At 34.7% G+C, this 72089-nt stretch overlaps 1 protein-coding gene, 1 long non-coding RNA gene and 1 other non-coding gene across 4 annotated transcripts; 1 reads left to right on the top strand and 2 right to left on the bottom strand.

Annotated features, from left to right (window-relative positions):
- Window positions 1–35910: 35910 nt before the first annotated feature.
- On the bottom strand, window positions 35911–38013 carry LOC107963407 (uncharacterized). 2 transcript variants are annotated; one of them, XR_005928607.1, is made up of 3 exons: window positions 37294–37969; window positions 36851–37211; window positions 35911–36734 (listed from the first exon to the last, which is right to left on the bottom strand). It is a non-coding gene; the product is annotated as an uncharacterized lncRNA (long non-coding RNA). The 2 variants fall into 2 exon arrangements; XR_001701906.2 differs by lacking the exon at window positions 35911–36734 and having other exon boundaries at window positions 36822–37211; window positions 37294–38013.
- Window positions 38014–40509: 2496 nt separating this feature from the next.
- On the bottom strand, window positions 40510–40582 carry TRNAK-UUU (transfer RNA lysine (anticodon UUU)). Its single transcript has one exon. It is a non-coding gene; the product is annotated as a tRNA-Lys (tRNA).
- A 104-nt stretch (window positions 40583–40686) lies between these two features.
- On the top strand, window positions 40687–45895 carry LOC107961856 (exocyst complex component EXO84C). Its single transcript, XM_016898019.2, has 7 exons — window positions 40687–40966; window positions 41497–41591; window positions 41710–42724; window positions 43734–44243; window positions 44732–44920; window positions 45129–45259; window positions 45345–45895. The coding sequence occupies exons 1-7, from the start codon at window positions 40868–40870 to the stop codon at window positions 45586–45588; spliced, it is 2283 nt and encodes a 760-aa protein (XP_016753508.1). The 5' UTR covers window positions 40687–40867; the 3' UTR covers window positions 45589–45895.
- Window positions 45896–72089: the final 26194 nt, after the last annotated feature.

The raw sequence follows: 72089 nt of genomic DNA, 5'->3' as shown, positions 1-72089 counted from the left end.
TAGGAGTTGAATTTGTTGCTTGTACTCTAAGAAAGCATCAAAGTTGAAGCAATTCAAGGACTTTAATTCCTCTTTCTATTTCATATTTCCATTTATCTATATTTTTCTACTTAGTCCATTGAGTTTTTAATTCCAAAAAGTTCTAGGTTTATTAAAGGATTGTCGCAGCCTCATCCTTTTGGATTTTGAATTGGGTTCGTTCTTTTGAACTCAAATTGGGGTACGGGAGTCTGTGGGGTGAGATGTTTAGATCTTTGGAGGTAGTAAATGTGATTTGGTCTCAAGACCTAATACAACTCTTTTCCTGTAATTTAGTAAGGAATTTTTTGAAGAAGGATGAAAGATATTGGAAAGACAAAGCTTAGGAGAAGATATCAATGGAAGTTTGAGTGTAACAAGCAATTGTGTATCAAATCCGCATACCAGTCTATCTGGAATCACAAATATAAGAATGGGATATTGCAACGGCTAGGGTGGAAGTTGAAATTGTGGTTTAAACTCATAATTGTCTTCCAAGTTGAGGAAGAGGTCCATCAATACAAAGGATACTTGTCACATGTGCAAAGCTATATGGTTTAGGAATACTGTTTTTATCTCCTCAATCCTGACTCCATGCATTTTTCAGTGGCTCTACCTCAATGACCGAAGCAAAAAGAGTTATAGGCTCTAACTCAATGACCGAAGCAGAAAGAGTTATATACTCTATTTCCCTGTGGACGCTTATCTTTGATAAATCTACACCTATCCAATGTAATGATGGTTTGCAAATATATTAATAAAATACAGTAACAGATTCATGCAACTATTTCCTGTTTAGTTCACCCATTTTTTACTAGCTTTCACAAGATCCAATTATATACCATTAGCAACAGGTTCCAATACCCTTAATTAAAGGGTTTTTTTTAAATTGATATCAGTGATTAATTCTCTTATTGTAAATATCTTTGAAGAAGTAAACAATTGATCACAAAATATGCTCTATTCTCATGAGTAGAGATCAATCTTTGTAACATCACGAATTAGGGCCTAGTCGGAATAGTGGTTTTAAGACCACAAATCTGAGATAGAAATAATTATTTTATGATTCTCATGAGGTTTATCTTATGAATACATGCTTGTGTGAAAGTTTCAAGAAGAAATTCTATGCATAAAATGCCTAATTGCATTTTAAGGACCAAATTGAATAAAGTACAAAACTAGCATTCTAGAAGCTTTAAACATGAAATTGCATTAGAGATTGAATTAGAGGGTCTTAATTAGCAATTTGATAAATGTCTATAATTTTGGACAAAAATGGACATGCATAGGAAAAATATAAAAGAGAAACCCTAGGGGCATTTTGGTCATTAGGTAATTAAAAGAATAAAAAGGTAAAAATAAGTCAAAATTGGTGTCCATCTTCTTCCTTCATTGCCGAAAATTGCAAGACACCATAGCTAGGGTTTGTTCAACATTTTCAAGCTTGATTATAAGTGCATCCTAGCCCTGTTTTTAATGTTCTTTACATTTTTAAAGTCCTTGAAGCATGATCTACCAATTTCTAACTATATTTTGAGCTAGGGTTCATGTGTAAAATTTGACCCATGTGTAACATGCATGTATTTTGATGATTAATGAAGGAATATGAATGTTTGATACATGATAAACATCTTTTACTAGGTGATTTTCAGTGAAAACACTTAAACAAGAGACTTGTTTGTAAAAGTGTAAAAAAGAATAGTAATAATGTGAAATAAAAGAAAATATGGGCTGATATGAGCATAGTAAAGGTTCGGCTAGGCTTGGGTAACCAATAAAATACATGCATTTCATTTTACAAGTCTAAGGACCAAAGTGCAAATATGTGAAAGTTTAGGGGTCAAAATGTAAATTTGTAAAAGTATGAATTATGGACTCATTTGAACAATGTGAATAATAAATAAGTTAAATTTGGCATTATAGATCAAGAAAAACGTGAACCGAGACTTGATCGAGAAAAGAATAAAGTACACGACGATTAAGCTCGATTATCATCATTTTGTACCGATGTAAGTACACATGCAAATAATGTGGTGTTGTAGTATTTTTTAATGCTTTAATATATTGTAATAAATGTTTTATTGTAATTATGAAATATATGTTTGCAGATTGTTATGAAAGCATGAATGTTATTATGGTCGTTATCCACGACGTTACGAACAAGTACGATGGAGATACTATATGCAAGTGAGGAAAAATCCGTTTGAACCTTAGGAATAGTTTAGGATACAAGTGACATGCCACTAGGAACTAAAACGTCCGAACTCGTTGAGTGGTCCAGATTCGTGAGATATGTGGCATCCGAGCTCGTTAAGAGGTCCGAGTTCATTATGGATGCGAGCACTCGAGCTCGTTGAGAGGTTTGAATTCATAATAGATGCGATTCATGTAACATCCGAGCTCGTTGAGAGGTCCAAGTTCATTATGGATGTGTTACATGTTATGTGGTAGCTTTGGCTACGTTTGTATATGTGGCACTTATCTGTAAGGTTTCCGCGTATCCTATAGTATTTCGAGAGTTCAACGGGTAATGTAATGAATGTAATGAGAGTCCCAAGAAGGTCATATGAAAGAGGTATGGTTATGGATACTTTACGATGAATACAAGTACGTATGCTAAACCTATGATTAATGTCTTAATAAAGATCAATTTACGATGAGCAAGTATATATGTACGTATGATGAGTAAGTAGAAAGGTTTGAATGATGAGTAATCTTTATGTATATGTTTCTATGTTTCTTCATGTTTATTCCTTACTATCATTTCATATTATTTGTATGTGGACTTACTAAGCTATAATGCTTACTCTCCTATCTTTTCCATCCTTTGTAGTTCCGTCAAGCTAGCTCGAGGATCGGACACTATCAAAGTATTCGATCATACTATCAAAGGACTATTGGGTATAGTGAAATTATTATTTTGAGTATGACATGTATAGGAAACTTGGTCATTTTGTGATATGTGTCATGCTATTTGGCTAAATTGTGAAGGCCTATAATAATGATAATTCATTTTGTAATGGCCATGTGATATGGCTCATATTTGATCATTTGGGTTGTAATCTAATTACCCATACATGTATGTGCTAGTGTTTGATGGTAGGATATGTTATTGCTTGGTGAGTGCATGATAATGATGTGATATGTTGTTGATCGATGAATGTATGGTAAAGTATGAATTAGGTGCTAAAGGATAAGGGATGACCTAATGGCTTAAAATGACTATAAGTATGAATACACAATTTGAAGTCATGATAACAAGTTTAATAATGCATGAAATTGGTGTGGAATACCTCTAAGTAGTGTGACAAATGAATGTGCAATAGGATGACTTTATGAATACGTGAGAGTGCGATGGTGTGGAATATTTGAGTACTTAAATATGTCATGTTGCATGTTATAAAGTATGTTTGAATGTATGAGTGATTGTGGGTGACTATTGGCTTGGAAAATAGCCTTTAAATGGTCCACACGAGTAAACACACGAGCATGTGTCTAGACCATGTGTGACACACGGTCTGCCCCATGGGCTTGTTGAATGGTCGTGTGTCCCCTGCACCTAAATTTTCTAAGTCAGTATGCATGGTAGTAAACGCACTGGCAGAGACACGGCCGTGTGCCTCAACCTTGTGGAGGACACGGCCTAGCACACATGCGTGTGCCTTGGTCGTGTGCCCCTAAGTGAACGCTGACGTCATAAACAGAATGTCCAAGTTTTTGGACACGGGCAATGTCACGTGCATGTTTAGGCCGTGTGCTAGACACGGGCCAAGGACACGGGCGTGTGCTCGGCCCTGTGAAAACCCTTGGAGGTTCAAAATGAAAAAATAAATTTTAGTAATTCCACACGGGTAAAGGACATGGGCGTGTCCCAATGCACACAGGCATGTGCATTGCCTCCACATGGGCGTGTGAGGCTTAAACATCAAACTTCCTTAATCTTAAGAATAGTTTCTTTAAAACCTCAATATGTTCCTCCTCTGTTCGAGATTTGGTAATCATATCATCAACATACGCCTCAATTTCCTTATGCATCATATCGTGAAATAAGGTCACCATAGCCCTTTGGTATGTTGCCCCTGCATTCTTTAGCCCAAAGGGCATTACCTTGTAACAGAAAGTCCCCCACAAGGTTATGAAGGTGGTTTTGTCCATGTCTTCAGGATTCATCTTTATCTGATTGTACCCTGAAAAACCATCCATGAAGGAGAACAACGAACATCCCGCTGTGTTGTCTACCAAAGTGTCTATATGAGGCAGAGGGAAATTATCTTTTAGGCTAGCTTGGTTCAGATCCCTGTAATCAACACACATTCGTACCTTCCCATCCTTCTTAGGAACTGGTACAATGTTAGCTACCCATTCAGAATACTTTACCTCTTGTAAGAATCCTGCATCGAACTGTTTCTTGACTTCATCCTTTATTTTTAATACGATATCTGGTCTCATTCTTCGCAACTTCTGTTGAACTGGTTTACAATCCTGTCTTATTGGAAGATAATGCACCACAATATCAGTATTTAACCCTGGCATATCTTGATAGGACCATGCGAAGATATCCTTGAACTCACGTAACAACTCAATCAGTCCTTGCCTTATATCATCAGCAATGTGCGTGCCAATTTTCACCTCTTTCCCTTCCTCTAGGGCTACATTCTCTACTGCCTCTTTCTCATGTGGCATGATTTGTTTCTCCTCCTGTTTTACCATCCTCAAAGATCTAGAGACACATCACAATCCTGGACATCTTCAAAATCCTGTGATTCCTCTAAACACATGTCTTGCTCACGAGAGAAATCAAGATTTGTAATATCAATGCTCATGTCATTGATATCTAGGGATCTGTGAAGTATAAAGAATGAATGAATTTAAGAATGATTATTTATGTGCTATGAATGAAAGGATAAGAATTGCCAAAATTTAACGGAATATTGGTTGATAAAAATGAAACAATACTCGTTCAAATTGATAAAAGTTATGCTTTATTAAAAAATAATAGATGATTGTAAGCTCATTTCACAAATGAAATCCTATTACTCTTAGGCCCTAGAGTAACAAGAATGTTTCGAGAATTACTCTGAAAAATTTCTAAAGACTACAGGAAGTTCCTCCACAGTCCAATTGTTCAGACAGCTTCTCGGTTCGTAAGGGCGAATGCCCTCAAGGGTTCCTTGCTCCGATCCTTTGTCATGTATAGCATTAATCTGATGACCTTCTTCTAAAAGTAACCCTCCTGATATAAAGGTTTGGGATATTGGAGGGAATGTCATCGGCTCCCACTCCACTTCTCTTCTATTAAGGCGCGCCCTTCTTTCCTCTTGGCGCTTCTCAACTTCCTTCCTCCTTTGCTTATAGTCTGGCTTGAAGCCCAGACCAAAGCAATCTCTCTTCTCTTTTAGTTTTGGGATTTGAGTCCCTCATTGCAGGTATTTTCCTAACCCCCTTCCTGGCAAGGCTCCCTTTCCCACTATCATTTGTAGAGCCATCCTCGTGGCTCTTGCTATCTTTGGCGCCAGTAGCTCACTCCCTTCTGAAATGAAGGTTGCATTCACAAATTCTAAAAAGCGAAAGGAACACTCAATAGACTCTTCCTTCGTCTCGACATAAGGGGCCTTGCTAGTGATTGCGGCTATAATATCTGCCTCTGTATTGATGGTTACTAACCGTCCATCCGTCACTAACTTTAATTTTTGGTGCAACGATGAGGGCACCGCTCCCGCTGAATATATCCATGGCCTCCCTAATAAGAAATTGTAGGAGGGCTTGATATCCATCACCAAGAAGTCTACTTCGTATATATTCAGCCCAATTTTCAAGGAGATGTCAATCCTTCCCATCAACTTCCTTTCTGTATCGTCAAAGGCTCTTACCACATTTTGACATGTCTTTATGTGAGAATCGTCAATGGGTTATCTGTTCAGAGTAGACAACAATAGAACATTCAAAGTCAATCCATTATTGACGAGCACGCTTGGGAGTGTGTACTCCTTACATCGAGTGGTGATGTGCAGGGCCTTTGTTGACCCCCTGCCCCCCAGTGGGATTTCATCGTCATTAAAATAGATGAAATTATCTGCACTTATGTTATTCACCAATCGGTCTAGCTTGTTAACGGATATGTCATGGGTGACATATGTTTCGTTGAGCACCTTCATCAATGCATCCCGATGCACCTCAGAACTCAGAAATAGAGCCAATACTGATATGCGAGCAGGCTGCTTATGCAATTGCTCGACCACGCTATACTCGCTATGTTTAAGGAACTTTAGAAATTCCTTAGCCTCTTCCTCATTTACTGGCTCCTTGATAGGTGCTTCAGCCTCTTTCTCCTTCTCTGTACTAACATTCTTTGTTTTTGTGGGCTCCTCTCTGACCCCCACTGTATCATACCGCCTCCCGCTCCGTGTATGGGAACCCTCACCTTAAACTTCCTTAGAAGCACTTGCTATATCCTCCCTCTCCGGCATTGACACATGGCAGTTATAACTCCATGGTACTCTCTTGTTGTCCTTATAAGGAAAGGAAATAGGTTTATGAATGATGACTTTCTGTACCGTCGGTCTTTCAACTTCATTACTTCCTGGTAAAGAAATAATGATCCTTGGCCGGTTTTGATTCTTCGGTGCACTTTCTAATGTGAATATCTGCCTCTCATTTGGCCCAGCTTCATAAAATCCTAGCTCCTTGTTGTCCATAAGGCTTTGTATCAAAGCCTTAAACTCGTCGCATTCCTGAATCTTGTGCCCCTCTTCAGCATGGAACTCACAATAGTCCCTTGCTCATTCATTCCTCTCTTTAGAGATTATCATCTCTCTTTTTACCATTTCTTCCCAAATCATTTTTATCGGCGTTCTCACCTCAGCCACGCCTTCCTTTATTCTCCTCTCACTGGTTTCACCAATGGCGTTCACTCCTTGATTGCTATGATTTGGTAATGGGTTTTCAGTATTCGAAATATTATCGAACTTCACTACCCTCATCTTAAAAAGCCTTTCTAAGGCCTTCTTAAAACCAGTACAGTTTTCAATCAAATGTCTTAGCATTCCAGCATGGTATTCACATCTAGCGTTTGCGTCATACCATTTAGGATATGGGGGCTGCAATGGCTTAAGGTGAAAAGGAGAAATAACATGTGCATCGTATAAGCTTTAATAGAGCTCACGATACGTCACGAGGATAGGTGTAAATTGCATCCTTTCAGAATTCTGCCTTGTACCTGACTCTTGCCTTTGAGAACTCTGTTGCTCAACCGCAACTGTTTTAGGTTGACCAACTGTGATTGCCTTCGTGTTGAAAGTTATTGTGTTATTCACTTCACTATCCTTTCTCTTTGGGGCCGATCTTTTAGTTGTTTCCCCCTCAATTTTGCCACCTCTTATGGCATTCTCAATCATCTCTTCCGCTATGACTATATCCGCAAAGCTTTTGATGGTGCTCCCAATCATGTGAGTGGTGAATATAGCTTGTAGAGTGTTGATGAACAACATGGTAGTCTCCTTCTCCAACAACGGTGGTTGAACTTGCATTGCTACCTCTCTCCATCTCTGTGCATATTCCCTAAAATTTTCATTACGCTTTTTCTCCATGTTTTGCAGTGTGATCCTATCCAGAGTCATGTCAGTCACATGATTGTACTGCTGCATGAAGGCTTGTGCAAGATCCCTCTATAAACTTATTTTGGCCCAGCTCAGTTGATTATACCACTTAGCTGCTGCTCCAATTAAACTGTCTTGGAAACAGTGAATCAACAATTGATCATTATTCACATACCCAGTCATCCTCCTACAGAACATCGTAATGTGGGCTTCTGGGCAAGTAGTCCCATTGTACTTCTCAAATTCTGGCATCTTGAATTTGTGAGGAAGCACCAAGTCTGGGACCAAGTTTAGATCTTTGGCACTATGATGCCCATCAGCATTCTCTAAAGCCTTGAACATTTCCTCCAACCATTTGCAGCGATCTTCCAACTGTCTTGCAGCCTCAGTTCTTAGATCCTCTTTTTCAGCCATGTCTAAGTCAGGAATGACAGGATTTGCAGGATTGTCACCCAAATTAAATCCTGAACCAGTTGGGAAATTCATGGGGATCCCAGTATCGACCGACCCTTGTTGGGGCCTTATAGTGACAGATGGCCTCCTAGAAAGTGCCTTGGTTTGTGTAGGCACGTGGGGTGGGGTGAAACCTGGAGGATGATCCTCACCTTCCTCGCCAGTAATTGTCACGGGAGCCTTTCCCTTATCAGTGGCCCCCAGAAGTTGGGCCATCTCAGCCATCATGTTCCTTTGTGCCTCCAACATTTGCTCCCTCATGTCGTTTTGCATCTTTGCCAATTACTCTTGTAATTGGTCCTGCATGTCCTTCTGTAACTGTTCAAATCTTTGGTCCATGTTCTTAGTTTTTGCACGAGTTTCGTAGTGATGTGTTGCTTCCAGATTTTCTTTCTCTTACTCTCTTTCTCCCTATTAATTTTAACTAATTAGGGTCTTTCTATAAACTTGAATGCATATGATACAATGAGATGCTATGAAATGCAAATGCATGAATGCAAAAAGATGTCGATTCTGATTCAATTTCATTTTAGAAAATGTTATTTAAGGAACAAAAATCTTTTCATAAAACAGATTACAAATACGCTTTCGCCCGTAGGCCTAGAGTCTTAACCCTATCTAATAAAAATATTAACTCTCGTCCTCTGTCTGACGATGACTCATACATTATACTCAGCGTTCTAGCTTGTATTGCCAAATCCTGAAGTGTTCAGCAACCTCTCGAATCTGAACTAAGGCTTCTCCTATGAGATAATCCCTATTTCCAACTTGATCATGAAGATGGTGAAGTTCTCCCTTCCACTGTTCTTCTTTTGCCTCGAGCTGCTCAATCCATAGCTCACAGCCCTATAATGCTGCTTCCAACCTTCCGATATCGTGTTTCATTTCCTCGATCTTATTCAAGCTTGCCTTTAACTCGATTACAAGGTTACGACTTCGGTGATGATGAAGAGATCGTCCAAGTTCAGCCACCTTAGTTTTTAATCCTTGATTTTCCTTCTCTAGGGCCTGATTGCGCGACTGCATCTCTTGGAACTTCTTCTCCCAATACTCGGCTTTGGCTCTTTCTTTCTGAATCTCTTGCTGCCACTGCTCTGGAGATCTCCCTAATCCGACCCTTTTCAACGTTACCTGGGCCTTTTTATAGTGTGTCTTTAAATCATCTCGATCTTCCTCGATCTTTCTCTTTTCCTTTTTTACCTTCTCGACTTCCATCTTTTGAACACCAACGTCGAGACTTAAGCACATTTTTTCCTCTTCAAGCTTCTCAATCCTCTTTTCAATCTCTGAATTCTCTCTCGAACTCTTGCTTCATAACCTCCAACGCTGATGGAATCACTCGTAAGCTCTCCTCTAATGATCGAGCCACTCCCAAAATTAGCCTGGGACATTATCGTTGACTCTCCTACTAAACTACCCTTTATACTCAAGGATTGATGTCGAGCCTTCGGTCAAGATCTTCATACAGAAAGGCTTCTTCCAAGCCTCAGAAATCTCTCGCATCTTCTTCTTATAGTGATCTTCTTTATAAGAGAAATCACTTTAAGCTAGACCCTGTGTAACCTGTATGAACTGCCTAGCTCTATATTGCCTTAGAACAAGCAATGGTGCATATCCAACAACTCCCCAAATTCCTGGAAAAGGGACCCAATCAAAACTGCCACAGTGGTAAAGGACTTCACTAGGAACCAACCAAGGAGCCTTCCACATAACATCTTCCTCTAGAAGATTCTGAAGAATGTCTATCCACCTCTCTTCTGAAATGTCATCTCTCCTCGGCATGTCTACTGCTTCTTTTAAGGGAGAATAACCCTCAAAGAATACTCAGCAATGAACCTTATCAAGCTTCCAAAAATGACTGTGGAACCAAACTAACAGCAACTGTGCACATCCAATGAATCTACCTTCGCCGGCTCTCCGACATGCACTCAAAGATCTAAATGTCTCAGCTAGGATTGCTGGTACCGGTGTATTCTACCTACCAACACGATCGAACAAATTCGCAACTGCCTCATCTATGTGCCCCAACGGCTTTGGGAAAATCACCATGCCATAAATACTCAAAGCCAGGACGTCAACCCTTTTCTTTACGTCTGGATGTGACGATATCAAATCCCTCAAAACGGCCCATGGAACGCACTTACTATCACCCTTTTGCTATATATGAGCTACAGCCCACTACTCACTCATCCCAGTAATCATCACCAACTTCTTTGCAAAAGTTGGAAGACTAGCAGGCCTAACATAAGCCTTGTGACCCTGAATCCTCGGGCAACGCAGTAAAGACGTATACTCCTCCAAAGTAGGTGCAAGATCAACATCACCAAATGTAAAGCAACTATAAGCAGGGTTCCAGAACAATACCATAGCTTGAAACAAGTGCCTATCTACTTTGACGTCTAGCAAATAGGGAAGGTCTCCATAATTCTGATAGAAAAGCTGCTTAGCCTCGTCATCCCATTGGGCCCAAATGTTTCTCAGCTCTTGAAACTCATTCTGCGTCGAATTAATACGGGTGAAGTCCCATAACTCTGATGTATATCCCTCAGTGACACTATCTCCTTTCTCTAACTGGGTTTTCTCTGACCAAGTACAGACAGAAGCATTGTCCTCCACTCTATCAAGGTATTCATTCCTTATTACAAAACTTTCTAATCTAGAAATCAAGCAGTGAATCAACACCGTTAAATGCTAAATGACATGCAATGACAGCAAAATAAAAATAGGTCAGTATCATAAAAAAATGATAAACAAGTACTTACAAAGGTAGCTTACTAAAGGCTATCACTATCTTTCCTAAACTCTTTAAAGTCCACTATATGAGTTTTAGCTCTAAAGCCAGGGTACCTGAACCAGCAGATTCCTTGGTTTTCACCCATTATAGGCTCATATAAACCAAGTTCAGTTCAGGGGGACACATTTCCCTATGGCCATACGGAGATGAAAATCTCACGAAGACATAGGTACAGTATCCTGGAAGCAATCTACTAGCTCATACGAAGGTGAAAACCTTATGAAAGTGTAGCTTCTCACTCCCACTTAAGGGTGTGACCACAACGGTCATGCAAATGCAATGCACAGCAATAAGGTAACAAACATATGCAGCAAACCCATGTAAAAATGATCCAATTTTAAATTTAAAAAACTTTCGATATTAAGACAGAAAATACTCAATTTCTTGGCTTGACTCTCTTAAGTCCCCAGTGGAGTCGCCAAGCTATCGAAACCATTTTTTAAAAGGGATGTTCAAAAAATGGGAATCGACTTTTGAAAAATGAAAACGGGAGTCGCCACCAACCTTTTTAGGTGTGATTGGATCACTTTATTAAACGTTTTGGTCTACGAAAATTAAGAAAACATCGGGAGTCGGTTACGTACGATGAAAGATTAGCACCCTCGCAACGCCCAAAATTGGTAACAAATTGAATAATTTTCTGTCTTAATGTCAAAATTTTGAAAGGATTTAAAGATAGGATCCTTTTTTTAAAACCAGAATTATTTAAGTTGAAAAATCGAGATTCCTTAGCTTCGAAAGAATACAAACATCACATCCAGCATGATAGGACACGATATTCTTAAACTCTCGTAACTGAAATCATCTCGTGATTTACAAAATCTATTTAGAAGGATACTTTAGGCATTTAGACAAACGGGAAATCGCAACCCAGCATGTTAGGGCACTATTTCTCGAATTCCTAAATACGAAAAACATTGCCTCATTTTAGAAAAACTTTTGGATAAAATATGACAATTAAATGAAATATATTTTTTTTAAAATAATGATTTGAGTAAAATTTAAAAAAATAATTTACTAAGAGTAATACTAAAAAAATTATTAAAAAATGAAAGAGTTTGATATGATACTAAAATTATTAAAAAATTAAAATATATAAAAAAAATCAGGGAAACATGGATTAAATCAAAATAAAAATGGTTAAAAAACGAAGATGAACAAAGAATAAAATAAGAACAAACCATAGAAAATAAGAACGTAAGAGGGAGAGAAATTTGAGTGAAAACTCTCAAAAATTTTTATTGTTTCCCAAAACTCCAGTCTGTTTACAATGAAGGGAGAGGCCTCTATTTATAGTTGAACCTCCTCAAATCCAACGGTACAGATCAATTACATCAACAGTTAAGATTAAAAGGTATCTACAAATTAAATCTCTAAGATTACAAAATCATATCTTCTAAGATTGCATATCATATCTAAGATTGCAATCATATCTAAGATTGTATCATATCTAAAATTGCATATCATATCTAAGATTGCATATCATTGAAGATTATATTTCCATATGAGTCAAGCTTGTAGATGGACCTTAAATCTTTTCAAGTAATGGGCCATTCCGATCGGGCCAAATTATATTTGTAATTCTGGATTGAACTTGGACTTCGTTTTTTTTGGGGTTTATTATTTTTGTTTTTGGACTTATTTCTGGGCCCGGGCAAAATTGAGTGTCTACACACATGAATAAATTTAGAAAAAAAATATAGAAAGGAAGAAAAAAAGCAAACGAAACAGAGAGCAGGGGAAGGAAAGAGAGAAAAGGAGAAAAGAAAAAAAAAGGGGAAAATTGAAGGTGTGATGCTTGGAAGTTTAATAGGTAAGTCAATTTAGCCTTTTTTTACTTAATTTTGATGTTTTAGAAGCTTTGGAACAAGATTTTGATAAAATTAAGTTGATATTTTGAAAGTTAATAGATTTCTAGATAATGTTCATGTTGAGTACAATGATGAAATAAGGGTTTAATTGATAGAAATTCAAGTTAGAAATGAAATAAGGATTGAATTGTAAAATAATTCATAAGTTTTATGTTGAAGGGCTAATTTTTAAAGTTATTATGGATGAGTGCTGGAAGCATATGATGAATAAACATAGAATTGAAGCTTTAATTTTGATATGTGATAATTTTATCAAGTAAAATTAATGGAAATTGATTTTAGGACCTAATTGTGAAAATGTTTGGAATTAAAGTCTAGTGCTGAAATTATGATTTCCAAAAGTTGTAAAGTAGTTTAAAGTGATATAATAAAGTTTTAATTGAGAAAAATCAGCTCAATTGATAGGCTAATTGAGTAGGGACGAAATTGTTATTTATTAAAGCTTAAGGGAAATAAATGGTAATAAACAACTTGCACTAAAACAATATTGGACAGCAGCAGCAGAGTATATTTTAAAAATCACCATAAATTATAGAAATCGAATTAGAAGATGAAAAAAATATGAAATTAAAGCTTATTGATTTTAGTTTCTCATAGAAGAAACGGTGTAAGCAATGGATTTGTAAATCATGAGATATAATGAATTTTGTGAGACAAAGTCAGAATGAATTCGGGTTCCCCTGTTCTGAATTTTGAAAATCATAAAAACTTGGATAGAAATAGATATGGGCTTAAATTTATATTTTAGAATCCTGAATGAGTCTATTTTCAAGAGAAATAAATGGGAATATCATTCGAATTCTGTACAAGGAGATAATTAGTTTTTAGTGAAGAAGGGTCAGAACTGTCAGACAGCAGAACATGGGTAAATTTAAAGAATAAAATGTACTTACTGGCTAAACAAAAGATTCTAAAACTTTTATGGTAAAATTATATATGATTATAGTTTCATATAAAATTTTCGGATCTTAATTTGGAGTTCTATAGCTCCAGATATAAATAATTTAGTGACTACGACACAGATGGACAGCTTAAATATTCATAAAAGTAAATAATAAAAATTATAGATGATGTTACTTACAAGTGTGTTATATACATTAAGGATGTGGAATGGAGAGGAGGATGAGGAAAATATATATATGAATATCCAGCTGCTAATTTGCATGTTTTAGGCTTAAGGACTAAATTGAATAAAAGTTAAACTTTAGGGGCAATTTTGTAAAAATATCAAAAATGACCAAATTGAAGGGAATGAATTGTTTTATTATCCAAATTAATAAATTGAATGAAATTGTCAATTTAAGATCGAGTGAAAATCGGAAAAATGGTAAATTACCAAAATGCCCCTGAATCTTGATATTTCTGCAATTTCGCTAGGTAAGTTCGTGTAACTTGAATTATATTCTTAAATGCTTGAAATGTATGTAACGCCCCCGTACCCAATACCATCGCTGGAGTCGAGCACGAAGTGTTACTAAACTTAATTCATCAATTAAACAACTTAAACAACTTATTACCAACCATGCATGACAACCAAGCATATGCACATCACCAATATCAAACATAACATAAATAACTAGATTTATAAGTCAGAATCATTAGCTCACTAAGGACCAATATATTTGGCCAAATTATAATAACACATGTTATAAAATTAGATCCCTATACATGCCACTCACTTGATAATTCTAGCATATGTGTTTATACTGTCAAGGTGTTGGCTTGATAGTGTGATGCTGCCTTCGACGGTCTCCAAGCCTGAGCTAACCTGACAACACTAAAAGAAATGGAAAGGAGGGGGTAAGCTTTATGCTTAGTAAGCTCACATGAAATAATAATAAGCAATTTACTAACATGCTTCCCACAATAAAACTAACTCATTTGTACATTTACACATGTTCTGGTTAAGCTGTTTTCTTGAGTAACAGTCAGTAAATCATTTATATTTAGAGATAAGGAACTCAAAATTTAGATCTGTAAATTTTCCAAACAACTAGACTCATATATGTTTCCACCATAAAATTTTCAGAATTTTTGGTCCAGCCAATAAGTACAGTTTATTATTCAAAGTATACCCTGTTTCGCTATTTAACAGCTTCGACCTTTCTTCACTAAAATTTATTTATCTCATAGTACAAACACGGATGATGTTCTAGTTTGTTTTTATTAAAATTAGACTCATCCAAGATTCTAGGAATATAAATTATACCCCAAAATTATTTTTATATAATTTTTAACAATTTTTCCAAGTCAGAACAGGGGATCTCGAATTCATTCAAACACTGTCTCACAAGAATTCAAATATCACATAATATGGAATTCTTTAGCTTCCCCTGTTTCTTTTATGTGAAAATAGACTCAATAAAATTTAATTACATATTTTATTTGAATTTAATTCAACTTCCAAAATTTTTGGTAAATTTTCAAATTCATGCACTGCTGCTGTCCAACACTGTTTTACTACGAAAGTTCACTTTTGCACAATTTCACTTAATCCATTCCATTTTACCGAGGTTCGCTCAAATATCGAGCATATTTCTCATTTCCACACTTGTAGCCGAAGCTATCTGGTACGCATAGTAGCCTGCACTTAGTACTACACATGCGACCAATTATCCGGTACACGTAGTAGCCTGCACTTAGTACTACACACGTGACCTAACCATCTGATACACGTAGTAGCCTGCACTTAGTACTACACACGTGACCTAACCATCTAATACACGTAGTAGCCTGCACTTAGTACTACACATGCGACCAACAATCTGGTACACGTAGTAGCCTGCACTTAGTACTACACACATGACCTCACAATAGCTCATTTGTATCGTTTCTATTCCGAAGGTTCAATCGGGAAATTCCTCACTTTTCAACATTTTATTAAATTGTCCGTAATCAATTTAAATTCATAATTTACATCAAATAACCATTTGATAGGCAGCAACATTTCATATGATATCAAAATATATTAACACAAAAAGAATCAATAGATTATTTATATATGAACTTACTTGAAGTGTCGATCTCACTATCCATAGTACCAATTGTCCATTCATAGTATAATAAGATACAACTCAAATAGCAAATCAGCTTTTAAGAATTTACATAACATATATCACATATTTCATATATCACTTGTCATGTATCATCATTTTCTTGCATTCAATGTAACATTCTTTCATGTCATATTTCCACATCATAAACACCATTCCATCAACTTTTCCAATATATTAAATCATACAATATATGCAATAATAGTAAGAAATATAATTCAAACATAACATTGTATTATTATTATCATACGAACTTACATCGATACAAAATATTAGCAATCGAGCCTATTCCTTGTAAACTTTGTTTTTCCCTCAATCACGACTTAAATCTCGTTTCTCTTGATCTATAATACCAAATTAATTTATTTAATACATACATTCATCAAAATAGCCTTTAATACCAACTTTGGCAAAATTACCATTTTGCCCCTAAACTTTTGCATAATTACACTTTTGCCCCTAGGCTCGGGAATTAAACTTCATCCCTTATTCTTATGTTTTATGACATGCTGATAATGTTTCCCTTCTATGACAACATCAAACTCTCACTCTAACATGCACTTATGACTATTAGGTATTTTTACCGATTAAGCCCTTTTACTCGTTTTCAGTTAAAACTGAGTAGCACAAGTTGTCTAACATAATTTAAAACCTTATATTCTATCATAAAACACCAAAATACACAAATTTAACCTATGGGTATTTTTCCAAATACGAACCCTAGGTTGAATTATTGCTAGCATAAGCTTAATCAAGTTACCGGGATTCTAAAAACGTAAAGAACTTGAAAAACGGGGCTAGAATGGACTTACTATTGAGCTTGGAAAGCTTGAAAACCCTATCCATGGCTTCCCCCATGCTAATTTCGACCTCCATATGGAGAAGATGACCATTTTGTGTTATTTTTCCCATTTTATTTCATTTAACATACAAATGACCAAAATGCCCTTACTACTAAACTTTCAAAAAAATTCCATCCATGTCCAATTTTTGTCCACAACTTCAAAATGGTCTAATTACCATTTAAGGACCTTTGATTTAAAAACTCATAACAATTAAACACTTCTAACATGTAAAACTCAACTTTTGCACTTTTTACAATTTAGTCCTTTTGACGAAATTGAGTGCCCAAACGTCAAAATTTTTGAACAAAATTTTCACGAAATCATTCCGTAAAATCATAGACCATAAAAAAATAAAAATTAAATTTTCCTCATCGAATTTGTGGTCCCGAAACCACTATTCAGACTAAGCCCAAAATCAGGATGTTACATTTCTCCCCCTTTAGGGATTTTCGTCCCCGAAAATCTTACCAGAAAAGCGGTTTTGGTTTTTCAATTGGATTCCTCAATCCTATAATCGATGTCAAAGAACTTTTACTCAGACTAAACTTTTACTACCTCTCTCTTTAAATTTTACAAACAAAAATCGTAAGTGGTATTCACTTTACAATACTTTTTCTGAAACTTAATCTCTACTAAAAAGCTTATGTACTCAAAAGTCTGATCCATACCATCATGTTACATATACATTCGCACCAGAATCTTTTTGGATTCAAATAGCAAAACTAGTCAATTCATCTCGGCCTCATACTCTTTATAATTTCACACAGTCCAATTATTTGTCAATTCAACCCTCAGTTACTTTTTATTTCAAACCTCTTCTGGCTTTCCAAAGAAATCATGATATGAAACTCGGATCTCAATCCGATTGGTGGAGATTAAAATTCCATGATATCTAACATTCATAAAGGCATGAAATCCTATAAATCTGCTGAGTAGACATTTGGGTATACCAGCATAATTTGCATATCTCATAACGTTTAACAAAACTACATATTACTTTCCTCTTTCAAGGACAGGAACGACTTAGACAAGAAAATCCATATTAACCTTTTCTATTTCCATTCTAATTCCCAGACGATAAAAATAATTCTGATGATTCTTGCTATACATCTTTAAACTTTCAACATTTCAAGAATTTGTACTCAAAGATAAACAATGATCGTTTCAGCATTTTTTATACCCAGATTATCTTCATATTATCAATACCGGATCTTCGTATTCTCAAGTATGCACATCTCATTAAGTTCTAGACATATACTCCATACAGATTGAACAATCAAATTGACCTTATTCATCCGTAATTGATATTTCAAGAAATTCTCTCTTTTAATCAACAGAACGATTCAACATGCATCATTCCAAATTCACTCGTCATGCTACTCGAAGACCATAACAAATGCATTAGCATAAGTAATACTGATACCTCAACCGAATACATTAGCTTTGATTAACTTACTTGAGAAAGGAAATTCACCATACACATTGGGACTTGAAATTTCACCACATTATCAAGATCAATTCAGAGGTATAGTCATATTTATTCTTTATATACATCAATCACAAGCTGAAAGTCATGCTCTAAATGCAATCCATGATCAACAAGTTACAAGATAAAATATCCAGAAAAACCAAGATAGAGAAATCTGAAACAAAGAAGCCAAGAATGAAGAAATCCAAGATCAAGAAATCCATGATACGAAAATCCAATTTACAGCACTGCATCAGAAGACCGAGAACCAAACTCATAAAAATATGAAAGTCCCCAATAGTTTTTTTTTAAAGAAAAGAAATCTAGAATAACATCATTCCAAACCATTTACAACAAATACAATCGGAACTATATGCTTCTCGTATATATATAAAATCAATCAGAGTAATGATCGGTAGAAATAGAATCATGGCACCATACACAATTTCTCATTGATTCCCAACAGGCAAAATATAACAAAATACCAGAGAAAAACAGAACCATGCAGATTATAATTCAATTAGACTAACAACACATTCATCTAACGTTAAGATCAGGGAACATTTCCTTATTTCGAATATTATTCCTTTAACTATTTCTACCATCCCAAGTTCCATAATATTCCCTTCACTAAGAAAACCAGTTCATGGGGGCATTTCAATCAATACATTTCTCGACATCATACCAGGATAGATCGTTTTACCAAAATTAACTTTTCCGCTAACTGCGATGTTTCGAAAATTAAACAATCTTTCGATCAATTCGATATCTTTCTAGCTCATGTTTGTACTTATCAACCCATTCTCAATCTCTAATCATGCTTATAACCATTCCATCATTGAACTCTTTGGTTTCTCACTTGGAAACTCATTCAACATAAATCTTAGGAATTCCCTTATAAAACACCACTTTGGTGAGGGGGAGGGGTCGTAGGGCCTCTGACTCAACTCTCATATACAAATGTAACACAGTTTTCATCATAGTAATCATATTTCAATCATGTCATTCATTTCGAGTAACTAACATTCATATTGACTTTACACTCACTTTTTAGTTATCTCATTTAAAGAAGTGTACTTATACATGTATTTTAATGTTTCCTAGATAATATTACTTATGCGTTCATTAAATCAGACAAGTCAAGCACATAATATCATATAAGGGCCAAACAAACATGGATAAGTATATTACAGTCTAAACTTTTATCTTACACATCATCATATACATATCATTCAATTATATATATCAATCCGAGCAATTTAATATATTTACTCAAGTTATACAACTTTGGCAAAATTACCATTTTCCCCTAAACTTTTGCATAATTACACTTTTGCCCCTAGGCTCGGGAATTAAACTTCATCCCTTATTCTTATGTTTTATGACATGCTGATCATTTTTCCCTTCTATGACAACATCAAATTCTCACTCTAACATGCACTTATGACTATTAGGTATTTTTACCGATTAAGCCATTTTACTCGTTTTCACTTAAAACCGAGTAGCACAAGTTGTCTAACATAATTTAAAACCTCATATTCTATCATAAAACACCAAAATACACAAATTTAACCTATGGGTATTTTTCCAAATACGAACCCTAGGTTGAATTATTGCTAGCATAAGCTTAATCAAGCTACCGGGATTCCAAAAACGTAAAGAACTTAAAAAACGGGGCTAGAATGGACTTACTATTGAGCTTGGAAAGCTTGAAAACCCTATCCATGGCTTCCCCCATGTTAATTTCGGCCTCCATATGGAGAAGATGACCATTTTGTGTTATTTTTCCCATTTTATTTCATTTAATATACAAATGACCAAAATGCCCTTACTACTAAACTTTCAAAAAAATTCCATCCATGTCCAATTTTTGTCCACAACTTCAAAATGTTCTAATTACCATTTAAGGACCTTTGATTTAAAAACTCATAACAATTAAACACTTCTAACATGTAAAACTCAACTTTTGCACTTTTTACAATTTAGTCCTTTTGACGAAATTGAGTGCCCAAACGTCAAAAGTTTTGAACGAAATTTTCATGAAATCATTCCGTGAAATCGTAGACCATAAAAAAATAATAAAAATGAAATTTTTCTCGTCGAATTTGTGGTCCCAAAACCACTGTTCCGACTAAGCCCAAAATCAGGATGTTACAATGTATGTTTTTTATATGAATATGATTTGAATGTTTATTATATGAAAATTGATAAAACATTGATATATTTGATAAAAAGGGGGAAGAAATCCCGTTGAGTGAAAGAAAAATTCGATGGATCTCTAAAAAGGAATTAATGGCAAAAAGGATCTAGCCCGGACGGGTGATCCTATCCTGATATAGCCCTCCCGAAGAATATGTGGAAAATGGATTTAGCCCGGATGGGTAATCCGAATTAGGGTCTGAATTTAGCCTGGACTGGTAATTCAGATCCAAGCTCATTAGAGTAATTATCGTTGCAGGTGATTTAGCCTAGACTGGTAATCCCGACAATACTCTATAAGTTTATATTATAGGGGATTTAGCCTGGACTAGTAATCCCACTATAAGGATGAGGTTCGCGGGAGTGTGCTATTTGATATGAAATGTGTAGGACCATGGTTGAAAGATACCATAGCAACATGATAGAAAATGAATAAGACCATGGTTGAAAGATACCATGGCAGCGTGACATGAAATGAATAAGACCATGGTTGAAAGATACTATGGCAACATGACGGGAAAATGAATAAGAACATGGTTGAAAGATACCATGGCAACATGACAGAAAATGAGTAAGACCATAGTTGAAAGACACTATGGCATCATGTCAAAGATAAATAAGACCGTGGATGGGAGACGCTATGACATCTATTGAATAATTGATATTCAGGTAATATGTACCGGATGACGAATGGTTATATGAAATGGTTGTGTGAAATGCTTACAAGAACTGGTCATATGGAAATATATGTACAAAATAGTTGTATGAAATAATTATGAAGATAGATAAACGAAATAAGAATAAGTACATGGAATATAATTTATGTTAAGTTTGATATAAACTTTACCGGAATAAATATACATAAAATATATGGAAATGATGGAACATGAAATATTGATATAATGAAATGATTGATATATATACTTATGAAAAAAAAGGGTAAGAGAAAGATATGTTTCATGAAATGTACATATATGATTGTCTTTGATATGTTGAAACAAGGAAATTATGTAAGTAAAGACAATTATTAAACTCAAGTGTGACATGTTGAGAAAATAAGTATATCAATGTTGAATTTATATGAAATATGTGCAAGTATACTAACAATGATGTTGTTTGACGCTTAGACAAGTACCAAGCTATTAATTGAATGGTAACATGTTTAATTATAAGGAGCATTAAAATGGTAAGTACTTAGATGAAAATAAAATTTAAGATTTTGCAAAAATTTTATTTTATAATCCCAATTTAATTCTAGTTGGTTTCTAGTGTATGTTTGGGGCTTCGAGGGCCCAATAGAGAGACGTTATGATTATTTTCAAAATCTGAATAATAAGTGACTCAGAATTATCTGAAAATGTTCAGTAAACTCCGGCAATGCCTTGTACCCTATTCCGGCAATGGATACTGGTAGGGGGTGTTACATTAAAGGTGGCTGAAAAATATGAGCATGCATTTGAATCATATGTACGTGATAACCATAATTTTTTTCTTGATCTTACTGCTGGAGATGGAGTTGCTACATTTGATGATTGGGAAATTGTTCGAAGAGTTATAAAATTATTTGAGCCTTTTTATCATCTTACATCCATTCCAAGTTTAGGAACCTAGGTGATAGTATCCCGCATTAAAGGTGTCCGGATCTTTGCATGTTACCTCTCATTCACTTTTTGAAGTATTGATGGATGTGCATTGTCTTTTTGATGGCTGGCAAGATTGTGGAGATCTAGACATAATTTCTATGACTTCCAAAATGAAAGAGAAATATAATAAGTATTTGGGTGAAGGAAACAAGATCAACATGCTAGTTTACTTGGCAGTCATCTTTGATCCGCGATGTAAAATGAGTTTTTTGGACTTTGGGGTCAACTTGCTTTTTCCTAATGTTGCTAATGACATTATGAAAATGATTGATAAAGAATTGCATTACTTGTTCAATGAGTATTCTTCTAATGCCGGGAGAATTGAATTGTTTGAAGGTAGATCTAGTTCTTCGACTAATCTTTGTAGTTCAATGGAAATAGATCAGTCAAAAATGAAAACGGGCTTGGCCAAACAAAAATACCTTAAGAAGAAGAAACAAGTTGGATTAGAAAGCAAATCTGAGTTGGATAGATATTTGGGTGAGGATGAAGAAGTAAACAATTCAAGTTCATTTGATTTACTACTGTGGTGGAAAATGAACAGTCCTAGATTCTCTATTCTTGCACAAATGGCTCGAGATATTCTTGTTATTCCTATCTCAACAGTTGCCTCGGAAAGTGCATTTAGCACGGGTGGACGTGTTCTCGATAGTTTTAGAAGTTCTCTAACTCCTCTCATGGTCGAGGCTTTAGTTTGCACACAAGATTGGCTTCGGAAATCTAATGATGTCATCAATCTTGAAGATTATGTTGATGAACTTCAAACCATGGAAGACGGTAATATAAAAATTTTAATTTATAAAATAAGCTTTTGTATTATTTATATTAGTAAGCATTCCCATAATTTAACTAACACTTTTGTTTTAAAATTTGTTAGATTTATTCAAAATACCCGAAGATCAAGAAGGTAATATACTTAACATTAGTTTATAAAGTTAAATGTTTATTTAGTTTATTTTTGCAAACATTTTTTATCCTTTAACTAACTCAATCAATACTTTTACTAGATGTTTCAAGATTATCAACGGCGATTGAAGCACAAGAAGAAAGTTAAACTATTCTATAATAGTTTTTGAACTAATGTTAGTTTGGTTTGGTTTGTTATTGCTGTTGGATAATTGAGCTTTTGTTGTGTTTTTTTTTTTGGACTAGTGTAGGTTTTTATTGTATTTTGGACTTTTGCTTATGTTTTTTTATTACAATGTTGTTGTATTGTTTTTGTTGTTTATTTGGACTCATGAAGAAACTTAAACAATTCTTTAATGGTTTTTAAACTGATGTGTTATTGTTATTAGTTTGATTTGGTTTGTTATTGTTGTTGGTTAATTGAACTTTTGTTGTGTTCTTTTTTTTTTGTTTGGAGTGGTGTAGGTTTCTATTGTATTTTGAACTTTTGCTCATGTTTTTATTTATTTATTTATAATGTTGTTGTTTACTTCAACTCATGTTGTTTACTTTGACTTTTACTTATGTTTTTTTATTATAATCTTGTTGTATTTTTTTTGTTGTTTTTTTGGACTAATGTTGTTTATGTGGGTTGATGTTGTGTTGCTTGTATTTATTCACTTATTTACTTTAATTTTTTATTGTATGATCATGTTTAAAAACTTTAAAGAAAATTATTTTTTTGAAAAATTACATAAAAATAAATAACGCTAGAGTCATTTTTTTTAAACTTAACTCGAACAAATATATTCGATTCAATTCAATTCGATTCGAATTCCATCTGACTCGACTCGATTCGAGAAAATTTCAAATAAAGTTAGGATGATAAAATAAGATTCGAAAACTCGATTAACTCAAAAATTTTCGATTCGATCGAATGCTCACCCCTAACTATGTGCCTCCTGTAGGATCGAATGTCTTAATTCTTTGTCGTTGGTACACAAATCCGGCCTTTGAAACATAACACATTATTGTTGTTCAAGCTAAAATCAGAATTCTTGTTCGAGTCAATATGTTGCATATGCTGAACTAACGACTCGTTGTTCAATTGCTTAGCTTGAATCTGCTCCAGCCAAACCAGCTTTACTTGTAATTCAGCTAACAGTCCTCCGTCCTCAACCAAATTTAGACGAGCTAACATTGCTCTCATAATATTTAAGTAACTCAATGGCTAAGGGTTAAATGTGACATTCTTGTAATTATTCGCATTTTTAGGGGAATGTATGTGAAATAATGCAATATCATATATATTTGTTGTATAATTATTATTTTTTTATCAAGGTTGTGGTTATTAGGAAATAGACCGTGGACTATTATCTCTACGTAGGTTTATTTTTATTTTTAGAATTCTTGTAAGTTGGAAACAAATATAAGACATAAATGTAATTTTTCCAAAAAGGAGTCCATGATAAGGAGAAGATGGAGCAATGGTGGTCGAAGACACAAGGAATGTCTTGTGATGAAAAACTATATAATTTTTGCTTTTCATTTATTTTCTAGAAATAGAACTATGGAAACCTTGGCTGAAAATTTTATTTTATTACTCACCTCTTATATATTTGTTTAATAATTATTTATGATATAATTGTGATATATATATGAAATGACCCACAGCTAATCTATCAAAGATAAAAAGTGTGGTAATGAGAAAATTCATGTGTTTTATTGTTCCATTCACTTCTTTAGGTTATTCGATTACTGTGAGAAATGTGGTAATGGGAATGTGCATGTCTATGATTGGATCTAGCAAGGAAAAACTTAGTTTTTAAGTGGTCAAATACGACTCACCTCCCTTTCCTAGGAACATACCTAGTGCACGGTTCACATTCACTTCTTCGGTTTTTCCTTTAAAAGAAAAACTGTGGAGAATCAAAATTGTTTGATTGACTCTTGTGAATAATTGAATGTGAATATTATAAAATTGACATAGCATGTCATGCATACATGGGATAAGCATGCTATATAATTTAGGAAAGAATGCCACATGTATTTATCATGCACATATTGATCAGACATGATTGAAACCAGAAATTAAAACCTAGCATGTTTTTTAAAATATTGAGCGGAAACAAGACCTACGACCTCCATCAATGGTCTCTTGTGATGGCATGAAATGAACTTACTCCAAAGTAGACATTGTCATGTGGATATCACTGAGGAGACTTCTTGAAAGTAAGCAGAGTTTTCTTATGATCATATGATAATTGAACCGACCCTTGTGGTAGGTATTATCATGCGATACAAAATTATCCTTAAAGTAGATACTAGGAGGAATGTATAAACCAATGCTTCTATAAATTTGATCATGATTTACAATTATAGCTTTCGTACCTATTTATTTGGAATCATCTCCTGAATAAAATAAAGAAAGAACAAGAATCAAAGAAAAAGCAGTGATTTAAATCAAGATTTTTCCAGCAGCCTATGGCAAACCACTAATAGAAGTAGAAGGGAAAAATAACAAAGCAATCTTGCATCAGACTACTTGTCTTCTTGTAGTTGGATCTCCAAGTTTTTGGAATACAAATTCCACTTGAGCATCCAAATCTGGATCAATACCGAAAAGAAAAATCTCTGAACAGGGTTTTAGCACCATGCCAACTGTGTCTGGAGAAGAAAAGCAAGACAAATGAAGCATGGCCAAAAGTAAACCAACCCCTTGAACTGCTACGAAAAACATCATTGGATTTCAAAGTAGCACGATGTAATTAAAAAATTTCACTCATTTGAGCACGTCGTAAGAAATTCTGTCTTCAAAGAGGACAACTAGTCAAAACATGCTACTCGTTGAAATTATCCCACGATGACTCATTTGTGGTGCATGATGCGGTGGGTCTTTGCATTACCAACATTAGACAATGTTAAAATACATATTTTAAGTATATTTAAGTATTTAATTCTATTTTTGATAAATTTCAACAGTATTTAAAAAAATTGGAGTTCAAATTTCACAAAACTTTGGGTAAATTCATGTTTTAGTCTCGATTGCTTTTCTAAAAAGGAAGAATAAATTTCCAATTATGTTGGGTTTCATATCCCACCTCTTGCGTTGGATTTAACAAAATTGTAATATTATTTCCATTTTTTTTTTGCAATGTTATAATATTGTTAAGTAAAATTTCATTATTGTTACCATGTCAAAATAATAATACAAATGTATCCAATAATATAACTACAAAACAATTGATTCCAGAACTAAAGAATAATAATATAAATTCTAAAACAAAATACATTTTAATTTGGAATCAATTATTTTATTTAACGTACTATTTTAACAATAATTATATTTAATATAAGTAAAAAAATAATTTATTATTTAATATAGATAAAAATTATTTTATGTTCAATTATTTGTACTTATTTAATATTATCATTTCAAAATAATACATTAAAACTGTTCTGGAAGTTTTTGGTAAATGCTTTTGGAAATATTTTTTATAGTGAACATTTTTTGAAATATTTGAAAAATATTATTCATTTTCATTAATTAGATATTATATTCAACCAATAATATCGCTGTTGGTAAGGTTCATCTACAACAAAAGGAGAAAAAATTAGAGAAGAATCATAATGGACAATTTGTCAATATTTTATGACAAATACTCTCTCAATTTGAGGGAAACAATTTCACTTTTAATCAAACAAATAAATAACTATATATTTTCAAATAATTTTACAACTTTTTTTTAAATAATATGCTGAAGAAATTAATTTTGATTCTAGAAAATTTTAGATTCACTTTTTTTAATACAAAAATTGATTTCTATTAATAATGGCAAAAAAAAAAAAGAATCTGTTAGTACTGATTGTGAAAATTAAATAATTAAACTTGGAATTAGAAATTATTGTGCCGTGATAAATCACTGCTTTAGAAATAAATACACCTTGATCAATGTAATTGTGTAGTGGACATTGCCCGTCAAGGTTAACACAATCCTTCAATATTCATACATCCCAATATGAAATATGAAACTCAATTAATGTTGCTCTTCTCAAGAAATCACAATAGGAACAATTCCTAGAAAAGTTTGGAGGCATCACAGTCTCTAATTTTATAAAGAAATATTGAATAGAGAGAAGAAAAGAAAAATGTTTTCAGATAGAGTTGTGTTTTTGTTGGGTGCAAAAAATGAGAAAATCAGCCCTTAATATCAGAAAGATAAAACGGTAAAAATACATGAAACAATTTTATAAAAAACCCATAATAATATCTTTACTAAATCCTTAACAGTCCCCACTAAATCCTCAAGAATCATGATTTTATTTGCATTATCAACATTATATATTATATATATCTGGTTAGATTACTTTTTTTCTTTATCTAAAATTTGGTTAAAATATGTTATAACTCTACATTATTCATACATTTAGAATTTAGTCTTTTTAGTTTTTAAATTTAGAAATGCAAGTTCAATCATTGATACAATTAAAAATTTTCTAATAATTTCAAGTTTATTACAACACCATTTTTGTTACACCGTTATTAAATGAGTATTTATTTTAATTCAAAATGTCACACCATTAAATTTAATGGAAGAACTTTAATGGTGCAAACAGTTGAATGTAAATTTTAAAATCTGAAAAGTGGAATGATTAAATTCCTAAAAATAAAAATATAAAGACTAAATTCTAAACATACTAAAAGTATAGAGAATTCAAGCATATTTTAACCTTAAAATTTTAACTAATTTATCTTGTATTTACTATTATAAATTGATAATTCATCCTCAAAAAACTTCATTATATTTATCAATTTTCAATATTTATCATATAATATTCACTCCAGTTTTTATATTTTTACTAGTTATCATATCATGTGCGTTCTACGTGATTTTATGTATTTTTTAATTTATTAAATAATATATTTTAAATTTTAAAATATATATTTACTAATTAAATAAAAATTAGTCTAATTTATAATAAAATTTGATTAATTATGAAAATTAATTGAGAATGACATAGTAATTTTAATATTTTAAAAGTAATGGAAATAAAAAAAAGTGAGGAAAAATATAAAGTGATTAGAGAAAATAACTTGCCATTTGAATATGTGTCAAAATTTAACCTAAAAAAAATCATTATTTTAATACTTATTACCTTTAACATAATATTTCACAACATTGTAAACAACATTCACAATTATGTAAATACTATCAAATATCAAATAATAATAACTAAACATATCAAATAAGAATGAAATCGTACATATTTGGTGATGAAAACAAAACATATTAAATAATATTAAAATATGACTTTTTTCAATAATTCTTTAAATGTTATTTTGAATGAATGCTTGCTAATGCATATATTTATAGTCCTAAACATTATTTTTAATTAGTATATAATAGTAACATTAATTAAATGATAATTAATCTACAATAATAAGTGCAATTCTAAAAAATCAAAAGCCTAATTAAGTGATGATAATTATTACATTGATAATAAAAATATTATTAATAAATAAATTTATACATTATAAATTAGATTGCTAATAATATTGATATTATCTTTTTATATATAATGTTAATCTCAAACATTTATTTTATATTAATTATAAAAATTGGTTTTAACATTATTAACTATTATCATATTTAACATAAAATTATATTTAGTCGATTGAGTCTTAACTCGATTGGTATGAGCATTGTTGCCAATACAAGAAGACGTGGGTTCGAATGCGCTGAAGCGCATTATCTTCCTATTTATGGGTTGAGAAGGGTTATGAGTACTTATAAGTATTGTGTTAAATAGAACATATTATGAGATTGTTCAAAGAAAATCATTTTTACATATACAAATTATATTTATTTAATTAAAAAAACTTATATTTTTATTATTTCTAATTTATCTAATTATATTTAATGGTTTTATAGATTTATAATTTAATTAATTAATAATATTTTTTTTGTGAAAAGAAAATACAATCAATTAAACTAAATCAAAATGATTGTCTGCAAACAATTGCAACCATTCTTCCTTATTAAAAGCTATTTTGGTCATTCTATCAGCTTTTATATTTTCTTCCCTAGGGATGTACTAAATACCTAATTCCCTACATTCTTCAGGATATGATGAATTCACCTGATTAGTATTTGATGTAACACCCTTAACCATTACCAAAACATTCATAATATTTTTTTTCATTAATCTACATAAATTACTATTCATTTACCGAGATCAATTATAACATCCCTTGATCGGTACCTCGAGGCCCAATAGAGCATTAGAATTGATTTAGGACTCAATCGGGACCTCTAAGAATTTTTCGTGACTTTTCAAAAATTTTCCAAGGTGCAGGACTCACACGCCTGTGTGGTCCAAGGGACACGCCCGTGTGACCTTGGGACACACCCATGTTGGAGGCTGTGTTCGACCCCGTGTAACTCTCTGACTTGCACACACGGCCATGCCACACGCCTGTATGCTAGGCCGTGTGGTTAATTAATTCAATTCAAAATTAAGTGCAGGTTTCACATGACCAAGACACACGCCCGTGTTCTAAGCCATGTGGCACACACAGCTGAGACACTCATGTCTCTGCCCGTGTGCCAAATTCTGAGCATTCTGTTTCTCAAAATTAAGGTGCAAAGGACACATGACCTAACCACATGCCCATGTTACCAGGCCGTGTGTCACACACGGTCTAGACACACGCCCATATGTCTGCCCGTGTGGAGAAAATGAAGCCATTTCTAGCTTCATTTCTCACCCAAAATTTCACCCAAAACTTGCACTTAAAACACACAACCAATACCAACCATTCCAAGCATTCAAAATAGGCATTTTCATCATTTAACATGACCTATCATTGCAAGCACATGTGTTTATAAACTTACCTTGATTTAACTTAGGCAATAACAAAATCTGATCACATGTACTCAACTTAACACATGTATATATATCATAATAACCTACTGAGAAATATCAAAATGAACTATTACTAACCATTCTAATAGCTAAGTTACAAAATAACATTTCAAGCCTCTATTGGCCAAGTTGTCCTATACATGCCATTATACTAAAATGATTTTACTAAGTATACCCAAAATGTTCGTTGATAGTGTGACGATGCTCCAATGATCTTCCAACCTTCACGAGCTTTCGAGCACTATAAAACAGGGAAAAATAAAATGGGGTAAGCATTACAAGCTTAGTAAGTTCGTATAACAAAAACTAAACTTACCAATCTTGTTTATTAAAATCTAGGCATCAATGCTATGTTTCCATCCATTTGGCTAAATTGCCTAATCCCATACACTTAACCAAACATGTTAGTCACAAAGTTTCCATACACATCAAGTAAGAATAAATGAGCTTATCAAGTTTTTTTCAAGTCATTATTATATCATCTCAAGATTTTTATGCCATGTCAAGAGTTTGATGTCCGTTGAATCATTAAAATTCTGATGAAGGCTCAAATAGTACACTCGAAGTGTACGATTTATTAATCCGTCAATTCTTATCGAAGTTACCCCTTAGGGTACTTAACCAAGGAGCACAGTCTCAAGCCACTTGTTGTATGATAAGATTACTAGTCCAGACTAAATCTTTTATATAGCACATGCTCAAAAGAGCTCAATTAGGGTTACCAGTCTAGGTTAAACCCTAATTATAATGTATGCTCGAAAGGTAATGTGTCAGGATTACCCATCCGAGCTAAACCCTTTCTATGTCAAGGTCATTGGGATTACTCGTCCAAGCTAAATCTCATCCACAACAAATGCAGGACCCTATTTGTTTCTGGAAAGCCCATACAAATCATCAGAATTCCACATTCAATCGGAACTTAAACATTTATCACCATTTCAAGCATGTATTAAGTTTCTCATTATAACATTCAAGTAATGTACATCAATATAAATCACATTCCATACAACACAACATTCAATTAAACATATTTACATGCCAGATTAAGTTACACGAATTTACCTCGACACTTGTTCGCGTAAAAGTCTACTAATCCGAAATTTTTTCTTTTCCTCGATCTAACCTCGAATTAGTGTTGTTCGGATCTATATAAATGAATTTAACCATAAATTTCATACATTTCATATTTAAATAGACTCAATTTACGTCTTAGGCAAAATTACCATTTTGCCCCTAACTTTTCCACAAATTCTGATTTTGTCCCTAGGCCTGGAAAATGAAACTTGTGCAAATTACTCCCTATTCCAAGCCTAACCAAAGCCCCATTACAAATTTTCCAACACATTTATCCATAAAATTTTAGAATTTTTCATCAAATTTTACAACTTTTTAGCCCCTAAATCATGTTTTCATCAAAAATCACTTTGTAAAAGTTGTTTATCTATCAATAATCTTTCATTCTACCATAAATTTCCAATTTCCAACATAATACATCCATGACCCATTTTCATACATTGATAACTTTTTAAATTAATCCCTCAAATAGAGAGATTAAGCTATCCCGGTTTTAAAAATACCAAAATTGCTAAAAACGGGACAAGAGAATTTACCTAATTAAGCCTTGAAAGTTTCCTCTCTCTCCTAGGGTTTCCATAAAATTTTAGGTTGAAGATGATGAAAATAAGATGATATATTTCTTTTCATCTTTTAATTAATTAAGTATTTTGGTATTTCCAATTTAGTCCTTGCCATTTTTCTATAATTTCATGAATGAATCACCAAAAAAAATCTACATACTTTTCTTAATGGTCTAATTACCATATAAAGACCTTAAGTTTTGAATTCTATAGCAATTTGATCCTTATAGCTACTAGAATTCAACTTTTGCATTTTATACGATTTTGTCATTCTCGTAATTAAGCACTTAATCGATAAAATTTTCATTTCAAAATTTTCACATGACATGCCTATTATAATACGAACCATATAATGAAATAAAAATAAATCATATTTTTCGGTAGGATTTGTGGTTCCAAAACCACTGTTCCGATTTCACTGAAAAATGGATTGTTACAATTGATCTCGATGGCGTTAAATCCGAAACTTGAATAGCTTTAATAACTTCCAAACTATCTGTTTGTATCAACATTTTATTGCCTTGCTTTTCTTGTGTGAGTAATAGACCATCCAAAATACCCCATAGTCCAGCCATCGGAAGTGAACATTTTTAAGTAAAACTTTTAAAAGATATAACCAAATTAATTAATTTTACATTAATATACTATCATATTAATTAATATTCAATTAATTTTACTTTTATTATCATCACATAAAAATAGCAATAACTTATTATTCTAATGTGAATTTAGTAATATAATTAACAATAAATGGTAAACTCATGCTTTTATATATACTAGTTACTAATGTCACATGTTGCATGTTTTTTTATATTTTTAATTAAATTTTTAAATATTGTGTTTTAATTACTAAAAATAGTATACAATAAGTTTCCTTGAATTCTTGAATATAATTGAATTTAACAATTTTGATATTATAATAGAAATTTTTCCCCAATTTTATCATTTGTTTTTTTATTATTTTAAAAAAAAATTAAATCTCTACAATTATTAACTCTCAATTGATTTATTTTTTCAAAGAATTATCAAACAATGACTAAGTTAAAATATAAGATTAATTAATAATTAAAAAATCCAACTTTATAGAAACAATTAAAATGAAATTACTAAAATTTAGTTTAATTTAAAACTAAATATTGGTAATATTACAAATGATTTTGATGTTCTTAGTCTTCATCTTCTTTTTTGATGGTATCATATTCTATCAATATGAATACTTGTTTGCTTTATAACGCAAATTATTGCATTTCAACTTCAATAAAAGCAAGGGTTTGCTTGGGTCTGCTATTCTAGCACGTTTCTCTGTCTACTATCTCTGTTAAGGGATTTTGGTTTTTCAATTGGTTTTAATTTGTTTTCTGTCTAGTTTTTGATCGGCCTGTGTAGTACAATTTATTTCAACGGTTTGTGGGAGTCCTCTTCACATTCACTTCTCTGTTTTGCGCTTAAGGAGAATAAATTGACTGATTTGTCCCTTAATGAAGAGGAAGACGAAATTCTACAGATCCAATTAAATCCACTTTCAATAAGAGAAGGAGAGCTTCAACCGGTCAGGTGCTTCTTAATAACCAATTTAATACATTTCCCAGGTATGAAAAGTACAATGGTGAACCTGTGGCATCTTGTACGGAGAGTGCAGATTCAAAATCTGGGAGAAAAAATGTACTTATTCCAATTTTTTCACTTTATAGACTTGGAAAGGGTTTTAAAAGGTTCTCCATGGACATTCAATAATCACTTGCTGATACTTTATCATTTACAACAAGGGGATCCATTAAAAATTCCATTAATTTTTACCCCTTTTTTGGGTTCAAATTCACGATGTCCCTATTAGTTTATTTTTTGAAAGTCTGACAGTATAGTTAGGGAATTTTTTAGAGAATTTTCTAGAATATGATGGTTCAAATATAAGGAAAGAAAATCGTAAATATATGAGAATTAGCGCTAGATTGGATATTAGACGTCCATTAAAAAGGAAGAAACATGTTATGTTTAATAGGAGATGTTCCTATGTCAAGTTTAAATATGAACGTCTATCTCTTTTCTATTTCTGTTACGGTCGCTTGGGGCACAGTGATTCTTTTTGTAATGCAAAAATGATGTTTGGGGTAGAAGTAGTTGAGATGGGTTGAGACTTATCGTTGCGAACCCAATACCGTAGAGTTGTATCCATGACCAATATTTAGCTTAAAGAGGAGGGAACGGGTGGAAGTGGAGAATCGAGAAAAGGGGAATCGATTATGGATGTGGAGAATTTTGGAAGAGGAGGGATAAATATAGATCCAGTTTTGGGATTTAGTTTAGAAGAAAACCTGTCATCTTTTGATCAATCAAGGAAGAATTTATTGAAGGATCAAGAGAAAACAACCATGGAAAACGACCTAGAGGATGGTATCCTCATTGGAGAGGGGGAAAGAAGAGAAATAGAGGAGTGATGGAGGAGTTATCTAGTAAAGAAGGGAATGAAGCTCTCATGGTAAGGGCTAGGAAAGTGTTAGATCCTATTCATTTATTATCGGCGGCTGTCAAGAGGCAAGCCGATCGGTCGCAATGAAAATCATGAGTTGGAATGTTCGCGATTTGGGGAGACCATGGACGGTTCAACGTCTTCGACATATGTTGAAGTTATACAATCCCCAAATTGTCTTCTTCATCGAGATGAAGCTTTGTGGAAAGAAGATGGAGCGAGTTAGACGAGGCTGTGGTTTTTAGAAAGGTATTGAGGTCGATGCTGAAGGTACTAGAGGAGGTCTATGTTTGGCTTGGAAAGCGGATGTTAATTTCACGTTTCGAACTTTTTCTAAAAGACATAAATATGCTTGTTGATGACAATGAAGTTAGAGTCAAATGAAGATATACGAGTCATTATGGCTCCCCATATGTACAAGATAGGAATGACGCTTGGACGGTGTTGAAGAGTCTAATCGACGTGGAGGATATCCCTTGGTTTGTATGTGGGGATTTTAATGAAATTATGTATGAGTTTGAGAAAAAAAGAGGGCTACCTAAAGATGAAAGAAGAATGGAGTTATTTCGAAGAACTTTAGAAGCCTGTCAATTGGTTGGTGTAAGGTTTTCTAGCACATGACTTACGTGAGAAAGAGGTAATTTACCAGAGACAAATATACAAGAACAATTGGATAGAGAAGTTGCTACTACTGATTGGATTTTTTTATTCTCGAAAGTTAAGGTGCAACAATTAGTTCATTTCTTTTCAGATCATTGTCCACTTTTGATTAATACAAAAATGCGTGAAGATCGGCTGAGGAGTAATATTTTTAAATTTGAACCTTGGTGGGTTTTGGAGGATACTTCTTTTGAAGAAGTCAAACGTTTATGGGGGTCGTTGTCAGGAACATTATTACAGAAATTGGATAATTTGAAGAAAGGCTTGAGTCAATAGGCAAGTGAAATTCAAATGAATCAAAGAAAGAGGAGACAGGCTCTTATAGATAAGTTGGTTGAACTAATAGCCAGCGATAGAAATGAGGAATATATGGTGGAGATGATCAATACGAGAATTCATTTAAATTTTAAAATTGAAAAAGAAGAACATTAATGGGAGCAGAGGGCGAGACTTAATTGGTTGAAATTTGGGGATAAGAATACAACTTTTTTTTCACAACATAGCATCTCAACGTAGAAGAAAAAATTTGATCCATACACTGCAGAATGATGAAGGTAAGGATACGAAAGTGCTGTATGAAATGGAAGGTGTTGAAAGGTCTTATTTTCATAATTTATTTATGACTGGAGAAAAAAGGAACTATGATTATGTGCTGTCTGGTATTGACCGTTGTGTGTCTAAAGGGGATAATTTAAAACTGATAGCAACTTATACAAGTGAAGATATTCGAGAAGTGGTTTTTGAGATGGGGGCAACATAGGCACCAGGAGATATTGGTTTAACAAAATTGTTTTATCAAAAATGTTGGCACATTATTGGAGATGAGGTCACTTCCTTTTGTTTACAGATTCTAAACGGTGATATGGAGGTGAGTTCGTTCAATTCTACTAATATTGTACTTATCCCAAAGAATTTTAATCCCATGAATATGACGCACTTTCGTCCGATTAGTCTATGTAATGTTTTATACAAAATTTTAACGAAGGCTATATCGAATCGATTTCGAGATTTGATTGGGAAATGTATTGATGAAGTGTAAAACACTTTTGTGCCAGGTAAACTGATATCAGATAATGTGCTGCTAGTGTATGAAATCCTAAATACGCTTAAACAAAAAAGGACTGGAAAAAATGGTTTTATGGTAGTTAAATTGGACATGAGCAAAGCTTATGATAAGATCAAATGGAGTTTCATAAAGGAAATAATGATCCGCATGGGTTTTGCTACAAAATGGGTTGAGGAGATTATAAAATGCATTATTTCTGTTTCTTATTCAATCATCATAAATGGATTCATTAGGGAGAAATTTCAACCAACTAGAGGTCTTAGATAAGGAGATCCTTTAAGACCATTTCTATTTTTACTATATGGAGAGGGTCTATCACGCTTAATGAGACTAGCAATGAAGGAAGAATGGTTAAAAAGGGTAAAGGCCAGTAGGAGTGGACCAGCAGTATCGCATATATTATTTGCGAACGATTGTATTTTGTTTGGAGAGGTATCTATGAAGGGTGCAAGTTTATTGAAAGATATTCTAGGTGAATATAGATGTTGTTCAAGACAAGAAGTTAATTTTGAAAATTCAACTATTTTCTTCAACAAAAACACATCGGAAGCGGATATACAGGAAGTTGTTAATTTATTGTCAATTCGATGCTCAAGCAAACTAGAACGATATCTAGGTTTGCCAAACATGGTGGGTAAGAGGAAGAAAAAGTCTTTTCAAAATTTGAAGGACCGAATTAAAAACCATATTGACAACTGAAGCATTAGATATTTATCTCAAGACTTCAAGCGATTCCGCCTTATACGATAGCCTTTTTTCTATTACCTAAAACTCTATATGATGATATGGAAAGTATTATTGCAAAATTTTGGTAGCAAAAGGGAAAAGGAGGTAGAGGCATTCATTGATGCACTTAGAAAAACCTTTGCTGTTAAAAGATAATGGTGGGTTAGGTTTTAAAAATCTGGGTCAATTTAATATAGCTTTATTAACCAAACAAGGATGGCGTTTGATTAATTATTCCAATTTGTTATTAGCAAAGGTTTTAAAAGTAAAATATTATCCACAGTCTAATTTTCTCGAAGCTCGATTAGGAAGTCTACCTTCTCTCACCTGGAAGAGCATTTGGGCCTCAAAAGGACTGCTTCATAGTGGGCTATGTTGGAAAGTGGGGAATGGAAAAGGAAATCTCTATCTGGAAGGACTATTGGGTCTGGGAATAAACATAATCAATAGACAGAGTAGCATAAATAATGAGCAATTGGAGTTAGTTTCGAATCTTATTGATTGTTCGAGTATGAAATGGAAAACAGAATTGATCCACAATACCTTTCAAGAAGAGATTGCTCAAAAAATACTGCAGATTCCTCTTGCAGAAACAGGCCATAAGGACAGTCAAGTTTGAAGTGGGAAGAGTCTAGTGAATACTCCGTTCACACAGTGCCTATAAACTATTATAGGATTCTACTCTAGATCCTAGTAGTAATTTATTATAAGCTGATCTTAAAATTTTTTCCAAAAAATTATGGAGCCTACAACTGCCTACGAAAAACAATTACAATTTGGCGCATCTCCTGGAATTATATACCCACATTGGCTAATCTCAGGAGTAGAAGGGTGGTCACGAATTTCAGATGTGCTCGATGCTGCTATGGGGTAGAAGACTGCTTTCACATTTTTAGGCAATGTCCTGCAAGTATTGAAGTTTGGCAGTATTTAGATATCTCTTGGGTAACCAATTACTTATGTACTGATTTTTGGGAATGGCTTACATGGGTATTTATGCAAGGGTCCGAGGCAGGGATTTAAATAGCGGTCCGTTACGGAAATAGCGGCCGTTATATAGCGGTAGCGGCACCGTCTGAAACCGTTACTGCCAAAACCCGCTATACCCGCAATACACAATAAGTAATGTAAAATTTACGACCGCAATACCTGCAATGACCGCAGTAGCATCCGTTATGTCCGCAACCGCGATAAACGCAATGTGACCGAAATCGCGACCGCGACCGCAATTTAAATCCCTGGTCCGAGGATCAATGCCGGCTCTTCTGCTATGCATTATGGCAAATCTGGTATACCAACTTGTTCATGAGAGAATATCTATTTCAAGAGGAAATCTTGCTCAAAAGATTGAGTTTAAAGACGGAACATGATGGAATAAGGATAAAACAGGATCTTCCAGACTCGGCAAGAATACACAGATGTCCAGAAACTTTACCAAAGATAGCAATGAATATTTAATTTTTGGAAAAGCTATCGTCAGAGATGGATGGACAACTTGATATGAAAAGTCGATCAAAAGATTTGGAGTCTAGCCGTTTAGATATGACTAGAGGTGGTTTAGGTTTCTCCTTTTTCTAGGTTCATTTATTTTTCTGTTAGTTTCTTTTCTTTTTTTTTAATTCCTGATTTGATTATTTTAGGAAGCTTCTGGTTCTTTTGTTTTTTACTAGTTTTGGGCCTTTCAGCTTTCCTGTTTGCTTTACAAGCTTGAGGACAAGTATTGTGGTGTTTTAAGTCCATTTTCTAATAAAACCCAGTCATTTAGATTTCAAAAAAAAAAATCAATAAAAGCACAATTTTTTTACGTTAAAGATTTTGTTAACTAATAATTCTATTTTAACATTATCACAGCTTTCTTAATTAATAATTATTTTTAAATGTGTAATTAACATTTCTATTAAATTATAATTTTTAAAAATGTAAATTTAAAATTATTATGGAAAATAAAGGGCAAACCGTGTTTTTATATATAATAGCTTCTAATATTATATAGTTGCATGTGATTTTACGCATTTAATATTTAATTATTTTTTAAAATAAATTTTAGTAATATTTAATATTTAATTTATCAATTCAAATATTATAATAAAAAAGTTTCAAATAATAAATTAATTTTTTTTAATATGTTGAACGACTATAGCTTTACTTTATGTAATTAAAGTAAAGTAACATTATTTAAAATAATAATTAATTAATAGAATTAAATCTAATATTAAATTTTAATTTTAATTATCACAAATTATTTCCTATATTTTATTCTTAAAATTCTATTCTAGTAGTAAATCTATTTTTAAATTTATAATTATCATAACTTCTATTAAATTATAATTATTTTTTAAATATATAATTACAATAATTTCTATTTTACTTCAAAGTTTTAACTTAAAATTCTAAAATTCGTCTGTTTATATATATATATAGTTACTTGATTTTTGTTTTCATTAGATAATATTTTTTTTCAATATTATAAATTCAAGTGTGATATATCTTTAATAATCATTTTAAAAAAATAATTATTTATAATAATTGAGATATATTTCCAGCTTCGTATATGTTCAGAGTAAAAAAGTTATGATCCATAGCAACCGATTTTTTTTTTTTTGGTGTGTTGCATGAATTTTTATATAATTTAAATTATATTTTTTAACTATAGATTTTTTTGATAAAATATATAATTTATTTTTAATAATATTACATGTTTCTAAATTTATGATTAATAACTAATTTGTTTATTATGAATCCAAGTTTCTGGTCTTATACTGAACATGAAAACCAATAGGGTAAACTATAACAATGGTCCATTTTTTTCTGATCAAATTATAAATAATTTTAAATTGATTACATAATTAATTGAGATTTTTTTCATTAAAGTGACGATAAGTATTTTATGGGAGGTGATATAACAATTAAAAAATTAGTATAATAATAAATTTAACTCTCAACTTTTACATATTTTTATTAATTTAGTTATAATTTAAAAAAAAATCAACTTCATCTCTCTTCTCCTTCCTTGAAAATCAAACTAGCTTCAAATAAAGATCCAATCATTTTAACTCCCGAAGCTAAAAAATGCCAATTGATCAAAAAAAGAAAAAATAAAAAAGCTGAAAAAAATACAAGAAGGCGAAAATAGAAAAGAACCTAAAATGCAGATGAGAAGGGTATGATAGTCTGGCTTAGCAAAAGCATATATCAACTCTCAATCTATATTTTTTCTGCCATTTTTATTTAATTTATTTTTTATTCTTCTGAAATGCATCAAAATCAGGGAAACAGTAGACCACTGAGGCTTCTAATTCTTCTCTCTAATCATTAAGAAAGAAACATGTGTTTTTATATGGTGTATGTTTCGACTAGAGCTGATCATGGGCCGGGCGGTCCGGTCCAGCCCGAAGGCCCGCTTAAAAAATGGGAGGGTTTGGGTAAAAATATAGGTCCGAAAAATGGGCTTGGGCAAAAAAACGAGGCCCGGATTAATATATATATTTTTTTATTTTTTAAAATTATTTTAAATTTTTAATATAACTATTTTTTATTATATTGTTAATTTATGTATTGTTTTAAGAATTGTTTTAGTATTATTTTTATTTGTTTTAATATTTGTTTTTATGTTTTTAAATATATTTGATTTATTATATTTTTAAATTTTTTTATTTAATAAAATAAGAAAAAAAATTAATATGGGCCGGGCCGAGCCGGGCTCGGGCTTAGTAATTTTATTTCGGGTAGGACTTGGACAAAATTTTAGGCCCATATTTTGGGCCAGGCCGGGCCCGGGCCTAAAATTTTATCTTGGCCCGGCCCGACCCATGATCACCTCTAGTTTCGACCGTATGCCTTCTTCGTGAGCTCAAATGCTGTTGATAGACTCGTAAAAGTTACTGATAGGCGGTAACAGTCCAAGCATACAACGGTAGAGAAAGGAAAGAGGAGCAATGGCAACAGAGGAAAGATGAAGAAGGGTTGAGGATTATTATTTTTTAAAATATGATTAAATCAATATAAAATATAAAAATATGAAAGACTAAATTTATTATTATATTAATTTTTAATTGACAAGTCAATTTTAATTGTATTTAACCGAAATGAATCAAAATACAATAGTAATTAATTAATCGAGTGGTCAAAAAAGAAATAAAGGACAAGCAGTGATGATGATGGAGTAAAGGAAAACTGAAAAATTATAGGAAGTATGAGATTTTCGCCGTCTGTGGGAATCGAACCCACGACCACGTGGTTAAAAGCCACGCGCTCTACCGGCTGAGCTAAGACGGCTGTCTGACTACAGAGCTAATTTACCTTTGTTAATGTATATTATTTTCAAAGAATAAAAGTTAATTTGATATCCGATATAAATAAAATATAGATAGAAAAGTAAAGAGATTAAAGACTAAACATGTTGGAAAGTGGCAGCAAAAGGCAACAGCATATTAACATGTTGCTTTTTGCAGTTTGGTCCTTAGTCAGCCCTCCCTCCTCGCGATAAACGATATGATGCTACTTCTCAAACTCTCTCATTAAAACCAATAATTCACAGTATCTGTTTTACTCTTTGATTGAATGATGGAGAGCAGTGAAGAAGATGATGACTTCCCTTCCATTGAGAGCATCACTCCCCAGTCCAAGATTGATTCTGTTCACCAATCCCATACTGAAAAGGTCTTCTTTTTGTTTGATTGTTTCCCAGTCTTTGTTAAAATGTTTTTGCATTTTAGATCTTGGATTCAAACTTCTCGGTTTTCCTCTGCTTTGTTCCCCATTTCCCTACCTCGACTTTCTCTTTTACTGTGGATTTCTTTACTTTAATTTGGGTTCTAGTCAAATTTCAGGGAAAAATTATAGCTTGGTTTTCTTTGTTTTTCTATCTTAGAAGTAAGAAAGAAAGGTATTCCCAGGGATTTCATTGCTTGGGATTCTTCGCACTCAGTGGAATATATCAAAATCACTTATTTATTTGATGGCGTAGTAAAAATGGATAATTTATCTCTGTATTATTTTATATGCTTTATTGATTAAACTCTGGGAAAATGGGGAACAAATATGAAAAAAAAACAAACTATTTTTCCCTTGTTTTTCCTGCCCCTAGTTCGTCCTTTTACAAGCATGCATGCATTTACCTGTTTTCAGCCATGATTTCCTGATTTGACGCATATTCTTTATATGTAATTTTGGACATTTTGGTAATGCAGGGGATCAGAAAACTTTGCTGTGAGCTTTTGGATTTGAAAGATGCTGTGGAAAACTTATGTGGGAATAGGCGCACAAAATACTTGGCTTTCTTGAGGTCAAATAAAACTGTTCCTATTTACCTTTTTATGATAAATGAAAATCAAGTTGAAAAGTTTCTAAATATTGTTTTATTTATTTCGGTTGAGTAAGTTTGATTGTAATGGTAATTGTAGAATGTCTGAAGAAGTTGTTGAAATGGAGCACGAGTTGGTTGAGCTACGAAAGCATATCTCTTCTCAAGGGATTATTGTGCAGGATCTAATGACCGGGGTGTGTCGTGAACTGGAAGAGTGGAACCAGGAAAATGCTGATACTAATGACCCACCACTAGACCCTAAGGTCGATGATGTTCAGGAAGAAATGGATGATCCCAAGAAAAAATTCCTGGAGAAAATCGATGTTCTTTTGGCTGAACATAAAGTTGAAGAAGCACTGGAGGCTTTAGAGGCTGAAGAGAGAAATTTCTCTGGAGATTCTTCAACTGAATCATCTTCCTACAAGTCTTCATTTCTAGAAAGGAAGGCAATGCTTGAGGATCAGCTTACTGAGATTGCTGAACTACCTGCAGTTAGTGCTAATGAACTAAAGAAGGCGTTATCTGGTTTAATTAAGCTTGGGAAAGGTCCTTCAGCACAATTATTACTTCTGAAGTCTCGTGGTTCCCGCCTGCAGAAAAACATTGAGGTTTTTCTTCCTTCATGTTCTGTCTGTCCAAAGACATTTCCTGCCGCACTGTCTAGGCTTGTCTTTTCTATGATCTCATTGACAACAAGAGAATCTGGTTTGATATTTGGCGACAATCCTGTCTATACCAATAGAGTTGTTCAGTGGGCAGAGTGGGAAATTGAATTTTTTGTACGTTTGGTGAAGGAAAATGCACCACCTTCAGAGACAATTTCTGCACTACGTGCAGCTAGCATTTGTGTTCAGGACAGCCTTAACTACTGCTTATTGCTGGAATCACAAGGGTTGAAACTCTCGAAGTTGCTTCTGGTGCTCTTGCGTCCGTATCTTGAGGAAGTTCTGGAGTTGAATTTTAGGAGGGCTAGAAAGGCTGTTTTTGACTCCATGGAAGTTGATGAGAACTTGCCTCTGTCACCTCACTTTGTGTCTGCTGTGTCGGCTTTTGCCACATCTTCAAACAGCGTGCTAGTAGACAGTGGAATGAAATTTTTGTATATTATTTCAGTAAGTTGGTCCTTTTTCCTTGTTTGAAATTATTTATTTTGCTCTTTGCACCTCTAACACCATAAATGCCCTAATTCATTTAAAAGTTTTAAGAAACTAGGTACTATGACCGAAAAGTGATACTCTTCTAGTGATAGATGTTGAAAAATAGGGAAAATGTTTGTAGAATATGATTGAATTTAGGATTTTGAAGAAGTGATCTGTAGTTCTTTGTTTATTTAAATCACATTAAGTGTACTGTTCCTCAGTGGTTATGTTGTAAGATAAGTACAAGAGAAGCATCTCAATATGAGATTCTAGAATTGATTTTCAGATGGTTGCATGGTATTATGCCTTTGCTTAACCTTTGTATTCATTTTTTCTTTTTTATCGTTTGTGTGTATTGATTTTGTTTAATTAACTAAGTATTAACCCTTAGCCTTTTATTAGCATATGGAAATTATATTGAAAACCCCAAATGGTAGCTGCAAAATATATGCACACTATGGTACATTTACATCATAGAAAAACTTGTGTGTGTTTCTATATGCTAGTTTGTACGAAAATGCTAAACAAATATTTAATAGCGTGATAATTTAATGTTTCTGTGGTTTTAGCTTTGGTGGTCACTTAGTCTGACTATATCAGATGGACTTCAATTGAATTCTAAAGGAAGGCCTGTATGGCATTGCACTTCTCGAGCAGTAGTTCTTACTTAGTGTAAGTTGATGGAATTTGCGGCACATAAACATACTTGCATTGCTGCATGGAGGTGCACATGTACTTATCTATTTATGCATGAAGATGCAATTACGCATGGATTTATCAGCATATAAGACTAATTAGTACATGGAATGTTTTTGAATTTTAAAATTGTTGGTTGTAGTCACAAATTTCTTTGTGTATGCGATAAATATAAAGTGAATACTATGCTTGTCTGTCTTCAGAGATGGAAACAATAAGTTACTGTTCTCTTGCTGCTCAAATGGTTTTGAGTGATACAATGCTGAAGTTAAATTGTGATCAACAGGATATTCTGGAGCAGCTTATGCCACTAGTTGTTTTGCATTTTGGTGGAAACGTACTACCTAGAATTTCACAGCTATTTGACAAGTATATGGATGCTCTAATTAGAGCACTGCCTGGCCCTTCTGATGATGACAGTTTGACTGAGCTGAAAGAGACAATACCTTTTAGAGCTGAAACAGATTCTGAGCAACTAGCTATTCTGGGGATAGCATTTACAATTATGGATGAACTGTTACCAAGTATGGTGGTTAAAATTTGGAGTCCAAAGAATGAAAACCAGGAACCAGGAAATGAAAACATTGTTCCTAATGCAAGTACTACTACCGAATTAAAAGACTGGAGGCGTCAGCTCCAGTACTCTTTTGACAAGCTCAGAGATCACTTCTGCAGGCAATATGTTTTGAGTTTCATCTATTCAAGAGAAGGTAAAACACGATTAAATGCACAAATATATTTGGGTGGAGATGGAGAAGATTCACAATGGGACACTCTGCCTTCTTTGCCATTTCAGGTAATCTCACTAATTTCCCTTTCTGCCAAAGTGTTCTTCCATTGTCTTTAGGTGATACACAGGGTGAGAGTTTCTTTTGCTTCCATTTTAAGCTCATTCTTTGCTTGTCTTTAGAATTTGGATGGTCATTATATCTTTAGGTAAACAAAGGATTTCCATAATGCTTATTAACAATCTTCCCTCCTTTCTTAATGCTTTATTTATCTGGTTATATGTTAACAGTATGGTTTGTTTTGTTTCATATATCTAATGGTTTCTTCAATGGTGGTAATCTATTAATCTCTTTCGGTGTGTGAGTGGGAATTAAATTGCAAGCTCTATTTTTGCTGTCTGTGCATTACAAAGTAAATTGTATTCAATGTAATATGTGTGTGTATTGGCATGTGACGACTTATCTGTCATTCACCCATGCAAAATTTGGAGATGTTACACATTTCTTGACTGAAAACATCTTTTCCTAATTCTAGGTTTTTGTTTCATTATTGTAGGCATTATTTGCTAAGCTACAGCAGTTAGCAACCGTTGCTGGAGATGTTCTACTTGGAAAAGAGAAACTTCAAAAAATTTTGCTTGCGAGACTGACAGAGACTGTTTTAATATGGTTGTCCAATGAGCAGGATTTCTGGGGTGTGTTTGAGGATAAATCTACTCCACTTCAGCCACTTGGATTGCAACAGGTTTGGTTACTTTCCATGACAACTTTTTCCATAATCTTTTGACTACACGTTTTAAAGATAGCTGTTTATTCTTAATTTAAGTCTCTCTTTGCCAATCTTAATATTTTGTTCTTTAAGGTTTTTAATCTGTTCTGTTCTAGACCTCATTGCACTTGATTTATGCACTAAAATTTATATGGCTATAATGCTGCCACTTTTGTTTTGGCAGTTAATCCTTGATATGCACTTCACTGTTGAAATAGCTCGATTTGCGGGTTACCCATCGCGGCATGTACACCAGATTGCATCAGCCATTACTGCTCGCGCAATCAGAACCTTCCCTGCCAGAGATGTTGAAAGGTATTCATCCTTCCCAGGTAGTCTGATGTCCGGGTCTAACTTTCACTTTTCTTCTAGCAACTAAAAATGCCTTTTATCTTGTCAGTGCACTCCCTGTGGATGAATGGTTTGTTGAAACTGCAAAATCCGCAATAAACAAGCTTCTAATGGGAGCATCTGGCTCAGATACATCTGAAATTGATGATGACCACATTATTCTGCACGACGAAATCGTCTCAGATTCTGATGACACTGCTTCTTCCCTATCATCGGTAGAATCTTTTGAATCATTTGCTTCTGCAAGCATGGCTGAACTCGAGAGCCCTACTTTTACTGATCAAGAGAGCTAACTGTTCGCGTTCTAGTTGTCTGAACACAGTTCTCATCCCATTCCCAGAGTCTGCTACTTGATGGATCTTTACTTATCAAGATTTTGAACCTGCAAATACGGGCACTGTTGCTTAGAAGTAGATATTATCCTAGGATTTATGTTCACAGATGTGGCAGTATGTTGTATGTTGTATGAAATTGTTGTCAAAAGAGATTTAGATATTCAAGATATGGAATTCATTCAGCTAGAGAAGCCATTTTGTTGAATATTTGCCAAATTATTATTCAGGATGATAATGGTTTAAGGTGTGGGGTGATGATTGTTCACTTTGTCTCTTAATCATGTGTTGGAAGATTGAAACACTCATTATCCGTACCCGAGACTGGGACAAGGTACGAGGTATTACCGTACATAAACAGGGTATCTTCGCAAAATACGGGTCATAAAATTTCATTCCAAAATAAAACAAATCAAATAAGATCATATTATCCTTATTATGGACCTACGAGGTCCATAACAAGCATTAAAAGCAATCCGGAACTAAATTGAGAACTTAAGAAAATTCTAAGAAAGTTTCTAGGTTTAAGCCTCACACGCCCATGTGGAGGCAATGCACACGCCCGTGTCCTTATTCGTGTGGAATTACTAAAATTTATTTTTTCATTTCGAACCTACAGGGGTTTTCACATGGCTGAGCACATGCCCGTGTCCTTGGCCCGTGTCTCTCACACGGCCTAAACCCGCCCGTGTCATCGCTCGTGTCCAAAAGCCTGGACATTCTGTTTATGACGTCAGCGTTCACTTAGGGGCATAAGACCAAGGCAAATGCCAGTGTGCTAGGCCGTGTCCTCCACACGGATGAGACACACAGCCTTGTCTTTGCCTGTGTGTTTACTACCATGCATACTGACTTAGAAATTTTAGGTGCAGGGGACACACGGCCATTCAACATGCACATGGGGCAGACCGTGTGTTACACACGGTCTAGACACACGCCCGTGTGTCTACCTGTGTGGACCATTTAAAGGCTATTTTCCAAGTCAATAGTCACCCATAATCACTCATACATTCAAACATACTTTATAACATTCAACATGACATATTTAAGCAGTCAAATATTCCACACCATCGCACTCTCACGTCTTCATAAAGTCATCCTATTGCACATTCATTTGTTACACTATTTAGAGGCATTCCACACCAATTTCATGCATTATTAAACTTGTTATCATGACTTCAAATTGTGCATTCATATTTATAGTCATTTTAAGCTATTAGGTCATTCTTTATCCTTTAGCACCTAATTCATACTTTACCATACATTCATCAATCAACAAGATATCACATCATTATCATGCACTCACCAAGCAATAACATATCCTACCATCAAAACACTAGCACATGCATGCATGGGTAATTAGATTACAACCCAAATGATCAAATATGAGCCATATCACATGGCCATTACAAAATGAATTATCATTATCATAGGCCTTCACAATTTGGCCAAATAACATGACACATATCATAAAATGACCAAGTTTCCTATACATGCCATACTCAAAATAATAATTTCACTATACCCAATAGTCCTTTGATAGTGTGATCGAATGCTCCGACAGCTTCCGATCCTTGAGCTAACTTGGTGGAACTGCAAAGGATGGAAAAGATAGGAGAGTAAGCATTATAGCTTAATAAGTCCACATACAAATAATATGAAATGATAGTAAGGAATAAACATGCAGAAACATAGCAACATATACATTAAGATTACTCATCATTCAAACCTTTCTACTTACTCATCATACACACATATATACTTGCTCACCGTAAATCAATCTTGATTAAGACATTACTCATAGGTTTAGCATACGTACTTGTACTCATCGTAAAGTATCCATAACCATACCTCTTTCATATGACCTCCTCAGGACTCTTATTACATTAATTACATTGCCCGTTGAACTCTCGAAATACTATTGGATACGCGGAAACCTTGCACATAAGTGCCACATATACAAACGTAGCCAAAGCTACCACATAACATTTAACAATTCATAATGAACTCGGACCTCTCAACGAGCTCGGATGTTACATGAATCGCATCTATTATGAACTTGGACCTCTCAACGAGCTCAGGTGCTCGCATCTATAATGAACTCAGTCCTCTTAACGAGCTCAGATGCCATATATCTCACAAACCCGAACCACTCAACGAGTTCGGACGTCTTAGTTCCTAGTGACATGTCACTTGTATCCTAAACTATTCCTAATGCTCAAGCGGGATTTTTCCTCACTTGCATATAGTATCTCCATCGTACTTGCTCGTAACGTTGTGGATAACGACCATAATAACATTCATGCTTTCATAACAATCAGCAAGCATATAACTCATAATTATACTAAAACATTTATTACAATATATTAAAGCATTAAAACATACTACAACACCACATTATTTGCATGTGTACTTACTTTGGTACAAAATGATGATAATCAAGCTTAATCGTCGTGTACTTTATTCTTTCTTCGATCAAGTCCCAGTTCACGTTTTTTTTTATCTATAATGCCAAATTTAACTTATTTATTATTCACATTGTTCAAATGGGTCCATAATTCATACTTTTACAAATTTATATTTTGACCCCTAAACTTTCACGTATTTGCACCTTGGTCCCTAGACTCGTAAAATGAAATGCATGTATTTTCTTGGTTACCCAAGCCTAGTCGAACCTTTATTATGCTCATATCAGCCCATATTTTCTTTTATTTCACATTATTAGTATTCTCTTTTACACTTTTACAAACAAGTCTCTTGTTTAGGTGTTTTCACTAAAAATCACCTAGTAAAAGATGTTTATCATGCATCAAACATTCCTTCATTAATCATCAAAATACATGTATGTTACACATGGGTAAAATTTTATAAATGAACCCTAGCTCAAAATATAGTTAGAAATGGGTAGATCATGCTACAAGAACTTCAAAAATGCAAAGAACTTTAAAAACAAGGTTATGATGCACTTACAATCAAGCTTGAAAATGTTGAACAAACCCTAGCTATGGTGTCTTGCAATTTTCGGCAATGAAGAAAGAAGATGGACACCAATTTTAACTTATTTTTCCCTTTTTATTCTTTTAATTACCTAATGACCAAAATGCCCCTAGGGTTTCTCTTTTACATTTTTCCTATGCATGTCCATTTTTGTCCAAAATTCTAGAAATAGGTCAAATTGCTAATTAGGACCCTCTAATTCAATATCTAATGCAATTTCATGCTTAAAGCTTCTAGAATGTAAGTTTTGCACTTTATTCAATTTGGTCCTTAAAATGCAATTAGACATTTTATGCATATAATTTCTTCATGAAACTTTCACACAAGTATGTATTCATAACATAAACCTCATGAGAATCATAAAATAATTATTTCTATCTCGGATTTGTGGTCTCAAAATCATTGTTCTAACTAGGCCCTAATCCGGTATGTTACAACTCTCCCCTCTTTAGGGATTTTCGTTCCCAAAAATCTTACCGGTAAAAAGGTTTGGGTATTGTTTCCTCATAGCCTCCTTGGGCTTCCATGTAGCCTCTTCAACCCCATGTCTTTGCCATAAAACTTGCACAAGAGCAATACTTTTGTTTCTCAATTGCTTGACTTCCCGAGCCAAGATCTTAACATGTTCTTCATCATAAGTCATATCCGGTCTAATCTCAACATCTGTCGGTACAATCACCTGTGAATGGTCAGATCTATAGCAGCGCAACATGGACATATGAAACACATCGTGAATCTTTTCTAATTCAGTCGGCAAAGCCAATCGATAAGCAACAGGCCCTATCCTTTCGGTAACCTCATACGGTCCTATAAAATGAGGACTCAACTTGCCTTTTCTACCGAATCTCAAAACCTTCTTCCATGGGGATACTTTTAAAAATACCTTATCACCAACTTGATACTCAATTTCTTTCCTTTTCAAATTCACATACGACTTTTGTGTATCCGACGCCACTTTCAAACAATCACGAATTACTTTCACCTTTTCCTCGGTTTCCTTAATCAAATCTATCCCATAAATCTTATTCTCCTTGAGTTCAGTCTAATACAATGGTGTACGACATTTACGTCCATATAATGCTTCATAAGGTGCCATCTTCAAACTCATCTGATAGCTATTGTTATTGGCAAATTCAACCAAAGGTTGGTACTTTCCCAACTACCTTGAAATTCAAGAACACAACATCTAAGCCTATCCTCAAGTGTCTGAATTACTTTCTCAGATTGTCTATCAGTCTGGGGATGAAAAGCAGTACTAAAATTCAGCTTTGTACCCAAAGCTTCTTGTAACTTTTTCCAAAACCGCGAAGTGAACCTCGGATCCCTATCCAAAATAATTGATAAAGGTACTCCATGAAGTCTCACAATCTCAAAAATATATAGCTCGGCTAACTTATCAAGTGAATAATCAACACGTACCGGTATAAAATGAGCCAACACAGTCAATCTGTCAACCACTACCCATACGGCATCTTTTTTTCTTGGTGTCAATGGTAAACCTGTCACAAAGTCCATAGTAATTCTATCCCATTTCCATTCAGGAACTAAGATAGGCTGAAGTAAACCTGAAGGTACCTGGTGTTCGGCCTTTACTTGTTGGAAAATCAAGCATCTCGCTAAAAATTCAGATATATCTCTTTTCATGCCATTCCACCAATACATTTTCTTTAAATCATTGTACAATTTTGTGCTACTCGGGTGAACTGACATACCTCCATTATGAGCCTCATGCAAAATATCCCGAATCAATTTAGCATTCTTCAGAACACAAATCTTTCCACAGAACCTCAGACAACCATCAGGATCTCTCTGGAAATTTGATTCACAGCTTGACTCACACTGAGCTTTCTTAGCTTGCAACTCTTTGTCGACTTCCTGAGCATCACAAATCTGTTGAAGAAAAGTCAGTTTAGCTTTTAACTCTACTAGAATAGCACCATCATAATATAGGGCTAGCCATGCGTTCATAGCTCTCAAAGCAAATAAAGACTTTCTGCTCAAAGCATCAGCAACCACATTTGCCTTGTCGGGGTGATAATCTATCACAAGCTCATAATCTTTTAACAATTCAAGCCACCTTCGTTGCCTCAAGTTCAAGTCCTTTTGAGTTATCAAATATTTAAGACTTTTATGGTCTGAATAGACATGGCATTTCTCCCCGAATAGATAATGCCGCCAAATCTTCAAAGCAAATACAATAGCGACTAATTCTAAATCATGCGTAAGATAGTTCTTCTCATGGGGCTTTAGTTGCCTCGAAACATAATCTACTACCTTAACTTCTTGCATAAGGACACAACCTAATCCATTCAAGAATGCATCACTATAAATCACAAATTCTTTCCCTGATTCCAGTTGTACTAACACTAGTGCCTCGGTTAACAACGCTTTCAATTTCTCAAAGCTTTGTTGGAACTTCTCTGTCCATTCGAACTTAACATCTTTTTGCAACAACCTCGTCATTGGGGTGGCTATCATCGAAAATCCTTTCACAAACCGTCTGTAATAACTAGCTAAACCCAAAAAACTCCTAACTTCAGTTACATTCCTTGGCGGTTTCCATTCTGCAATAGCAGAAATCTTACTAGGATCAACTCGTATACCATCTCCTGAAATAATGTGGCCTAAGAACCCAACCTCTCGAAGCCAAAACTCACTTTTACTAAACTTGGCATATAATTTTTTATCCCTCAGAGTCTGCAAAACAGTTCTCAAGTGCTCGGCATGCTCTACCTCATCTCTAGAATGAATCAGAATATCATCGATAAAAACCACAACAAACTTATCTATATATGGCTGAAAATTTCGGTTCATTAAATCCATAAACATGGCAGGAGCATTCATTAGTCCAAATGGCATAACCAGAAACTCATAGTGGCCATACCTCGTTTTAAAGGTAGCCTTAGGCACATCAGACTCTTTCACTCGTAACTGGTAATATCCGGACCTTAAGTCTATCTCAGAGAACCATGTCGCTCCCTTCAGCTGATCAAACAAGTCATCAATCCTTGGAGGAGGATACTTATTTTTGATTGTCACCTTATTGAGTTACCGGTAATCAATGCATAATCTCATAGAGCCGTCCTTCTTTTTCACGAACAGTACGGGAGCCCCCTACGATGAAAAGCTTGGTCTCGCAAAACCCTTGTTGGTCAGCTCTTGCAACTGTGATTTCAATTCCTTCAGTTTAGTCGGGGCCATCCTATATGGGTTCAATAGAGATAGGTGCTGTCCCTGGCATTAGCTCAATACTGAATTCAACTTCTCTAACTGGAGGTAAACCCGGCAATTCCTCCGAAAATACGTCTGCATACTCACACACAACCGGCACTGATTCAATTTTTTATTTGGATTCTTTTGTATTCAATATATATGCCAAAAAAGATTCATACGACTTTCTCAAGTATCTCTGAGCAATCATTGAAGCAATCATCATTGGCGACTTATCTGCATTATCTGATTCAACCTGAAAAATTTCACCATTTTCACATTTCAGTTCTATAACTTTCTGTCTACAATTCACTATAGCCTTATGTAGTGTCAACCAATCCATACCCAGTATAACATCAAATTCGTCAAACGACAACAACATCAAGTCGGCCGGAAAATAATGATTTCTAACCATCAAAGGACATTTCTTACATACTTTATCAGCTATCACATGCTTTCCTAGCAGGTTAGACACCTTAATTACGAATTATGTAGACTCGACAGGTATATTCATACTAGATGCCAATTTCATACACACATACAAATGAGTGGAGCCAGGGTCTATCAAAGCAATAACATTAGTATCATAGAGAGAAAATTTACCAGTGATCACATCAGGAGAACTTGCGTCTTCGCGTGCACGTATGGCATAAGCTCTAGCCAGAGCCCTAGCTTCGAACCTCACTGCTATGTCTCGCGTCACATTTTACTACCGGACCTATTCCCGACATTTCTCGAGGGTCTTCCCCTAGAAGTTGCGCCACTCGGTCTTGGATTCTAGAATCTTTCTTTTTCCATCATCTCGGGACAGTCCTTTATAAAGTGGTCTAAAGAACCACATTTAAAACATGATCCTTCACTCACTCTATAGTTACCAGAATGACGTCTACCACATTACGGACATTCAGCCTTGGAAGGTTTAGCGTTACCCACGCTTGCCACAGACGTAGCCTGAGATCTAAAACCCGAATTTTTCTTTTTACGATTCCCATATGAATGTCCAATTGACATATGTGAAAGAGAATACATCTCTCTAGATTTCTTAGACTGGAACGACAATGACTTACTCGTGTACCTCTTTCTTATATCTCTTGCATTAGACTCGGCCTTCTTCCTTTCTTTAACCAAGCCTTCGTCTTTACAAGCTCGTTCTACAAGTACCACAAATTCTTTCGACTCGAGAATACCTTTATCAACTATCACATGCTTACATACTTTATCAACTATCACATGCTTTCCTAACAGGTTAGACACCTTAATTACGAATTATGTAGACTCGACAGGTATATTCATACCAGATGCCAATTTCATACACACATACAAATGAGTGGAGCCAGGGTCTATCAAAGCAATAACATTAGTATCATAGAGAGAAAATTTACCAGTGATCACATCAGGAGAACTTGTGTCTTCGCGTGCACATATGGCATAAGCTCTAGCCGGAGCCCTAGCTTCGAACCTCACTGCTATGTCTCGCGTCACATTTTACTACCGGACCTATTCCCGACATTTCTCGAGGGTCTTCCCCTAGAAGTTGCGCCACTCGGTCTTAGATTCTAGAATCTTTCTTTTTCCATCATCTCGGGACAGTCCTTTATAAAGTGGTCTAAAGAACCACATTTAAAACATGATCCTTCACTCACTCTATAGTTACCAGAATGACGTCTACCACATTACGGACATTCAGCCTTGGAAGGTTTAGCGTTACCCACGCTTGCCACAGACGTAGCCTGAGATCTAAAACCCGAATTTTTCTTTTTACGATTCCCATATGAATGTCCAATTGACATATGTGAAAGAGAATACATCTCTCTAGATTTCTTAGACTGGAACGACAATGACTTACTCATGTACCTCTTTCTTATATCTCTTGCATTAGACTCGGCCTTCTTCCTTTCTTTAACCAAGCCTTCGTCTTTACAAGCCCGTTCTACAAGTACCACAAATTCTTTCGACTCGAGAATACCTTTATCAACTATCACATGCTTACATACTTTATCAACTATCACATGCTCTCCTAACAGGTTAGACACCTTAATTACGAATTATGTAGACTCGACAGGTATATTCATACTAGATGCCAATTTCATACATACATACAAATGAGTGGAGCCAGGGTCTATCAAAGCAATAACATTTGTATCATAGAGAGAAAATTTACCAGTGATCACATCAGGAGAACTTGCGTCTTCGCGTGCACGTATGGCATAAGCTCTAGCCGGAGCCCTAGCTTCGAACCTCACTGCTATGTCTCGCGTCACATTTTACTATCGGACCTATTCCCGTCATTTCTCGAGGGTCTTCCCCTAGAAGTTGCGCCACTCGGTCTTGGATTCTAGAATCTTTCTTTTTCCATCATCTCGGGACAGTCCTTTATAAAGTGGTCTAAAGAACCACATTTAAAACATGATCCTTCACTCACTCCATAGTTACCAGAATGACGTCTACCACATTACGGACATTCAGCCTTAGAAGGTTTAGCGTTACCCACGCTTGCCACAGACGTAGCCTGAGATCTAAAACCCGAATTTTTCTTTTTACGATTCCCATATGAATGTCCAATTGACATATGTGAAAGAGAATACATCTCTCTAGATTTCTTAGACTGGAACGACAATGACTTACTCATGTACCTCTTTTTTATATCTCTTGCATTAGACTCGGCCTTCTTCCTTTCTTTAACCAAGCCTTCGTCTTTACAAGCCCGTTCTACAAGTACCACAAATTCTTTCAACTCGAGAATACCCACTAATGTCTTAATATCCTCATTGAGTCCATCTTCAAATCTTTTGCACATCTTAGCTTCGGAGGGTACGCACTCCCGAGCATATTTGCTGAGTCTGGGAAATTCTCTCTCATATTCACTAACTGTTATACGACCTTGTTTCAATTCTAGCAATGCTTTACGCTTCTGTTCAATGAATCTTTCACTAATGTATTTCTTTCGAAATTTCTCTTGAAAGAATTCCCAAGTAACCCTTTCTGGTGGTACTATAGATATCAGCATTCTCCACTAGTGATACATCGCATCTCTCAACAGGGATATGGCACATTTTATACATTCCTCGGGTGAACATGACAATTCATCAAATACCCGTATCGAGTTCTCTAACCAGAACTCTGCTTTTTCGGGGTCATCATTGGCATTTGCCCTAAATTCTTCGGCACCTTGTTTTTGAATTCTATCAATAGGTGTTCTATTAAATCTCATGAAATCCATATATTGATGTATCATAGGTGCGAGTTGAGGATTTGAGGGAGGTGGGGAAGGTTGAGCATTCGGGTTCGTTCGAACAAACTCCGTATACCATGCATTCATCATGTGGAGAAAGGCCTCTCTGTCTACTTCTCCTCTACTAACAGTTTCGGGTCTATTTTTAGATGGCACCGCTCCTGCTGGAGCAGGCGCGTTACTTTTTACGTCATCCACCACTGTTCTGTCGGGATCCATTTGCTATATGAAAACACATTTTAATATTGTCAAGAGTCGTCATACTATCATTACTTATATATATGTATGGCATGTATAGCTAGACTCAAATACGTTAGGTTAGTCTGAGAATCGACTAAACCATAGCTCTGATACCACTAAAAAAACCCTTACCCATACCCGAGATCGAGACAAGGTACGAGGCATTACCGTACATAAGCAAGGCATCTTCGCAAAATATAGGTCATAAAATTTCATTAAAAAATAAAACTGATCAAACAAGATCATATTATCCTTATTATTGACCTACAAGGTCCATAACAAGCATTAAAAACAATTCAGAACTAAACCGAGAACTTAAAAAAATTCTAAATTAAAACTTAATCCGGCAAAATGCACTTTCGGAGCCAGGTCGGGGAAGTTACTAGGTTTTGTGGTCAGTGAAAAAGGAATAGAAGTTGATTCAGAGAAAGTTAGAGCCATACAAGATTTGCCTTCACCGCGTACTCAGAAAGAAGTTTGGGGTTTTCTTGGAAGGTTGAATTATATTACTCGGTTTATTTCACAATTAACTGAGAAATGTGACCCTATATTTCGCCTACTTAGAAAACACAACCAAGGTACTTGGGATGAGGAATGCCAGAGTGCTTTCGATAAGGTTAAGCAATACTTGTTAAATGCTCCTGTGTTATCTCCACCTAATCCAGGTAGACCATTAATTCTGTACTTATCAGTGTTTAGAATGGAGAAGGCGATATACTATCTCAGCAAGAAATTCACAGGGTGTGAGATGAGATATTCGCCAATTGAGAAATTGTACTGTGCTTTAATCTGGACGACTCGAAGGTTGAGGCAATATATGTTGTATGATACTACTTAGCTTATTTCAAAACATGATCCTCTGAAGTATATTGTAATATCCCGAATTAGGGCCTAATCGGAATAGTGGTTTCGTGACCACAAATACGAGATAGAAATAATTATTTTATAATTATTTTGATGATTATGATATGATTGCATGATTGTGTGAAAATTTCGTGATGAAATTCTATGCCTAAAGTGCTTATATTGAAAGTAGGGACTAAATCGAATAAGTTGCAAAACTTGCATTCTAGAAGTTTTTAGTATGAAATTGTTTTGGAATATTAATGAGGAGGTATTAAATAGCAATTTGACCAATTTTAAGTTCATGGACAAAATTAGGACATGGAAGGAATTTTTGGAAAGTTTAGTAGTAAGGGTATTTTGGTCATTTAGTTATTAAAATGAATTAAAAACAAAATTAAAAGCCAATTTTTGTCCATCTTCTTCATTAGGCCGAAATTTCAAGGGTTCTCCATAGCTAGGGTTTGTTTCAAGCTTCCAAGCTCCATAGTAAGTGATTCCAAGCCCCAATTTTAATGTTCTTTACGTTTTTGGAATCCCGGTAGCTCGATTAAGCTTATGTTAGCAATAATTCAACTTAGGGTTTATATTTGGAAAAATACCCATAGGTGAAATTTGTGTATTTTGATGTTTTATGATAGAATATGGGGTTTTAAATTATGTTAGACAACTTGTACTACTCGATTTTAAGCAAAAACGAGTAAAATGGCTTAATCGGTAAAAATACCTAATAGTCACAAGTACATGTTAGAGTGAGAATTTGATGTTGCCATAGAAGAGAAAAGTGATCAGCATGTTGTAAAACATAAGAATAAGGAATAAAGTTTAATCCCAAGCCTAGGGGCAAAAATGTAAATATGCAAAAGTTTAGGGGCAAAATTGTAATTTTGCCAAAATTTGAGTTAAGGATTAATTTGATAATGTGAGTATTAAATGAGCTAAATGTGTTATTTTAGATCAAGAAAGACGTGGAATCGACCTCAATCGAGGAAAAGAAAAGATTGTGGACTAAATTGCAAAATCTTTGTATTTTGGTACTCATGTGTAAATAATGTAGCATAATTGTTATTTTTAATTTATTGATATTAATTATGTGTTATGCTGAATTTCATTATGAAATGTATGCTTTGTGGGTAATTTCAAATAATATGTAAATTATGTGAGCTACTTGTTAAATATAATTGTTACCGAGTATTGATTTCGGCATTCTACGGAAGACGGCAAGGATAAGTGTTCGAGAAAAATCCCGTTTGAACCTTAGGAATAGATTAGGATACAAGTGACATGTCACTAGGATGGTTGAGCATCCGAACTCGTTGAGTTGAGTCCGAGTTCACTTATGGATGCGAATGTCCGAACTCGTTGAGTTGAGTCCGAGTTCGTGAGATGTAACTAGGCATCCGAACTCGTTGAGTTGAGTCCGAGTTCACTTATGGATGCGAATGCCCGAGCTCGTTGAGTTGAGTCCGAGTTCGCTTATGGGCGGGTTACATGATTGCTTGATTGAATATGTGGCACTTATATGCAAATTATCCATGTATCCGAATTATATTCCGATGTGTTCAACGGGTAAAGTTCTACTCAATGGAGGAATATTCGAGATGTAAAGAGAAGTATTGGTGAGTGATGTGAAATGGTTATTTTGGACAGGTATGTATTTAACCCTCGGGTTGAGTATTGATACAACCACTATAAGGTAATAAGATGATGAGGAATGATGTTTAGAAATGTGATATGTGTTTTAGTGATGTATGCTAATGTTGATTGGTATAACTGTTTGTTATGTTACTTATTATTTGCATATGAACTTACTAAGCATTTATGCTTACTCCCTCCTTCTTACTCATTGTAGTTTTGGACAAGCCAGCTCAGGAGTCGGGATAGGTCGAAGGCTCAGTCACACTATTCGGAAGACTTTGGGTAAATGGCTTGTAAATTTAAGTATGGCATGTATAGCAATATACCTATTTTGTGAAAATGATCTTATGGTATGGTTGTGGAATGGTTGAGGAAATGCTTGATAATGATAAATTATGAAAATGGTTAGTGTAGATTATGTTTGATGTTATGGAAAACTATTAAGATACTTAGTGCATAAAAACTCATAAAAAGGATGAAATTTGCCATAAACAGAATACTGCAGCAACACTGACGCGAGTTTGAAAATTTACTAAAAATCATAGAAATTGAATTTGGTGATGGACTACATATCAAATTGAAGCTTATTATGTCTAGTTTCACATGAAACAAATGAAACAGGTAAAGGAATTATATGTTAGAAGATATTTTAATTTTAGTGAAATAGGGTCATAGCAGTTTTTGAATCCCCTGTTCCAACTTTAGAAATTCATCATAAATTATAAAGATATAATTAGGTGGTATATTTTATATCCTCAGAATCCTTATTGAGTTTAGTTTTAGTAGAAACAAATCTCATAGTCATATGAATTTTTACAGAGAGAAATGTGGTTCGTAGTAAACAGAGGTCAGACCAGTCGAGTCCTGAAATAGGGGTAACTTTAACTAATAAACTGTACTAATTGGCCCAACCAAAAATTCTAGAAAAAAATTAGAAGATAGGTATATGAGTATAGATTCAGGTAAAATTTACGGATCTTGATTTCGAGTTTCATAACTCGAGATATGATTTTTCTTGTGACTGTGATGCAAGTAGCTTAAAAGCTGTGAATGTAGAAACAATAATCTAAAGTTCTAAAAATGTTAAACTAAGCTTAGAAACACCTCATACTCGACTCCGGCGATGGTCTCGGGCATGGGGGCATTACATTTAGTGGTATCAGAGCCAGGTTAGTCGGTTCTCGGACTACGTGTTGTATGTACGGATTTTGCTATACATGCCATATGTATAAATTGTGATAGTGTGACAACTTCTGACCTTTTTAAATGATTTTTTTATAGTAAATGGATCCCGATCCAGCTGTGGCAGATGAAGTAGAGAGTAATGCGCCAGCTCCGGCTGAAGGAGCAGCGCCGACTGAAAATCCACCTCCTACTGTTGGTCAGGGAGGAGGAGAATGGGGTCGGGAAGCCTTTCTCCAAATGATGAGTGCATGGTACACTGAGTTCGTTCGTACGAACCCAAATGTACAACCTCCCCCACCTCCCCCAATTCCTCAACCTGTACCCCGATGCCTCAAGGTATGGATCTGATGAAATTTCACAGAACTCCAGTTGATAGAATTCGCAAGCAAGGGGCCGAAGAATTTAAAGCAAATATTGATGATGATGCCGAGAGAGCAGAGTTCTGGCTTGAAAATTCAATCCGGGTATTTGACGAATTATCTTGTACACCTGAAGAATGTTTGAAATGCGCTATATCTTTGTTGAGGGATTCAGCTTATAATTGGTGGAAGACTTTGATTTCGGTGGTACCGAAAGAGAAAATAACTTGGGAATTCTTTCAAGAAGAGTTTCGGAAGAAATATATTAGTGAAAGATTTATTGATCAGAAGCGTAAAGAATTTCTTGAGCTGAAGCAAGGTAATATGATGGTTACAGAATATGAAAGAGAGTTTGTTCGATTAAGTAAGTATGCCAGAGAGTATGTTCCTACAGAGGCCAAGATGTGCCGATGATTTGAAGATGGACTCAACGAAGACATCAAGGTATTTTTTGGAATTCTTGAATTAAAAGAAATGGTAGTATTGGTTGATCGAGCTTGTAAGGCCGAAGAATTACTTAAAGAAAAGAAAAAGGTAGAGGCTGAGACTAGAAATTGGAAGAAAAGACGGATGAGCGGTTCATTTTCACAGCAACCTAGAAAGTCAAGGAATATGAATCCTTGTTCCCAAGCTTCAGCTGGGCAATCATATGGGAATTATAAGAAGCAAAATGTGGGTCCTAAATCCTAGACTACTTCGGCAGCCAGTGTAGGGAACTCGAGATTTGTTAAACCTGAGTGCCAGCGGTGTGGTAGAAATCATTTTGGTCCGTGTAGAGCAAATGGATGTTTTCGATGTGGTTCTTCGGATCATTTTATTAGAGACTGCCCAGAGAGAGCTGAAAAAGAAAAATTTCAGAATACAAAAACAAGTGGGGCGGATTCGAGAGGAAGATATCCAAGAAAAGCTGGGAGCGAAGCAAGCAGTAAGAATGAAGCCAGGGATGCACCAGTTAGACCTGAAGGAAGGGCTCCAGCTAGAACTTATGCTATTAAAGCACGTGAAGATGCTTCCTCACCTGATGTGATTACCGGTACATTTTCCCTCTATAATGTTAATGTTATTGCTTTGATTGATCCCGGTTCTACTCATTCATATGTGTGCATGAAATTGGTGGCTAGTATGAATATACCTGTTGAGAACACAGAATTTATGATTAGAGTGTCGAATCCGTTAGGCAAATGTGTGACTGTCGATAAAGTATGTAAGAAATGTGCTTTAATGATTCGGGATCATTACTTTCCGGCCGACTTAATGTTGTTGCCATTTGATGAGTTTGATGTTATTTTGGGTATGGATTGGTTGACATTGCATGATGCTAAAATAAATTGCAAAGAAAAGATAATAGAATTAAAGTGTGGAAATGGTGAAACTCTGCGGGTTGAATCAGATAAATCAGAGGCATTGCCTAGTGTGGTTTCTTCAATGTCGGCTCAAAGATATCTGAGAAAGGGTTATGAAGCTTATTTGGCGTATGTAATTAATACAAAAGAAGTTGAAAAGAAAGTTGAATCAGTGCCGGTTGTGTGTGAATTTGCGGACGTATTTTCAGAAGAATTGCCGGGTTTGCCTCCAGTCAGGGAAGTAGAATTTGGTATTGATTTGATACCGAGAACAGCTCCGATTTCGATTGCTCCGTATAGAATGGCACCAGCAGAGTTGAAGGAATTAAAGTCGCAGTTGCAAGAGTTGACTGATAAAGGTTTTGTGAGACCGAGTTTTTCACCTTGGGGTGCTCCCGTGTTATTTGTGAAAAAGAAGGATGGTTCTATGAGGTTGTGTGTTGATTATCGGCAGTTAAACAAGGTGACAATCAAAAACAAGTATCCGTTGCCAAGAATTGATGATTTTTTTGATCAGCTAAAAGGAGCGACATGGTTTTCAAAGATTAACTTGAGATCTGGGTATTACCAACTGCGGGTAAAAGAGTCGGATGTGCCTAAAACTGCTTTTAGAACAAGGTATGGTCATTATGAATTTTTAGTTATGCCATTCGGATTGACAAATGCTCCTGCTGTGTTTATGGATTTAATGAATCGCATATTTCAGCCATACTTGGACAAATTTGTTGTGGTGTTTATAGATGATATTTTAATTTATTCAAAAGATGATACAGAGCATGCTGAGCATTTGAGGATAGTTTTGCAAACTTTGAGAAATAAGCAGCTGTATGCTAAGTTTAGTAAAAGTGAATTTTGGCTTCGAGAAGTTGGATTTTTGGGTCATATTGTTTCAGGTGATGATATACGGGTTGATCCTAGTAAAATTTCAGCCATTGTTGATTGGAAACCACCGAAAAACGTAACCAAAGTTAGAAGTTTCTTGGGGCTAGCTGGGTATTATCGGCGGTTTGTAAATGGATTTTCTATAATTGCTGCTCCTATAACTAGATTACTCCGAAAGGATGTTAAATTTGAATGGACGGAAGAATGTCAACAGAGTTTTGAAGAATTGAAAAAGTTATTAACAGAGGCACCAGTGTTAGTACAGCCCGAATCAGGTAAAGAATTTGTGGTGTATAGTGATGTTTCTCTAAATGGTTTGGGGTGTGTGCTCATGCAAGAAGGAAAAGTGGTGGCATATGCTTCGAGGCAGTTAAAACCTCATGAGAGGAATTATCCTACTCACGATTTGGAATTGGCTGCGGTGGTGTTTGCTTTGAAAATTTGGCGACATTATTTGTATGGTGAAAAATGTCGGGTATATATCGACCACAAAAGTCTTAAGTACTTGATGTCACAAAAAGACTTGAATTTGAGACAACGAAGATGGTTGGAATTATTGAAAGATTATGAGCTTGTTATTGATTATCATCCGGGAAAAGCGAATGTGGTTGCTGATGCTTTGAGCAGAAAGTTGTTGTTTGCTTTGAGAGTTATGAACACTCAGTTGAAAGTGTTAGATGATGGTTCGGTTCTAGCAGAGTTAAGAGCAAAACCAATGTTTTTGCAAGAGATTTCTAAAGCTCAGAAAGATGATCAAGATTTGCAAGCCAAGAGAAAACAGTGTGAAATTGATACAGAGTCAGATTTCAAAATTGGTTCTGATGGGTGCTTAATGTTTAAAGATCGGATTTGTGTACCGAAGAATGAGGAATTGATTCAAAAGATCCTATAGGAAGCACATAGTGGTTATTTCTCGATTCATCCGGGTAGTACGAAAATGTATAATGGCTTGAAGAAAATGTATTGGTGGAATGGAATGAAAAGAGATATATCAGAGTTTGTGTCCAAATGCTTAATTTGTCAACAGGTGAAAGCTGAACACCAAGTGCCTTCGGGATTACTTCAGCCTATTATGGTTCCTGAATGGAAATGGGATCGGATTACTATGGATTTTGTTTCAGGATTACCATTGACTCCAAGAAAGAAAGATGCCATCTGGGAATAGTTGACAAATTAACTAAGTCGGCTCATTTTATCCCGGTACGTATGGATTATTCTCTTAACAAGCTGGCTGAACTGTATATTAGAGAAATTGTTAGATTACACGGAATACCATTGTCGATTATTTCAGATAGAGATCCAAGGTTTACCTTGCGGTTTTGGCAAAAGTTGCAAGACGCGTTAGGTACAAAGTTAAATTTCAGTACTGCTTTTCATCCACAAACTGATGGACAATCAGAGAGAGTAATTCAGATTCTTGAAGACATGCTCAGATGTTGTGTATTGGAATTTCAAGGAAGTTGGGAAAGATATTTGCCGTTGGTAGAATTTGCTTACAACAATAGTTATCAGACGAGCTTGAAAATGGCACCTTATGAAGCATTGTATGGTCGTAAGTGTCGAACGCCTTTGTATTGGACTAAACTCAAGGAAAATCAGATTTATGGAGTTGATCTAATAAAAGAAACTGAAGAAAAAGTGAAAGTAATTCGAGATTGTATGAAAGCTTCTTCAGATAGACAGAAATCTTATGCAGATCAAAAACGAAAGGACATTGAATTTCAAGTTGGTGATAAAGTATTTTTAAAGGTGTCTCCGTGGAAGAAAGTCCTTAGATTTGGACGGAAGGGCAAATTAAGTCCGCGTTTTATTGGGCCGTATGAAGTAATTGAAAAAGTTGGACCGGTAGCATATCGGCTAGCATTACCACCTGAATTAGAGAAGATTCATGATGTGTTCCACGTATCTATGTTACATCGGTATCGTTCGGATCCTTCACATGTAGTTTCACTGACATAAATTGAACTACAACCATATATGACCTACGAAGAAGAACCGATTAAGATTTTAGCTCGAGAGGTCAAACAACTAAGGAATAAAAATGTTGCACTTGTGAAGGTGTTGTGGGAAAGGCATGGAGTAGAAGAAGCTACATGGGAATCCGAAGAAACTATGAGAAATCAATACCCACATCTGTTTACAGGTAAGATTTTCGAGGACGAAAATCCTTAAAGGGGGGAGAGTTGTAATATCCCGAATTAGGGCCTAATCGGAATAGTTGTTTCGTGACCACAAATCCGAGATAGAAATAATTATTTTATAATTATTTTGATGATTATGATATGATTGCATGATTGTGTGAAAATTTCGTGATGAAATTCTATGCCTAAAGTGCTTAAATTGAAAGTAGGGACTAAATCGAATAAGTTGCAAAACTTGCATTCTAGAAGTTTTTAGTATGAAATTGTTTTGGAATATTAATGAGGAGGTCTTAAATAGAAATTTGACCAATTTTAAGTTCATGGAAAAAATTAGGACATGGAAGGAATTTTTGGAAAGTTTAGTAGTAAGGGTATTTTGGTCATTTAGTTATTAAAATGAATTAAAAACAAAATTAAAAGCCAATTTTTATCCATCTTCTTCATTAGGCCGAAATTTCAAGGGTTCTCCATAGCTAGGGTTTGTTTCAAGCTTCCAAGCTCCATAGTAAGTGATTCCAAGCCCCAATTTTAATGTTCTTTACGTTTTTGGAATCCCGGTAGCTCGATTAAGCTTATGTTAGCAATAATTCAACTTAGGGTTTATATTTGGAAAAATACCCATAGGTGAAATTTGTGTATTTTGATGTTTTATGATAGAATATAGGGTTTTAAATTATGTTAGACAACTTGTACTACTCGATTTTAAGCAAAAACGAGTAAAATGGCTTAATCGGTAAAAATACCTAATAGTCACAAGTACATGTTAGAGTGAGAATTTGATGTTGCCATAGAAGAGAAAAGTGATCAGCATGTTGTAAAACATAAGAATAAGGAATAAAGTTTAATCCCAAGCCTAGGGGCAAAAATGTAAATATGCAAAAGTTTAGGGGCAAAATTGTAATTTTGCCAAAATTTGAGTTAAGGATTAATTTGATAATGTGAGTATTAAATGAGCTAAATGTGTTATTTTAGATCAAGAAAGACGTGGAATCGACCTCAATCGAGGAAAAGAAAAGATTGTGGACTAAATTGCAAAATCTTTGTATTTTGGTACCAAGGTAAGTTCATGTGTAAATAATGTAGCATAATTGTTATTTTTAATTTATTGATATTAATTATGTGTTATGCTGAATTTCATTATGAAATGTATGCTTTGTGGGTAATTTCAAATAATATGTAAATTATGTGAGCTACTTGTTAAATATAATTATTACCGAGTATTGATTTCGGCATTCTACGGAAGACGGCAAGGATAAGTGTTCGAGAAAAATCCCGTTTGAACCTTAGGAATATATTAGGATACAAGTGACATGTCACTAGGATGGTTGAGCATCCGAACTCGTTGAGTTGAGTCCGAGTTCACTTATGGATGCGAATGTTCGAACTCGTTGAGTTGAGTCCGAGTTCGTGAGATGTAACTAGGCATCCGAACTCGTTGAGTTGAGTCCGAGTTCACTTATGGATGCGAACGCCTTAGCTCGTTGAGTTGAGTCCGAGTTCGCTTATGGGCGGGTTACATGATTGCTTGATTGAATATGTGGCACTTATATGCAAATTATCCATGTATCCGAATTATATTCCGATGTGTTCAACGGGTAAAGTTCTACTCAATGGAGGAATATTCGAGATGTAAAGAGAAGTATTGGTGAGTGATGTGAAATGGTTATTTTGGACAGGTATGTATTTAACCCTCGGGTTGAGTATTGATACAACCACTATAAGGTAATAAGATGATGAGGAATGATGTTTAGAAATGTGATATGTGTTTTAGTGATGTATGCTAATGTTGATTGGTATAACTGTTTGTTATGTTACTTATTATTAGCATATGAACTTACTAAGCATTTATGCTTACTCCCTCCTTCTTACTCATTGTAGTTTTGGACAAGCCAGCTCAGGAGTCGGGATAGGTCGAAGGCTCAGTCACACTATTTGGAAGACTTTGGGTAAATGACTTGTAAATTTAAGTATGGCATGTATAGCAATATACCTATTTTGTGAAAATGATCTTATGGTATGGTTGTGGAATGGTTGAGGAAATGCTTGATAATGATAAATTATGAAAATGGTTAGTGTAGATTATGTTTGATGTTAAGGAAAACTATTAAGATACTTAGTGCATAAAAACTCATAAAAAGGATGAAATTTGCCATAAACAGAATACTGCAGCAACACTGACGCGAGTTTGAAAATTTACTAAATATCATAGAAATTGAATTTGGTGATGGACTACATATCAAATTGAAGCTTATTATGTCTAGTTTCACATGAAACAAATGAAATAGGTAAATGAATTATATGTTAGAAGATATTTGAATTTTAGTGAAACAGGGTCATAGCAGTTTTTGAATCCCCTATTCCAACTTTAGAAATTCATCATAAATTATAAAGATATAATTAGGTGGTATATTTTATATCCTAAGAATCCTTATTGAGTTTAGTTTTAGTAGAAACAAATATCATAGTCATATGAATTTTTTACAGAGAGAAATGTGGTTCGTAGTAAACAGAGGTCAGACCAGTCGAGTCCTGAAACAGGGTTAACTTTAACTAATAAACTGTACTAATTGGCGCAACCAAAAATTCTAGAAAAAAAATTAGAAGATAGGTATATTAGTATAGATTCAGGTAAAATTTACGGATCTTGATTTCGAGTTTCGTAACTTGAGATATGATTTTTCTTGTGACTGTGACGCAAGTAGCTTAAAAGCTGTGAATGTAGAAACAATAATCCAAAGTTCTAAAAATGTTAAACTAAGCTTAGTAACACCTCATACTCGACTCCGGCGATGGTCTCGGGCGTGGGGGCGTTACATATATGATGGAGTCAACAGCTTTGAATGGAAGAATGGCGAGGTGGAAAATTCTGCTTTCAGAGTTTGACATAGTTTATGTGAGCCAGAAGGCTATAAAAGGAAGTGCGATAGCGGAATTTCTGGCTAGTAGAGCTCTAGAAGACTATGAGCCGTTCAATTTTGATTTCCCAATTGAGGAGTTGATGTGTGTAGCAGCTACAGAGGATTATCCTTGGAAGTTGAGCTTTGATGGGGCATCCAATGCAGTGGGAAATAGAATTGGGGCAGTATTGGTATCCTTAAATGGTGATTATTATCCATTCACGTGCAAGTTGGATTTTGATTGCACAAATAAAATGGCCGAGTATGAAGCATGCATCATGGGACTTCGAGCGGCTATAGAGCGAAGAATAAGAACCTTGGAAGTTTATGGAGACTCCGCGTTGGTAATTTACCACCTTAAAGGTGAATGGGAGACAAGGGATCCTAAATTAATCAATTATCGAAAGGTAGTTTTGGGGTTACTTGAAGAGTTCGATGACATCACTTTCAATTATATCCCACGAGACGAAAACCAGATGGAAGATGCTTTAGCAACCTTGGCTTCAATGATTAAAGTGAATAAAAAGGAGGAGATGAGACCCATTCAGATGAGTATCTTTGAGGCTCTAGCTCACTGTTGTAACATTGAGGAAGAAGAAAAGGATGATAACCCTTGGTATCAGGATATATTGCGATATGTGAGAGATCGTAAATACCCAGAACAGGCAACTAAAAATGATAAGCGAACTTTAAGGAGATTAGCCTGTGACTACGTTTTGGATGGGGACATCTTGTACAAAAGAAGAAAGGACTGTTGAGATGTGTTGATGCCGTGGAAGCTAAGTTAATCTTAGAAGAAGTTTACGAGGGTGTTTGTGGAACGCACGCTAATGGTTTCACGATGGCTAGACAAATCATGAGGTTTGGATATTATTGGTCTACTTTGGAAGGGGATTGTATCAACTACGCCAAAAAATTCCATAAATGTCAGATTTATAGAGACAAGATTCATGTACCACCTTCAGATTTATAGAGACAAGATTCATGTACCACTTTCACCTCTACACGTTATGACTTCTCCATGTCCTTTTTCTATGTGGGGCATGGATGTCATTGGGTCAATATCACCAAACGCTTCAAATGGGCATCGCTTTATTTTTGTGGTTATTGATTACTTCACGAAGTGGGTAGAGGCTGCTTCTTATGCGAATGTTACTAAGTTGGCTATAAGTCGATTCTTGAAGAAAGAGATTATTTGTCGGTATGGGATGCCTGAAAGGATCATATCAGACAATGCACTGAACTTGAACAACAAAACGATAGCAGAAGTTTGCAGTCAGTTCAGGACTAAGCATCATAACTCTTCGCCATATCGCCCAAAGATGAATGGGGCAGTGGAAGCTGCTAACAAAAACATCAAAAAGATAGTGGGGAAAATGACTGAAACCTACAGAGACTGGCATGAGAAGTTACCATTTGCACTCTTAGCTTACTGAACGTCTGTCAGAACCTCTACCGAGGCAACTCCTTTCTCGTTGGTTTATGGGATGGAAGCAGCGTTACCCATTGAAGTGGAAATACCGTCTCTTCGAGTCTTGTCAGAGATAAAGTTGAATGAAGCTGAATGGATACAATCGCGATATGATCAGTTGAACTTGATTGAAGAGAAGAGGCTAAAGGCCATTCGTAATGGTCGGATGTATCAGAAGCGAATGATGCGAGCTTACGACAAGAAAGTGTGACCAAGAGAATTCCACGAGGGGGATCTTGTGCTGAAAAAGATCCTCCCTATTCAGAAGGACTTTAGAGGAAAATGGATACCAAATTGGGAAGGGTCGTATGTCGTGAAGAAGGCATTCTCTGGGGGTGCATTGATCTTAACGAAAATGGATGGGAAGAGTTTACCCAATCCAGTGAATTCAGACTCAGTCAAAAAGTAAATTTTCTAAAGGAGAGAAGAATTTAGGGTGAAAACCCGCAAAGGGCGCCTTGAGTTTTCGGAAAAAAAATAGAGAGGCCAAGGTGAAAACCCGCAAAGGGTGTCTTGTGACCAAAGGGGTTTTGAGTTGAAAACCCGAAAGGGCAGCTCAAATTTTGAAGAGCACACAGTAATCTTGCTATATCTGATTCAACGAAGAGTGAAGCGCGTTGCATATCGGGGCATCAACAAAGTACTTTGGATCTTTTAAACACATGTTGAATTCAAGAAAGTCTTCATGGAGCTGGCATATAAACGCTCAAGCAGCGATATCTAAGGCATATAACTTTTGTCCTGTTTGCTATCTTTAGATTCTTTTTCTTCTCAAAGATAGGCTTTCAGATTAATTTCTTTTGTATTTTTGACAAATTTATTCAAATCTAATTATTCTCAAGATTAAATTCATCTTCCATTATTCTTAAAGTATGTTGCATTAAAATAATGATAGATGAACTAAATAATTTTCACAAATGAAGTTTTGCTCATTTCTCTGGAAATTTCTAGATAATACAAGAAACTAAAACAGAACAATTGTTCGAAGAATTCACGTAAGTGAGGTTTGAAAGAACTCGAGGAAATTCTTTCTTTAGTCCAAAATGATGATTGGACAAATCAAATGATTCGATCCTAAGAGAGGATCATCTTACAGACATTTTTGGTGGGTCATAGCGTTTGAAGAATGGTACAAACCCACAGGCTGAGTAGGAATGATACTTCGAGAGCAATAAGGATAAACTTCGACGAAAGAATGAGTGGGGACGTCTGGAATAGGTGTCATATTCATAAACATTTTGCATTATAACAGGTTTAATTAGGAGCATTTGACTCACTTCGATCATAGCATCCTAATCATTAGGCATGAACTCATACACATTATACAGGTTATGTCCTTCAAGGGAAAATGAAGATTGATGCGCCTTAACCCCCTAAGCAGTAGGGTAACAGGCTAAAGCATAGAAGATTTGACCTTTAGGTGTTTACGTTGAAGCAGATCCAAAATGATTTAACATCTCTGTATTGTCAGAGAACAAATCGAAGAAACAGATTTGGCATCTCCATATTCGACGGAGAGCAGATCGAAGACATAGTAGATCTAACCTTCGGATGTTTTCACATCGAAGTAGATCCAAGATGATTTGGCATCCTTGCGTTTACAAGGAGCAGATCAAAGACATAGTAGATTTGGCTTTCACGTGTTTATGCTGAAGTAGATCTAAGATGATTTGGCATATCTGTACTGTCAGGGAACAAATCGAAGAAACAGATTTGGCATCTTCATATTCGACGGAGAGCAAATCGAAGACATAGCAGATCTGACCTTCATTGAAGTAGATCCAAGATGATTTGGCATCTCTGTATTAGACGGGGAACAGATCGAAGACACAGCAGACCTGACCTTCATTGAAGCAGATCCAAGATGATTTGGCATCTCTGTATTAGACGGGGAGCAGATCAAAGACATAACAGATTGGACCTTCATTGAAGCAAATCCAAGATGATTTGGCATCTCTGTATTAGACGGGGAGCAGATCGAAGCAGATCCAAGATGACAGATTTGGCATCTTTATATTAGACGGGGAGCAAATCGGAGATAACAGATTTGGCATCTCTGTATTAGACGGGGAGCAGATTGAAAAAGCAGATTTGGTGTCTCTGTATTAGATGGGGAGTAGATCGAAGATAACAGATTTGGCGTCTCTATATTAGACCGAGAGCAGATCAAAGATAGCAGATATCGCCTTCCTGAGTTGCAGTGAAGCAGATTGAAGCGTCAAGAGGCCATTTAAAGAAGATCAAAGATCAAGAACTCAAGACTCAGCGAGCCCGGGCAAAATTGGTCCTTTTATAGTCTTTGCTCTATTCCTGTTACACAGCAATGAGCAAAGAGGGGCAGCTGTAGACACTCAATTTTGCCCAGGCCCAGAAATAAGTCCAAAAACAAAAATAATAAACCAAAAAAAATGAAGTCCAAGTTCAGTCCAGAATTACAAATATAATTTGGCCCGATCGAAATGGCCCATTACTTGAAAAGATTTAAGGTCCATCTACAAGCTTGACTCATATGGAAATATAATCTTCAATGATATGCAATCTTAGATATGATATGCAATTTTAGATATGATATAATCTTAGATATGATTGCAATCTTAGATATGATATGCAATCTTAGAAGATATGATTTTGTAATCTTAGAGATTTAATTTGTAGATACCTTTTAATCTTAACTGTTGATGTAATTGATTTGTACCGTTGGATTTGAGGAGGTTCAACTATAAATAGAGGCCTCTCCCTTCATTGTAAACAGACTGGAGTTTTGGGAAACAATAAAAATTTTTGAGAGCTTTCACTCAAATTTCTCTCCCTCTTACATTCTTATTTTCTACGGTTTGTTCTTATTTTATTCTTTGTTCATCTTCGTTTTTCAACCCTTTTTATTTTGATTTAATCCATGTTTCCCTGATTTTTTTATATATTTTAATTTTTAATAATTTTAGTATCATATCAAACTCTTTCATTTTTTAATAATTTTTTAGTATTACTCTTAGTAAATTATTTTTTTAAATTTTACTCAAATCATTATTTTAAAAAAAATATATTTCATTTAATTGTAATATTTTATCCAAAAGTTTTTCTAAAATGAGGCAATATTTTTCGTATTTAGGAATTCGAGAAATTGTGCCCTAACATGCTGGGTTGCGATTTCCCGTTTGTCTAAATGCCTAAAGTATCCTTCTAAATAGATTTTGTAAATCACGAGATGATTTCAGTTACGAGAGTTTAAGAATATCGTGTCCTATCATGTTGGATGTGATGTTTGTATTCTTTCGGAGCTAAGGAATCTTGATTTTTCAACTTAAATAATTTCGATTTTAAAAAAGGGATCCTATTTTTAAATCCTTTCAAATTTTTGACATTAAGACAGAAAACTATTCAATTTGGTACCAATTTTGGACGTTGCGAGGGTGCTAATCCTTCCTCGTACGTAATCGACTCCCAATGTTTTCTTAATTTTCGTAGACCAAAACGTTTTATAAGGTGATCCAATCACACCTAAAAAGGTTGGTGGCGACTCCCGTTTTCGTTTTTCAAAAGTCGATCCCCATTTTTCAAACATCCCTTTTAAAAAATGATTTCGACAATGTGTATATTATTAGTACATTTGTATTCATTTATAACCATACATTTGTCATTATTTAATATATTTATCATATAAAATCTTATAATATAATTTTTTAATTAATAAATATCTTTTATAATATCATAAATATCTATTTAATATCTAATACATGTTTTACAAATGTATGTATTTTATCCATACACTTGTATATTTTATTACTATACATTTGTCTTTGTACTAATTTATTTATCATATAAATATCTTATAATATAATTATAATAAATTAATTTAATATCATTTATTACTAATAAATATATATTTTATAATTTTAAATCTAAGTAAAAATCTTAGATTTTTACTTTATATGCTGCCTCACTTATGCTAAATGGCATAATTTCCATTTTTGTCCTTTTTATTTTCTTTTAATCTATAATTAAACTTTCTGTAACACCCCAAACC

This window comes from Gossypium hirsutum, chromosome A06 (genome assembly GCF_007990345.1).
Source record: "Gossypium hirsutum isolate 1008001.06 chromosome A06, Gossypium_hirsutum_v2.1, whole genome shotgun sequence".
Classification (NCBI taxonomy): domain Eukaryota; kingdom Viridiplantae; phylum Streptophyta; class Magnoliopsida; order Malvales; family Malvaceae; genus Gossypium; species Gossypium hirsutum.
This window is presented reverse-complemented; position numbering and strand designations above follow the sequence as displayed.

Excerpts from the sequence above, each read along its gene's own strand:
- LOC107961856 (XM_016898019.2), top strand. The coding sequence starts at position 40,868 with ATGATGGAGAGCAGTGAAGAAGATGATGACTTCCCTTCCATTGAGAGC. Across the intron at positions 40,967-41,496 it reads ACCAATCCCATACTGAAAAG|GGGATCAGAAAACTTTGCTG; the intron begins GTCTTCTTTTTG and ends TTGGTAATGCAG. Across the intron at positions 41,592-41,709 it reads AAATACTTGGCTTTCTTGAG|AATGTCTGAAGAAGTTGTTG; the intron begins GTCAAATAAAAC and ends TGGTAATTGTAG.